Source organism: Caretta caretta, chromosome 28, assembly GCF_965140235.1.
Source record: "Caretta caretta isolate rCarCar2 chromosome 28, rCarCar1.hap1, whole genome shotgun sequence".
In the NCBI taxonomy this organism is placed as follows: domain Eukaryota; kingdom Metazoa; phylum Chordata; order Testudines; family Cheloniidae; genus Caretta; species Caretta caretta.
This window is the reverse complement of record NC_134233.1, coordinates 14,324,874-14,393,496: the sequence shown is the minus strand read 5'-3', so window position 1 is coordinate 14,393,496 and position 68,623 is coordinate 14,324,874. Positions and strand designations below refer to the sequence as shown.

At 52.0% G+C, this 68,623-nt stretch overlaps 3 protein-coding genes and 4 non-coding genes across 7 annotated transcripts in view; 6 read left to right on the top strand and 1 right to left on the bottom strand.

Annotated features, from left to right (window-relative positions):
* Window positions 1–176: 176 nt before the first annotated feature.
* On the top strand, window positions 177–248 carry TRNAE-UUC (transfer RNA glutamic acid (anticodon UUC)). Its single transcript has one exon. It is a non-coding gene; the product is annotated as a tRNA-Glu (tRNA).
* A 6,572-nt stretch (window positions 249–6,820) lies between these two features.
* TRNAT-UGU (transfer RNA threonine (anticodon UGU)) lies at window positions 6,821–6,894 on the top strand. Its single transcript has one exon. It is a non-coding gene; the product is annotated as a tRNA-Thr (tRNA).
* A 9,524-nt stretch (window positions 6,895–16,418) lies between these two features.
* Window positions 16,419–38,744, top strand: LOC142070317 (uncharacterized). Its single transcript, XM_075123923.1, is given in 10 exon segments — window positions 16,419–16,933; window positions 17,567–17,653; window positions 19,120–19,341; window positions 19,958–19,980; window positions 21,296–21,408; window positions 21,711–21,743; window positions 27,854–27,942; window positions 28,596–28,722; window positions 35,542–35,813; window positions 35,815–38,744. Coding segments are annotated over 10 exon segments (2,133 nt in total). The 5' UTR covers window positions 16,419–16,456; the 3' UTR covers window positions 36,505–38,744.
* LOC142070244 (uncharacterized) lies at window positions 37,803–46,324 on the bottom strand. The gene is made up of 3 exons (XM_075123799.1): window positions 44,505–46,324; window positions 41,503–41,676; window positions 37,803–37,835 (listed from the first exon to the last, which is right to left on the bottom strand). Exons 1-3 carry the CDS (start codon window positions 45,834–45,836, stop codon window positions 37,803–37,805), a joined length of 1,539 nt encoding a protein of 512 aa, XP_074979900.1. The 5' UTR covers window positions 45,837–46,324.
* Window positions 46,325–49,353: 3,029 nt separating this feature from the next.
* On the top strand, window positions 49,354–49,425 carry TRNAE-UUC (transfer RNA glutamic acid (anticodon UUC)). The gene has a single exon. It is a non-coding gene; the product is annotated as a tRNA-Glu (tRNA).
* Window positions 49,426–55,857: 6,432 nt separating this feature from the next.
* Window positions 55,858–55,931, top strand: TRNAT-UGU (transfer RNA threonine (anticodon UGU)). Its single transcript has one exon. It is a non-coding gene; the product is annotated as a tRNA-Thr (tRNA).
* Window positions 55,932–65,959: 10,028 nt separating this feature from the next.
* Window positions 65,960–68,623, top strand: part of LOC142068374 (uncharacterized) — a 21,852-nt gene continuing 19,188 nt past the window's right edge. Inside the window, exons 1-3 of the mRNA XM_075124004.1 lie at window positions 65,960–66,155; window positions 66,796–66,886; window positions 68,357–68,578. Of these exons, the coding sequence (XP_074980105.1) occupies window positions 68,363–68,578 (216 nt within the window). The 5' untranslated portion in view covers window positions 65,960–66,155; window positions 66,796–66,886; window positions 68,357–68,362. The remainder of the gene's footprint in view (window positions 66,156–66,795; window positions 66,887–68,356; window positions 68,579–68,623) is intronic.

Genomic DNA, 68,623 nt, shown 5'->3' with positions numbered 1-68,623 from the left:
CCCGGTCTGTGCAGCACCTGAGAGCCCCGATCTGTGGTTCCTGATCACAGGCACCGGGAATGGATAGAGGGGAGACCTCAGCACCCAGAGGGTTCATGCAGCCCTGGGCACAGGCCCTGCTTGGCGGCGTCGCTGCTCTCACGAGGGGTTGGCTTAGAGAAGCCCAGCAGCACCAGTCCCATGTGGTCTAGTGGTCAGGATTCCTGGTTTTCACCCAGGCGGCCCGGGTTCAATTCCCGGTGTGGGAAGAGGGCAGAGCTTTTGCTCAGAGGGGAGGCCTGAAAAGAAAGGAACGGGGCAGGAGCCTGCCAGCAGGGGAGGGGAGAGGATCCCAAAATCGGGGCTGGGGGGCAGAGTTCTCGGGGGGGGGGGGAAATGAGGGAAGGATCCCAGCAGGGTGGGAAGGGGGCAGCATGGAGAGCACAGGCCTGGCCTGGGGTCTGGGGAGAGTGACTGTGTCCCTTGAAACCCCCCAACTGCAGACTAGGCAGGCTCGGAAGAACGACGTATTTGTTGGTAATTGTCAATTTTGCTGTAAACACACAACCCGATGGCAAAATATTTCCATCCATAATAATCAAAATTGACAGATGGGCAAAGTAAGAAACATGCTGCTTGAGAACGTATCCTAGTCCAATCCTGCAGGGTTTCCTTATGCCTTAGATGCCACCATGTGGGTGTTTCATTTCCCTCCTCATTTCTACACGGAGAAACAATTTCCTTTGTGTGGCTCCATAAACAGCAAAATCTTCCTGTGTCTCTCCTCTGAGCCAGGGCATTCAATTCCAGTGAAACCTTCTCTCCAGCAATGGCAATGGCCAGACAGAGGGGACGCGGCCACCTTCCCCCCGGCTGTGAGACGTTCCCTCTCCTCTTTCTTCATGCCGCTGTTGTTATTCCATGAATCATCAAGGATGGAATAAAAAGCTGAGTTTCCTCCAGGGTGAGGAATGAAAGGAGCCACCATCTCCACCCAAAATCTCAGTGTCCCAGAGAAAACCTGCTATTGGAATCACAGAGGTGCTGGGGGTATGTTGGGGACAGGGACCGTCTGAATTGTCATGGCAGGGAATGGACAATCTACAGCAACGTCATCGGCCACAGACACGCTCTCCTCATGCTCCAGCCAGAAGGGAAACGGGCAGGAATTCTTGCGGTTCAGCCATGGCCACACAACCACACAGCAGTCAGTGTGGGTGTCTTGCCATCCGAGGTGCCAAATGGAGCCAGTCTGGTCTTCCTCTGAGGCAAGTCAACATTCAAAATGCTGCCGTGGCACAGACGTACGAATGCCTCTGCACTGCTGCGGCTCGTTAATGAAGATGCTCTAAGGGGATGGGCGAGAGCTGTCCCCTCCGTGTTGTTTATCCACCCCCCGGAGAGGCGGTAACTATGTCAGTGGGAGAGGCTGTCTCCGTGGGGGTGCAGACTGGGGTGTCTACATGCATCTATAAAGCTTAATCGAACCCCCTTATTAAACCACTGTGGTCTGGGAGTGGAAGAGGAGCTCTCTGAGCAGGGCCTGTCCTTCAAAATCCTTAAGATCACTGACTTGCTTATGCAAATGTCATGGGGGTATAGCTCAGTGGTAGAGTGTTTGACTGCAGCTCAAATCGTCCTTTGTTTACATCCAAGTACCCCTTTAGAAGCCTTTTTTAAATGAAAACATATTCGTATCAATTTCCAGTATGTGCAGGAGTTCCCCTGAATCGGGATCCTTGAAGTGAATTTGAACGCTCAGCGTTTTCCTGTGCAAAAGAATAAAAACCCAGCTAACCCGTCCAGCAGCTGAAATCAGTTCCCATCCTCTAAGTGTCTAGTTTATGTTTTCATCAATTAAACAAAAGTATAATATGAATGCACATTTGCAGATCCCAGTTCTCCAGGGCCTATGCTGTGTAGAAGAACAAGAACCACATCCAGCAGGAGTTCGGGACTCTGATGAGCAAAGACTCCTTGGTGAGGGAAAGGACACCAGCGTCTTGGCTCCTTCACATTCAGACAACATCTGGGCTCCCAGGACAAGGCATGAGAAGAAGCCAGTGGCTTTGAGAAGGAAAATAGCCACCTAGAAGCTGGTTAGAGCTGCCAGGATCCCCAGAAATGCCACCATCCCATTTCCAGGCATAGTCGTTAGATGGTGGTGTCTGCAGCAGGACCAAAAAATGCAGGGAAAAGCCCTCAAAAGTTCTAAGCTGCCAAGACCCAGACGGTGGTCAAGATCCCACCTAAAGTCAAGAAGGGAGAGAAAAAGGCTAATGTCAAATCCAAAGCACCCAAAGCCAGGGCTAAGAAGGTGGCACCGAGAAAGAAGTGACGAGATTTCCATTGGGATGACTCCTGCTCCCCAAATGGCTCTTTCTGAGTCACCATGGACTAGCCCGAGAGATCAAGGTCCTTCAGGACAAATGGCCCCATGGAAAGTACAGTGACTGGCGGGGAGAGAGTTTGTTTCTCTTTCAGAGGGGAAGTGCTGTGTTTTGTGAAACACCTCCCAGGGGAGTGATGCACTCAGAAGGCAGCTGCCCATCCCTCCCACATGGGCTCCTTCTCTTTGATCTGCTTCTGCGGTTATTTCAGAACCAGCCCTAGCGGGAGCGTGTCCCTGGGACTTCACCAGCTGTACCATAGGCTGTGTATGCATCTCAGCTTCGATTAACGCAAGTTTTTAGTTGAATCTTATTGTGATAATTTCCCAGTGCTCTGCCTCGTTCTAACATTCTGGAGATAGATTGACTACGGGGAGGAATGGACTAGTTTGTGTGACATTTGGTAAGTACGTTGTGTTGGTATGTGACTGAAAACAAGACTCGAGGTGGGCAGATTACAAAAAGAAAATGGCAAAGCTGCTCACATCCACCATCGAATTATACTCCAGATAGTGATGCTTTTCAAAGGTATAGAGCAATGTGTTAATAAACCATCTTTGGTTCAATAAACAGAGTGGCCTACTCTGGGGCTAGTTTTGAAGTGACTCTGGCTATGAATGCAGCAGAAATCCGGCAACAAGTCTCTCAGGTGGGAAGTTTGTGCAGTCACGTTTATTTGGCTGGTTTTTCCCAGCTTGTTTCTACAAACCCCGTAATCCATCACTTCAGTGCATTTTTCACTTCAGTGGTAAATTTATTATCTTTTAGTGCTAGTTCTTGAGTTTAAACGATCCCACGTCTACACACACATTGCTGGGGGTTGAAAGACTTTCGCTTTGCAGATGTGGGATTTGAACCCAAGCCTCCAGAACACACAAGTGAGGAGAAAATAAAGTTCGAGGTCTGGTACCTTAGACCACTCAGACACCACAAAAGCATGCATTTAACGCTCCTTGTTTTCTTTAGTGTTATGAGCTGTTTGGGGAGGCCAAGAGGCCATATTTCTAACAAATTCTAGGGCCCTTCTACAGCATAGTTCATTTTTATACACAATCACCCTGAGAGCAATTTGCAGGTTTCCTGGAGTCCCTTGAGCAAGGTGTTCTAGTCTTACCGCTGACTTATTATGTGAAGGAAAGACGTGCACCGGGGCTGAGGCAGAATCCAGACATCCAGCTTTATGAGAAGGTAATGGTGAACCTCAGACTCCTGCACCGTGAACCATATTGTCCAGCACCCACAATCTGTACCAGCTATTTTTCAAAGTAGCTCAGCACTCAGTGTGTTGACGTCTTTGGACAATCTGGCTCTAGAGGTGCGGGCCAGTGCCGGACCTTTGGAAAATTCTGGCCGATACGTCTGGAAGTTCCAAGAACCGTCAGAACTTTGAGCATTTGCTAGAAGCTGATGAGAAAACCTTCCTTCTGTTGAACTCCGTCGAAATTTTCTCCTTTCCTTACAATCACAATGCTGTGTCGTGATCGCAGCGTTAGGTTTCAACATAATTTATTTTTGTGTGAAACAAACACACCACTTTGGGCATTTGGACAGAGGGCTAGAAATCGATCGGCCACTTAACCCACAATTAAGAGGCTAATGAGCCTTCTCTCCAGACGGTTAATTCCAAAGACTTGTCTATAGCCCTGGGCGAAAGGTTTTCTGGATGACTATTTTATTTACTGAAATATTTTGGTTTGAGGAAAGTGAAATTTTGTTTAGCTTTGTTTCAGGGTCTACGTGAATGATGTTTCAGGGTCTACATGTTTCAGGGTCTACATCTGGGGTCTACGTGAATGATGATGAGGATGGTGATGATGTCATTGGTTTGTCTCGCTAGAAAGCAAAACAACAAATGATTCGCACAGCTCTATTTGTATAAACCATCCACATTGGGAACGTGCCTAATTTCTGCTCTGAGGGTCTAGAAAAGCCTGCTTGTTTCGATATGTGTTGATGAAAAGTTTCCCTGACTGAGAATGGAACCCATTCTAACCACAAGACCGCGAAGGAAGTGACAGTTTCCAGCCGATGCTAGGCTTTTTCAGGCAACTTTCTCCAAAAAATGCATCTTGAGTCAATCGGAAATATTATTGTTGTTATGATTTCGGTTTGGCTCGGTAGCAAGCAAAAAATTAAATTATTTGCACAGGTGTCTTTGTTTTAAAGGGTATAAAGCCTGGGATTTAAGGTGGGAACATGCCCACAGTTGGCTGTTCGTCACTGGACAGAGCTTTGATTTTCGCACAGTCTCCAAACACCTTCCCAGCATCCTGAAATCTAAGCGGGTGTGTGAAGGAGCCACATGGCTGCTTGAGGTACTTCTGCTCTTCGAGAAGGGAGACAGAGAGGGGAAAAAGCTCAGTCCACAGCGACGCTAATGAGCAGGAATAGCCAATGAGCTCTGCATGTAACTACTTAGTCAATTGTGAATCTTCCTATCATTATCCCTTTGCAATAATGATGGTGATGTACACTCGACTCTATATCCCAGTGTGCCATGGACTTCTGCAGGTTGCATTAGCCAGTCCAGCCATTTGGCACTTGCAGGTGGGTCCCTCTGTATTGTCCCTGCTTCTTGTACAGCCATAAAAGGCTGGTAGATGCAGATACTTTCCCCTCTTCTTAACCAGCACTAATAACAGCGGGAGAATCTTCCTTATGGGGGGACCCACCGGCGTCTGAACTGTGGTGCCCCCATGACACCCCTTTCCCCAAGGCCCCTCACTCACTCTGCCCCTGCTCCCCCATGCCTCGCCACACCCCTCCCCCCGAGGCCACAGCCACAGAACGCCTCTTCCCCCCCAAGGCTCCACCGTGTTCCCCCCTCTGTTGTCCACCCTTACGGCTGGTAAAAAGTGCTGGGCCCATGGCCCTCTGAACCCCCGTGTTCCTGCACCCTGACACACAGCCAGGCAGGCAGCAGTGTGTGTGAGTGTGTGTATGTGACAGAGACTGCTGGGCTGTGCTGAGCCAGTGCGGGAAGTGGGGGCTGATGTCGGGGCTGTCCCGCTCCCCCCGACTCAGGACTGGCGTGTCCCCCTCCCCCCGACTCAGGACTGGGGTGTCCCACTCCCCCTGACTCCAGACTGGGGTATCCCCCCTCCCCCTGACTCAGGACTGGGGTGTCCCGCTCTCCCTGACTCAGGACTGGGCTGTCCCCCTCCCCCTGACTCAGGACTGGGGTGTCCCACTCCCCCTGACTCCAGACTGGGGTATCCCCCCTCCCCCTGACTCAGGACTGGGGTGTCCCGCTCTCCCTGACTCAGGACTGGGCTGTCCCCCTCCCCCTGACTCAGGACTGGGGTATCCTGCTCTCCTTGACTCAGGACTGGGGTGTCCCCCCTCCCCCTGACTCAGGACTGGGGTGTCCCGCTCCCCCTGACTCAGGACTGGTTGCTTCCAGCAGCTGTCTGAACTTAGGGACAGCGTGCCAACACACTCACTCTTCCACAACACACACGCTCCCCGAACACACACACTGTCCCCAACACACACACACTCTCTGCCCACCACGCCCACGGCAGCTGAAAAGCAGCTGGCAATCGAGTCGGATGCCCATGGAAGAATGGGATAGAGAAACCTGCCTCGTGTGGCTGCCCACGAGGCATTGCAAACCCTTCCCAAAGCACCCTGCGGCCAGTTGCACAGTGGGATAGCGACCCACAATGCACTGCTCTCTGTGGCGATCCAAGAGCTGCTAACCTGGATGCGCTCCGGTGACACAAGCAGCCTAGTGTGGACATGCAACAGCGGCTTAATTAAAACGCTTTAACTAAAGCAGCATAACTCTGTCGTGTAGACGTAGCCTGGCTCCCACTGGGGCCAAGGATGCTCAGGCACTGAAACTGAAGAGCCACAACTTCCTCCGGGCAGGTGCCTCGTGGGAGGGGCAGAGCGGTGTGAGCGGTTCTCAGGGCAGGTGAGGGGAGGGGACAGAGAGGAGTGTGTGGCAGGCTGGACAGGTCTCATGGGAGGGCTCAGAGAAGTGTGGGTGGCTCAGAGAAGTGTGGGTGGCGGGCAGAGTCTGTCTCAGGAGAGGGGGCAGAGAAGTGTGGGTGGCAGGCAGACGGTGGGGTAGGGGGCGGAGAGGCACAAGCAGCCGGCAATGAGGCCTCGGGGAGAGAGGAGTGAGCGAAAGGTGGACCAGCAGGCCTCAGCCAAGGAGGCAGAGTGGGTGGGAAGAAGTTAACCCAGTGCTATCTTCACTAGGATTAGGTTGGCATAACGGCATTGCTCAGGGGGGTTCAATTTTTTACCCCCCAAAGTAATGTCGTTACACTGACCTAATTTTGTAGCGCAGACTTGTCCAAAGAATCACACACACACCTTGGGAGCAAAACTTCACCTGCTTCTCTGCTTTACAGAATCCAACACAAGCAACGCTTGTCCGGCCGTGGGGGGCGTTGGCAGGGAGTCAGGTGTGGGCAGACACCATACATTAGCCAGAGACGGGCACCATGGCTTAGCTGGCTAAAGCACCTGTCTTGTAAACAGGAGATCCTGGGTTCAACTCCCAGTGGTGCCTTGTTGAGTGGCTTTTGGGGCACCTGGTACTGGCTGCTGTCAGAAGACAAGATACAGAGATAGGTGGACCTTTGGTCTAGCCCAGTGATGCTGGTTTTGTTGTTTAAATTACACTCATAGGCACTGATAATAGAGTGACTGAAAGTCTGGGTGTGAAGGGCTGATAGGCCAGTTTTCCAGTCCCCTCGCAAACGACCCCCTCCCTCTGGGACAGGGGCAGGTCCGAGCTCTCACACCAAGTGGCTCATTGGGGCTGCCAGAATCTGTGGGCGGCTCATTCAGTTTATGCCGAGGGTTGAGTCCTGCTTTGTGCACCGTGTCTGAGAATGAAAATCCTAAACCTCCCTTTGAAATAACGAATGCAGCAGGACCTGTTTTTGTCCCTGCCCCAAAGCAGACAGAAAAATGGAGAAATGTCATTGGGTCCAGGGGAATACTTCACTGCGGTTTTACCATTTCCACTTGCCAAACTCCCGCCCAAACTTCTGGGCTCTTAGAGCAGGGTCCTGAGCCTGAGCCGAGACACTTACACTGCAACTTTACAGCCCAAGCCGCTGTCCTGGATTAATGTGATATCTGCACCCCAGTTTTGAGCCCCACAGCTTGAGCTCCAGGAGCCCACGTCAGGTGACCCAGGCCAGCCCTGCTGCCATCTTTATCCCGGGAGAGAGGGACTCTACGGGGACGTCTCCATTGCAGTGTCAGCCCAGGGGTGGCAGGCTGTGCTCAAAGCAGCACCCTGGAAGCCCCATAGTCACCACTCTCATAGAATTAAGGTACGATTTGTACAGAGTCGGCCTGGTGAGCTATCATTGTAAAAGTCGTGATCTGTTGAAGGCTAGTGCCTGGGTGGATGGTGTGTGCTAGGCTTGTCTGGGAAGTGGTGGAGTTTTGCTCTGGGTGCGTTTTTAAATACGAAGTGTAAGGAGGGTCTGAATGACCTCCCCTCCTCACATCTAGTGATGAGCTGGGGGGAAAGACTTCAGGAACAGACCGTGATTACATAGACAGGCCTCCCCTGCCTAGGTATGCAGCAAGTATCCTTTGTACAAAACAAACAAACAAACAAAATATAAAGGTAATTCTTCGGTTTTCCTGCAGTCAGGCAAAAAAATTGTAAAAAGAAAGGGGCATTTTTAAGCAATCATCTGTCCCCACCCAGGGGCTGGGGAATGCTTATTTTCTTTTTCAGACACTTTCTGGGCAAGCTGGCACCAGTGGAAGAAAACCCAGAACGCCGTGGGTCCCCTGTCGCAACAAAACATTGTGTTCTGTGTTTGTCTTGTTGTTCCTGTTATTTTGGTGGATATTGTAAATTCTTCAGGCGTGACACCCCCTTTTAATTGGGCATGTCGTGCTGCCCCCTTCGGGACCAAGGGAAAATGTACCCTAATTCAACCTCTTCCACCCTCTATTCCGCCACCTCCCTCCAATTTGTCTGTGACACCCCCATCCCCACGGTGGCCTACCCCCATCCAGAGACCTGTGGTTCTTAATGCAACTGGTTTACAAATGACTATCGCTCTGTTCCCCACTGACTGGTCTCTCAGTACAAGATTTCCTAACTGTTCTCAGTTTACCAAAGTAGGTGAAAGAATGTTGCTATGGGTAATTTCAAACTCATTTGAATTGGACGGAGGGGAATTAAACAAGCACATCCGAAAACGGCGAGCCCTCACAAATTACCTCTGGGAAAGCTTAAACTCACTGCAGGAAGCCGACTCAGCAGCTCGAATCCAATACTTGGAACGTGCCCTGGGGCTACTGGATGGGGGGGGATTATAACAGGGGTTTGCACTTAGCTCAACCAACCTTTTGTTGGGAAATGTTATTCTAAGCCTCGATCAGGGTTGGACGAGACATCAGGAGGTCATCTAGCCAAAACCCTGCTCAAAGCAGGACCAATCCCCAACTAAATCATCCCAGCCAGGGCTTTGTCAAGCCGGGACTTATAAACCTCTGAGGATGGAGATTCCACCACCTCCCTAGGGAACCCATTCCAGTTCTTCACCACCCTCCTAGTGAAATAGTGTTTCCTAATATCCAACCTAAACCTCCCACCACTGCAACTGGAGACCATTACTCCTTGTTCTGTCATCTGCCACCACTGAGAACAGCCGAGCTCCATCCTCTTTGAAACCCCCCTTCAGGTAGTTGAAAGCAGCTATCAAATCCCCCCTCACTCTTCTCTTCCGCAGACTAAATGACCCCAGTTCCCTCAGCCTCTCCTCATAAGTCATGTGCCCCAGCCCCCTGATCACTTTTGTTGCCCTCCGCTGGACTCTCTCCAATTTGTCCACATCCTTTCTGTAGTGGGAGGGTGGGGCGAAAACTGGATGCAATACCCCAGATGTAGCCTCATCAGTGCCCAATAGAGGGGAATAATCACTTCCCTCAATCTGCTGGCAATGCTCCTCCTAATGCAGCCCAATATGCCGTTAGCCTTCCTGGCAAAAATGGCACACCGCTGACTCCTATCCAGCTTCTCATCCAGTGTAATCCCCAGGTCCTTTTCTGCAGAACTGCTCCTTAACCAGTCAGTCCCCAGCCTGGAGATGTGCATGGGATTCTTCCGTCCTAAGTCCACGACTCTGCACTTGTCCTTGTTGAACCTCATTAGATTTATTTTGGCCCAATCGTCCAATTTGTCGAGGTCACTCTGGGCCCCCCTATCCCTACCCTCCAACCTCTCCCCACAGCTTAGTGTCATCTGCGAGCTTCCGGAGCATCCAGATCTTTAATAAAGATGTTGAACAAAACCGGTCCCAGGACTGACCCCTGGAGCACTCCGCTTGATACTGGCTGCCAGCTAGACATCGAGCCATTGATCAGTGCCCGTGGAGCCCAAGAATCTAGCCACCAGGAAGTTGGTCCAACACTCTCCGAAAACTTCCTAGAGACTTGAGACTATGTACCATTTTCTGGTGGCTTTTTTTTTTTACCCAGCAGGCATGGGAACTTCTGGCTACATGATGGCTTTTCCCAGACTTGGTTGGACAGGATTATTTACAGCTAGCCTTTGGTTTGTTCCTGGACGAATGAGGGCAAGCCACAGGGTGCCAGAAGAACCAGCTGCAGTTGAAGAAGGGTGCCCTCAGCAGGGGCTGCCGTATAGTGGGCGGGTGTCAGAGGGCACACGGCACCTAATCAATGCCTTAGCATTGGATCATCTTTGGCAGAGCCGCTGTCAGGAGCATATTGAGTGACGAAGGCAGTTCCCTGAAGCAGTGGCTAACAGGCTTTATGTGGCTGTTGAATGGCTGCCCGTGGTGGAAAAAAAGTGAGTCTGTAGCAGAGTGGAGGTGAGTATGGGCTGGGCTCTGGGATCAGGATGGGCCTTGATTCTCTCCTGCTGGTCTTTGTTTCTAGGTAAGAAGGGGTTTTCCACGAGCAACTGGGAGCAGGCCAGTTTTGTGTTCTGCCACTGTATCATGTCCTCCAGGTTTCTTGTAAGCACACAGGGCCCTTAACGAGGACTCAGTACTGAGAATTGGCCCAGACAGTGTGCATTACTAGCAATCGCTGTCTCGTTGGAGTCTGGTTTCGGAGTTTTTTTGTTAAAGAATTGCCGCTTTTAGGTCTGTAATCGAGTGACCAGAAAGACTGAAGTGTTCTCCGACTGGTTTTTGAATGTTATAACAGGCTCCAACGAGAGACGGCTGAATTGGAATTAATTTGCAAACTGGATCCAATTAACTTAGGCTTGAATAGAGACTGGGAGTGGATGTGTCATTACACAAAGTAAAACTATTTCCCCATGTTTATCCCCCCTCCACCCCCCACTGTTCCTCAGATGTTCTTGTCAACTGCGGGAAATGGCCCACGTTGATTATCACTACAAAAGGTTTCCCTCCCCGGCTCCCTCTGCTCTCCTGCTGGTAATCGCTCACCTAACCTGATCACTCTCATTACAGTGTGTATGGTAACCCCCATTTTTTCATGTTCTCTGTGTATATAAATCTCCCCACTGTATTTTACACTGCATGCATCCTATGAAGTGGGCTGTAGCTCACGAAAGCTTATGCTCAAATAAATTGGTTCGTCTCTAAGGTGCCACAAATCCTCCTGTTCTTTTTGCAAATACAGACTAACACGGCTGTGACTCTGAAACCTGTCAGTATTAAACCGTAACTATTTTAAAAACCCTTTTCTGCTTATCCAATAATTCAATCAAAGTGCGTTTTAGGCTTAATATAAAAGTGGGGAGAAAAGGTCAATCCATTGTAAAGAGTAGATTAAAGACTAAATTAAGCATTTCAAATAATGTTAAATATAACAAATGTGTTTTGACTTTATAAGGGAGGGGCACACTCGGAGGCTTGCTTTGTGAACGGGGTCACCAATTTAAAAAGTTTGAGAACCCCTGGGTTACACAGGGAAAGGGGAGAGAGAGACACTGAAAAGGGCCTGCAGGGGAAATACCTGGGGAGAGAGGTTGCCAGCTCCCAAATCTGCCCCGCTCCATGTACTGCCCCATCCTTGGGCTGATCATCCCAGTGCTGTGGGCCTGGATCTCCAAAGCCCAGGACATCACAAATCCCCCTCTCTGCCAAGGGCAGAGGCGATTCCTTCAGGCCAGGCCCCTTCCTCACTGAATAATTGCACACATTCGTTGGTGCTCCTCTCCCCTGCTTCTTTCTGTAACCCTTCTGCCAGTTGCAGTCGGCAGCAACACGGCCCGGGTTCAATATCTAGGGGCTCCTTTTCAACAACACAACAAAGAACCCGCTCGAGCCCCGACCCAGTAACCTGGGACCAGGGCCACCCAGAGGATTCAGGGGACCTGGGATCTTCGGCGGCGGGGGTCCTTCCGCTCTGGGTCTTCGGGGCACTTCATGGAGCGGAAGAACCCCTTGCCGCCGAAGAGCTGGAGCGGAGGCAGGTCTTCGGCAGCGGGTCCTTCACTCCGGGTGTGTTCGGCGGCACTGAGGGACCCACAGCCGCAGTGCCGCCAAAAACTCTCGTGGGGGCCCCTGAAAACTCTCGTGGGGGCCTGGGGCAAATTGCCCCACTTGCCCCCACCCCCCATCTGGGTGGCCCTGCCTGGGACAATTCCACACCACCCCCTGGGTGCCTCTCGAGGGAATGCTTCCCCCCTCACAAGCACTGAGTCTGAGGCTGTGTCTACACTCCCCATGCCAACGACGGGTTCCGCTCGGTAACGATCCACAGCCGTGCAGGCTGACACCCGTTCGTTTTCATCCTCGGGCTCAGGAAAACCACAAAAGCCTCTTCTTTTGTAGGGGGCCAGGCAAAAATAAGGTGACACTAAATTATCCTAGGTTTAGGCTGGATATTAGGAAACACTTTTTCCCTAGGAGGGTGGTGAAACACTGGAATGGGTTCCCTAGAGAGGTGGTGGAATCTCCTTCCTTAGATATTTTTAAGGTCAGGCTTGACAAAGCCCTGGCTGGGATGATTTAGTTGGGGGTTGGCCCTGCTTTGAGCAGGGGGTCGGACTAGATACCTCCTGAGGGCCCTTCCCACCCTGATCTTCTATGATTCTATGATTCTGATTGCTGAAAGCAGGTTCAGGGGGTTGCGTATTTTTGAAAGAAAAAAGCGATACTGAAAAAAGGAACACAGACAAAAATTGTCGGTAAAGGCTAATGTCCTGAATGGGAACTCAGCAGCGGTTTGTAACTGGGGGAGGCGTGCAGTCTGAATGTGTATGACCCGACCCCGTCCCCCACTCCCTCCCCGCCTAGCAGGAGGGCTTGGCACTCTCTCTGTGCATCGGTGTGATGGCTGAGGGGTTGACCAAGCAGTGACCATCCAAGGAGGTTCCCTGAGTAGGCTGCACTCCTGAGGAGATTCTGTGCACGATATTTTAAAATTCTGCACGTTTTATTTGCCAGTAAATACATGTGGAGGCTCCAGCTCGGCAGTGAGGAGCACAGGCTGCTGGATGAAAGGAGGTGGGAGATCACCCTGCAGTCCCCTCTCCCCTCCTGGGAAACAGACTTCGTGGCGAGGCTGCACCCCTCTGCTGCCTACACCAGGAGCCCAAACCGACTCCCCAGAACTGCTCAGGAGGGGTGCGTGACCACTCTTGTGGCTTCACTTTGCTCCCGCCCATCAGAAAGCCATTTTTCCTGCAGGGAAGCAAAGAAATCTACGGGGGGATATGCATTCTGCGCGTGCGCAGTGGTGCAGAATTCCCCCCGGAGTAAAGTTTGAATCTTGCAGGTGGCTTTGCAGAGAATGAATCAGGCTGCCTGTGCCCCGGAAATACCACTCTGCTCTTCCAGGAAAAAAGACCCTCCTGCAAAAGAAGTCACATGACTGGAGTCGTAGCTAAGGCTCCTGGGTATTGTTAGTAAAAGTCGTGGACAGGTCATGGCCCCTGACCTACAACATAAATACCCCTGATTGAATCTTGGGGGGGGGGAATGTGGGAGGCCCACAGCACCAGCTGTGGGGAGGGGAAGCTCCAGGGGGTCCACTGTGCCGCGGGGGAGGGGCCATTTCCTGCCCATTTCCCTTATGGCTGGAGCATGAGGAGAGGGTGTTTGTGGTTAATGACGTTGCTGTCGACTATTTCCATTCCCCACCTCAACAATTCGGACAGTCCCTTTTCCCATCGTATCACCAGCACCTCAGCGACGACAAAAGCAGGGGGCCGGGTTTTGCTGGGATGCTAAGACTTTCCAGGGGGTTGGTGGCACCTTTCTTTCCTCACCAGGGAGTAAACTCTGCTTCTTATTCCATCCTTGACCTTTCAAGGAACAGCAGCAGCAGCAGGAAGAAAGAGGAGAGGGAATATCATGGTCATGCCTGACTAATCTAATCGCCTTCTATGATGAGATTACTGGTTCTGTGGATGAAGGGAAACCAGTGGATGTATTGTTTCTTGACTTTAGCAAAGCTTTTGACACGGTCTCCCACAGTATTCTTGTCAGCAAGTTAAGGAAGTATGGGCTGGATGAATGCACTACAAGGTGGGTAGAAAGCTGGCTAGATTGTCGGGCTCAACGGGTAGTGATCAATGGCTCCATGTCTAGTTGGCAGCCGGTATCAAGTGGAGTGCCCCAAGGGTCTGTCCTGGGGCCGGTTTTGTTCAATATCTTCATAAATGATCTGGAGGATGGTGTGGATTGCACTCTCAGCAAATTTGCGGATGATACTAAACTGGGAGGAGTGGTAGATACGCTGGAGGGGAGGGATAGGATACAGAAGGACCTAGACAAATTGGAGGATTGGGCCAAAAGAAATCTGATGAGGTTCAATAAGGATAAGTGAAGGGTCCTGCAATTAGGACGGAAGAACCCAATGCACCGCTACAGACTAGGGACCGAATGGCTAGGCAGCAGTTCTGCGGAAAAGGACCTAGGGGTGATAGTGGACGAGAAGCTGGATATGAGTCAGCAGTGTGCCCTTGTTGCCAAGAAGGCCAATGGCATTTTGGGATGTATAAGTAGGGGCATAGCGAGCAGATCGAGGGACGTGATCGTTCCCCTCTATTCGACATTAGTGAGGCCTCATCTGGAGTACTGTGTCCAGTTTTGGGCCCCACACTTCAAGAAGGATGTGGATAAATTGGAGAGAGTCCAGCGAAGGGCAACAAAAATGATTAGGGGTCTGGAACACATGAGTTATGAGGAGAGGCTGAGGGAGCTGGGATTGTTTAGCCTGCAGAAGAGAAGAATGAGGGGGGATTTGATAGCTGCTTTCAACTACCTGAAAGGGGTTTCCAAAGAGGATGGCTCTAGACTGTTCTCAATGGTATCAGATGACAGAACGAGGAGTAGTGGTCTCAAGTTGCAGTGGGGGAGGTTTAGATTGGATATTAGGAAAAACTTTTTCACTAAGAGGGTGGTGAAACACTGGAATGCGTTACCTAGGGAGGTGGTAGAATCTCCTTCCTTAGAGGTTTTTAAGGTCAGGCTTGACAAAGCCCTGGCTGGGATGATTTAACTGGGAATTGGTCCTGCTTCGAGCAGGGGGTTGGACTAGATGACCTTCTGGGGTCCCTTCCAACCCTTATATTCTATGATTCTAATATCTCACTGTCAGGGCTGAAGGTGGCCACGTCCTCTCTGTCTGACCATTGCCATTGCAGGAGAGAAGGTTTCAATGGAACTGAATGCCCTGGCTCAGACAAGAGACACAGGGAGGTTTTCCTGTTCATGCCTCTGTGCAAAGGGAATTGTGTCGCTGTGTGAAACGGAGGAGGGACATGAAACGCCCACACGGTGGCACAATGCCCTAAAGGATGGGCGTGAAGGAATCAGGCTGAGCAATGATTGAAATGGACTCACCTGGGATTGTTTCTTTCCCACAAATGGCGAGAAATGTGACATTAATTCAGATGCGGGATTGAGGCTTCTTTAGCTCTTTGTCGAAACTTGAACTTGATTCCCAGGAAGGATAAGAGGGAAAGTCTGTCACTCTGGCCACTGCTGGGGGGCCCTCTGCCACTCTGGCTGCCCTGGGACAGCTGCCGGGAGCCACGGGGCTCTGGCTGGGGAGAGCCGCATTGGCCACTGCTCAGGCCGTCCCCAGAGCCAGCCGCCCGGGGCCGTCCCAGCAGCGGCCGGTGTGGCTGCCCCCCAGGGCCGCCTGAGCAGCTGGCTCCGGGCGATTTAAAAGGGCCCGGGGGCCCCTGCCGCCACTCCCGGGGCTAACGTGGCTTCCTGCCCACCCTTGCTCCAGGCGGAGCGCCCCTCCCAGAAGCGTCTGGCACATCCCTGCAGCCCCTGGGGGGGGTGTCTCTGGCACACTGCTCCTGTGCCGAGCACCAATTCTGCCACTGTAAAGCTGCGGCCAACGGGAGCTGCAGGGGTGGGGCCTGTGGGTGCCCGGAGACCCTCCGCCCCCCCCGGCCACTTTGGAGCTGCTGCCAGATTCGGGTGCAGGTCACTTTCAGGAGCCACCCAAGATAAGTGCCACACCCCAGCCCTCTGCCCCAGCCCAGATCCCTCACCCCACCCACACCCAAACTCCCTCCCAGAGCCTGCCAATGTCCCCTACAGCCCCCCAACCCCCTGCCCCAGCCCAGAGCCCACAACTCCCTCCCAGAGCCCACCCCCCCTCCTGGATCCAAACTCCCTCCCAGAGCCTGCCAGTGTCCCCCCCTGCCCCCAATGCCCTGCCCCAGCCCAGAGCCCACAACTCCCTCCCAGAGCCCACCCCCCCTCCTGCACCCAAACTCCCTCCCAGAGCCTGCCAGTGTCCCCCCCTGCCCCCAACCCCCTGCCCCAGCCCAGACCCCACAACTCCCTCCCAGAGCCCACCCCCCCCCTGCACCCAAACTCCCTCCCAGAGCCTTAGGCGGAGCTGTGGGGGGTGCGGGAGGGAAGGGGAGGGAGAGGGGAGGAACCGGGCAGGACTTGGACCTGTTCTGGGCAGCACCAAAACTTATATAAACCTGGCCCCCCTGAGACAGAGCCGGTCCGTGCAGAGCTCTCCCCTGACAGGAGGGGACTCTGGGGGAGAGGGTGGCTGCTGGGGCTTTATTCCTGCCGTTCAGGGCCGGGGAAGGGTCACGCAGGGAGAGGAGGAATAAAGGGAGGCTGAACGCTGCCCAGGGCAGTGGGCAATAAAAACCCAGCTAGCAGAGGATGGTTTCGATCCATCGACCTCTGGGTTATGGGCCCAGCACGCTTCCGCTGCGCCACTCTGCTGCCCCCGGGAGCTCCCCACAGCCGGGCAGGGGAGAGCTGTGGCCAGGGGATTTAGGCGCTTTCCAGGAAGGGGCTTGTACACGGTGCCCAGGCTCCAAAGCCGAACTCAGAGGAGATCTCTGCATATCCCCAGCTGGGAAAACCAGCCCCCTTCCCCTTGCTTTTCTCCTGAGACGATCCAGCCGGTCTCCTGCCCCCCCAGGCTGTGTGTGTTTGGGGGGGGGGGTCCCCGATCCCCGAGTGTCCCAAACGCCCTGCGAGGGGCCCGCTGGGGCAGGGCCAGGCCCGGGGAGGAGCCGCCCCTTCCTGCCCCCCCAGCCCGGGGAGCCTTTGTGTGTTTGCAGCGGGGCCATGGCCGGGGCCGGGAGCGCAGCGCGGAGGCTGCTCCAGGCCGGCGGCCCGCGGGGCAGCGCGGTGGGGCCGCGGGGCAGGGCCCGGGTGGGCGGCGGGGGCCGGGGACACGCGTGGGGCGGACGCGCTCCTGCCGCGGGGGGCGAGTGTCCCGGGCCGGAGCCACGGAGCCCGGGAGGGGCCCGGAGCCCAGGCTCGGCCGGGAGCCGGGGATGGGGGAGCTGGGGGGGGGGTCAGAGCCGGAGCGGGGGGGGTCAGAGCCGGAGCTGGGGGGGGGAGCGGCTGGTGCTGGGGATTCTTGGAGCTGGGAGTTTGGGGCGAGTCGATTTACGGGGTGGGGGGGGCTCAGAGCTGGCGATTGGGGGGATGTTTTCGGGGGGGGGGGGCTCCATGTTCAGATCTGCCTGCGGGAGCATTGGGGGTCGGAGCTGGGACTGTCTGAAGTTGGCTGCTTGGGATGTGAGCGAGGTCCCCCCCCCACCCCCCGGGGGACGTGGGGCGCTGGGGGTCGGGCTGCACCCAGCCGGGGGCCCTGCGTTTCCTCGGGACAAGCTGGTCCCTGTTTCACCGTCTCCTCTCAGTCTGAGCCCCCCACCCGCCCCCCCGACTCTGTACAGGAGTCTGCAGGGCAGGAGGGGGCCCTGAAATCTGACAGCCGTTTGTAGCAGTTTCCTCTCCTCTCCCCCCATCTTCCAGGAGCCCCCCCGAGAGCGTCGGGCCCCTCTGGGAAAAGAGAGAGAAGCAGCCGAAGCCGAGGAGCCGCGGCAAAGCCAGGAGCTGCTGGTAGGTGCCCAGGGCCCAGGTTCGCCAGGGATCCCGGTGCCCCGAGTGACGGCGAATGCAGGGCCCAGCCTGCCAGCCTCAGCCAGGGACCCGTCCCCACCGGAGGGTCCGACACGGGGGTGGCATGGTGCCCGTAGGGTGCGGGAGGCTGCTGGGCAGGAGCGGGTCAGTCTGTGTGAGCCCAGGGCCCCTGCCCACGGGCTGTCTGCATGTCACAGTGACCGGGGAGCCTTTCCCGCGCCTAGGGGGAATGGGGAGGAAATGCGGGCTGCAGAGATGGAGGATTTGGCTCGGTGCAAGTTGATGAGGTTCTGGGGGGAAGTGTCCCTCCTGTTGGTGATGTACAGCTCACCCCGGCCCTTATCCCTCCTCTCTTCCTGGGATAAACGAACTTCCCACCCTCCACCGCAAGAGATCTTGTGTTCTGGTAAATAACTCTGTCACCCGTCCCGAGGCGCATTTATGATTCTCCCCAGTTACCGAGCAGATGAATGTCAGTGCGGATTAATGCAAAGTAACGCACATTGGAAAAAGTCATATCAATTATGCACAGAAAATGACGGGGTCTAAATTAGCTGTTGCCACTCAAGAAAGAGATGTTGGCATCATGGTGGACAGTTCTCTGGAAACATCCATTCAAGGTGCAGCGTCGGTCAAAAAAGCAAACAGACCATTGGGAATCGTGAAGAAAGGGAGAGATAATAAGACAGAAAACATCCGATTGCCTCTCTATAAATCCATGGTCTCCTGCCAACAAAAAACTTCCACCCCACATAAGCGGCAGCTGTCGGTGGGAGAGCGCTCCTGCCGACAACGTGCTGTTCACCCCCGCACTTTTCGTGGGTCAAAATTTGTCACTGAGGTGTGTGTTTTTTTAACACCCTGAATGACAAGTTGTGCCGATGAAGTACTGTGGTAGACAAAGCCTGAGGCTGTTCAGCTTGGAAAAGAGACAACTAAGTGGGGGGGATAGGATAGAGGTCTATAAAATCATGACTGGTGTGGCAAAAGTAAAGGACGTGTTATTTACTCCTTCCTATAACACACGCATTAGGGGTCACCCCGTGAAATGAATAGGCAGCAGGTTTAAAACAAACAAGAGGAAGTATTTTTTCACACACTGCACAGTCAACCTGTGGAACTCCTTGCCAGAGGACGTTGAAGGCCAGGACAATAACAGGGTTCAAAAAAGAGCTAAATAAGTTCATGGAGGATAGGTCCATCAGGGGCTATTAGCCAGGATGGGCAGGGATGGTGTCCCTAGCTTCTGTTTGCCAGAAGCTGGAAATGGGTGACAGGGGATGGATCACTTGATGATGACCTGTTCTGTTCATTTTTCTTGGGCACCCGCCTTGGCCACTGTGGAAGACAGGACACTGGGCTAGATGGTCCTTTGGTCTGACCCAGTATGTCCGGTCTTATGTTCTGTGTTCCCCTGTTACTGAGCCGCCCTCTCCCTGTTGCAGAGCCAGATGGCAGCCGAGAGGCAGAAGATGGTCTGGGAGTGGCAGGAGCTGCGAGGGTTTCTGGCGGAGCAGGAGCAGCGGCTGCTGTCCCGGCTGGATGAGCTAGAGAGAGCCATTGTCCAGAGTAGGGATGCGGGCGTCTGCCGCCTGTCCCAGGAGATTTCCCTGCTCAGGGAGCAGGGAGGAGAGAAGGGGCAGCCCCCGCTGAGCCCACCCCTGCAGGTCAGGCTGTCGTTGCAATGATCACACGCAGCGTTCCTATCGGAGCGTCTCCGCCCCAGACCCCAAAGCACTTTACAAAGGAGAGTCGGGGCAATTATCCCTATGGGACAAAGGGGGAAACTGAGGCACAGGGAGGGACAGAGCCCTGGACAAGGTCACAAAGTGAGTCTGGCAGCGGCGCCAGGGATGGGTCCTGGGAGTCCTGGATGCTGCAGCCCCAAAGTCTTCTCTCCTGGAAATGTCTGTCTGCATTTTCACTTGGAGGATGAAATCCCCTCCCGCACCATGCTGAACCCCAGGCCTAAGGCCCCACTCACAGCGGCTAATGGGTTCAGTGGGGCCAGGGGCCTTCTGGGTCTCTCAGCACTGGAGGAATTGGGTTCTCAATGCAGAGAAATATCTTCTGCCTGTAAAGTGCCTGGGGAGAAGGTTTCCTCAGTGGCTACCTGCCAGCAATAGGGGAAAGTCCCTGGTAGGGGGTGGCAGCTGCTCTGGGAATGTCAACCTGAAATTCCCCTAGTACCCGAGGCTTCAGTGGTGACTCCCCTGCAGAGCAGGAGGCCTCCTCACCCAGGGACATGCCCCCTGACTGCCTCCTCTTTCTCTCCCTCTTTAGGGTGCTGGGAGCACTGGGGGCAGGTAAGTCCTGGGCTCCACTTTGCTCCCCGTCATGGGCCGTTAGGGTTGATAACTGCACTGAATAGGAAGCTGCCCCCTGCCCTTGGAGCATGTGATTCTGCCTCCCCCAGTGGCTGACTCAGGGAGGAGAAGAGCCGTTCAGGGTCTGATCGCTCAGGAGGTCACAGCAGGGCTGCTAGACACAGGGCCGATGGGCCCGACCTGGCCTGTCTCCCGGCCGCATCCCGTGTTCTGAGGGCGCAGAAACTCAGCTTTTGAATTTTTTAAAGTGAATTGCTGGCCCCCCGCATCTCCGCAGGGTAAAGGGAGACAGCGTTGCCTTGCTGGGGCTGCCCGAAGCCGTAGCTCAGAGAGCGTCAACTCTCCTGTCCCCTGTTAATGTCATCGGGGTGTCAACTGAAGGGAGGACGCTTTGATGTCAACATTCAGCGTTCCCTGGCTGATCACCTGAGCAGGTGGAAAGGGGAAGGGGAGGGAGTGAAGCCTTCGTGGGGTGGAAATTGGTGGTTGCTGTAGGGAGGGAAGAACAGAGGAGAGACACAAGGACAAGGAAGCAAGAGGGAAATGGAGAAAGGAGGGGAAGAACTATCGGGGGCCCTACAGGGGAGTCCAGGAGGGGGTCTGTTTTCCTCCTGAGTGACACTGAGTGTGACGGACAAAGACTTAGCAAAATACTAAGAATTAAAATTGTATTTCCTATACGAAGGGCAGATTCTCACCTTGTCCTTTGCACGGGGGTGTCCCATGGAGAGCAGTGGGTGTTCTGCTGTGAATGGAGCAGGGCACAGAGTCCTAAACTGACGCCCTGGCCCACTGACCATAACGGACAGGGCAATATGACCCTCTCTGCCAAATGAGCTGGATGCCCCAGGGTTACTGCTTCAACTGAAGGGCTTGGGGGGGTTGGCATTAAAGGGCCCAGGTTCACTCCCTGGTGGAGACCGGAGCTCTGTCTGTGGCCACTGTCAGCATGTAGGACCTGCCCAGGCTTCGGTCTTTTTCTCCTCCCCTTCCACGTAATCCCAGTGCTGGTGCCCCTTGTTACTGCAGTAAACCAGCGTGGGAGGTGGCTCAGCACCCCACAGAGCCAGAGCGTCCCGGAGAAAGCTCCTGAAGAATGTCTCCGTTCCCTGCTCTGGTGTCTCCCCACTTCCCATCTCTCTGGAGAGCCCAGGGTTGAGGGCGGGTGACTCACCGTGACAATGACCATCTCGGGCTACAAAGCTCAGATCCAGGTTTCCTGGAGTTTGGGGGTTGTTGGGCTCAGGGTCTGGGGATCAGGCCTATTTCTCACCGCTCTTCCTTTCCCCGGCAGGGAGGACGGGGCGTTTTGGAAGCCGGAGCCGGGGTTTGGGGAGCTGGAGAGGAGACTCAGTGATTTCTCTCTGACAAGTGCCGTTCTGCAGGAGGGGCTGCTGGGATTCAAAGGTGAGTGGGAGTCTGGGGGTGGTGTATCCTCTGGTTAGAGCGACTCTGGCCCTGGGGAGGAGTCGGGGACTCTCGGGATGTCACTGACCCCAGGGTCCATCTCACAGCCCCAGCTCCGCGAGTCGCCCTTCCCCATGGGAGTCGCCCTGTGGGGCTGGCTCTCTCCCCAGTGGCTGCATTATCAGCCTCAGATCTCTGTCACCATCTCATAGTTAACAGCAGTTACATTAATAACGAATGGGAACCTCCCCAGGAAAGTGAGGGCCTGAATTCTCTCCTCTCTCTTCCTCTCCTTCCCCTAGAGATGCTGCGACTGGAGCTGGGAAGTGACACGGGTACGTGTCTGTCTCTGACGGGTCATGGGCAGATTTCAGACCAATAACCCTTTTATAGAATCAGAGAATCAGAGAATATTAGGGTTGGAAGGGCCCTCAGGAGGTCATCTAGTCCAACCCCCTGCTCAAAGCAGGACCGATCCCTGACTAAATCATCCCAGCCAGGGCTTTGTCAAGCCTGACCTTAAAAACTTCTAGGGAAGGAGATTCCACCACCTCCCTAGGTAACGCATTCCAGTGTTTTACCACCCTCACAGTGAAAATGTTTTTCCTAATATCCAACCTAAATCTCTCCCACTGCAACTTGAGACCATCACTCCTTATTCTGTCATCTGGTACCATTGAGAACAGTCTAGATCCACCCTCTTCGGAACCCCCTTTCAGGTAGTTGAAAGCAGCTATCAAATCCCCCCTCATTCTTCTCTTCCTAAACATCCCCAGTTCCGTCAGCCTCTCCTCATAACTCATGTGTTCCAGCCCCCTAATAGTTTTGTTTTGTTGCCCTCCGCTGGACTCTATGCAATTTTTCCACATCCTTCTTGTAGTGTGGGGCCCAAAACTGGACACAGTACTCCAGATGAGGCCTCACCAATGTCGAATAGAGGGGAACGATCACGTCCCTCAATCTGCTGGCAATGCCCCTACTTATACATCCCCAAATGCCATTGGCCTTCTTGGCAACAAGGGCACGCTGCTGACTCATATCCAACTTCTCGTCCACTGTAACCCCTAGGTCCTTTTCTGCAGAACTGCTGCCGAGCCATTTGGTCCCTAGTCTATAGTGGTGCATGGGATTCTTCTTTCCTAAGTGCAGGACTCTGCACTTGTCCTTGTTGAACCTCGTCAGATTTCTTTTGGCCCAATGCTCCAATTTGTCTAGGTCCCTCTGTATCCTATCCCTACCCTCCAGCGTATCTACCACTCCTCCCAGTTTAGTGTCCTCTGCAAACTTACTGAGGGTGCAATCCACACCATCCTCCAGATCATTTATGAAGATATGGAACAAAACCGGCCCCAGGACTGACCCCTGGGGCACTCCACTTGATACCGGCTGCCAACCAGACAGGGAGCCATTGATCACTACCCGTTGAGCCCGACAATCTAGCCAGCTTTCCATCCACCTTATAGTCCATTCATCCAGCCCATACTTCTTTAACTTGCTGGCAAGAATACTGTGGGAGACCGTGTCAAAAGCTTTGCTAAAGTCAAGGAAGAACACGTCCATTGCTTTCCCCTCATCCACAGAGCCAGTTATTTCGTCATAGAAGGCAATTAGATTAGTCAGGCATGACTTGCCCTTGATGAATCCATGCTGACTGTTCCTGATCACTTTCCTCTCCTCTAAGTGCTTCAGAATTGATTCCTTGAGGACCTGCTCCATGATTTTTCCAGGGACTGAGGTGAGGCTGACTGGCCTGTAGTTCCCAGGATCTTCCTTCTTCCCTTTTTTAAAGACGGGCACTACATTAGCCTTTTTCCAGTCGTCCGGGACCTCCCCCGATCGCCATGAGTTTTCAAAGATAATGGCCAATGGCTCTGCAATCACGTCCGCCAAGTCCTTTAGCACTCTCGGATGCAACGCATCCGGCCCCATGGACTTGTGCTCGTCCAGCTTTTCTAAATAGTCCCGAACTACTTCTTTCCCACAGAGGGCTGCTCACCTCCTCCCCATGCTGTGCTGCCCAGTGCAGTAGTCTGGGAGCTGACCTTGTTCGTGAAGACAGAGGCAAAAAAAGCATTGAGTAAATTAGCTTTTTCCACATCCTCTGTCACTAGGTTGCCTCCTGCATTCAGTAAGGGGCCCACACTTTCCTTGACTTTCTTCTTGTTGCTAACATACCTGAAGAAACCCTTCTTGTTACTCTTAACATCTCTTGCTAGCTGCAACTCCAGGTGTGATTTGGCCTTCCTGATTTCACTCCGGCAAGCCCGAGCAATATTTTTATACTCATCCCTGGTCATTTGTCCAATCTTCCACTTCTTGTAAGCTTCTTTTTTGTATTTAAGAGCAGCAAGGATTTCACTGTTAAGCCAAGCCGGTCGCCTGCCATATTTACTATTCTTTCTACACATCGGGATGGTTTGTCCCTGTAACCTCAATAAGGATTCTTTAAAATACAGCCAGCTCTCCTGGACTCCTTTCCCCCTCATGTTGTTCTCCCAGGGGATCCTGCCCATCAGTTCCCTGAGGGAGTCACAGTCTGCTTTTCTGAAGTCGAGGATCCTTATTCTGCTGCTCTCCTTTCTTCCTTGTGTCAGGATCCTGAACTCGACCATCTCATGGTCACTGCCTCCTAGGTTCCCATCCACTTTTGCTTCCCCTACTAATTCTTCCCGGTTTGTGAGCAGCAGGTCAAGAAGAGCTCTGCCCCTAGTCGGTTCCTCCAGCACTTGCACCAGGAAATTGTCCTCTACACTTTCCAAAAGCTTCCTGGATTGTCTGTGCACCGCTGTATTGCTCTCCCAGCAGATATCGGGGTGATTGAAGTCTCCCATGAGAACCAGGGCCTGCGATCTAGTAACTTCCATGAGTTGCCGGAAGAAAGCCTCGTCCATCTCATCCCCCTGGTCCGGTGGTCTATAGGAGACTCCCACCACGACATCACCCTTGTTGCTCACGCTTCTAAACTTAATCCAGAGACACTCAGGTTTTTCTGCAGTTTCATACCAGAGCTCTGAGCAGCCATACTGCTCCCTTACATACAGTGCAACTCCCCCACCTTTTCTGCCCTGCCTGTCCTTCCTGAACAGTTTATACCCATCCATGACAGTACTCCAGTCATGTGAGTTATCCCACCAAGTCTCTGTTATTCCAATCACATCATAATTCCTTGACTTTGCCAGGACTTCCAGTTCTCCCTGCTTGTGTCCCAGGCTTTGTGCATTTGTATATAGGCACTTGAGGTAACCTGCTGATCGCCCCTTGTTCTCAGTATGAGGCAGGAGCCCTCCCCTCTCACGCGCTCCTGCTCGTGCCTCCTCCCGGTATCCCACTTCCCCACTTACCTCAGGGCTTTGGTCTCCTTTCCCCGGTGAACTGAGTTTAAAGCCCTCCTCACTAGGTTAGCCAGCCTGCTTGCGAAGATGCTCTTCCCTCTCTTCGTTAGGTGGAGCCCGTCTCTGCCTAGCACTCCTCCTTCTTGGAGCACCATCCTATGGTCAAAGAATCCAAAGCCTTCTCTCTGACACCACCTGCGTAGCCATTCGCTTTTAGTGACGGGGGATAGCAGCCTCCAGCCCTTGGAAGCTGTGGAACAATGTGAAGCGATGTTACTTTGTTCTTGCACCACTATATTTTCAGCGGACTTGTCTCTTAAATATTTTAGCTCATCAATATCACTTAAGCATTTAAAGTTTTTGCAAGATTTTTTCGTCCTCTAATTTTTTGTTGCTTTTACTTTTTTTAAGTATTGCATTGTTTACTAATTAAATTAATTTTAGTCATTTCATTTTGGCATTTTTAATTGCGGTCATATTAAGTGTTTAGACATTAAGTTTACATAGTCTGATTTTAAAGCTTTTTTTTGTTTGTTTTTAAGACCGCTAAGATTTTGACAACTTTTCCTGGTTTTGAATATCTGCTTGAGACGTTTTTTTACAAAATACAAAGGCTGAGCTCTTTTTGAACATGTATTTGAAAGTTTCCTGGAATGATTTTATACATTTAAGATAGACTCTTAATTTTCCCCCCAATACATTCCTGTTCACCCCTGGGATAATTACTTTCTGGGGAACATCTTCAGCAGAGCTAGAATTATTGAAAGGCGATGCACCAGAGAGTAAAGGCACGGAGGCAGTGGCCTGCGGGGAACAGAGTAAGTTTCATTACTAATCCTGCTCTTTTGAGGGGTCCTTTTAGAAAATAATTTAACTTACAAGCATTTAAGAAAGTCACTACTCAGTGGAGCAATGGGTCTCTTTGGAATATATTTTAACTGACAAGCCCTTACAGCCTTTGTGAGAAAGGAACAGGATATAATAGAATTTAAAAAATGAAAATTAAGAATCGTGGATCATCAGTTTGCTGCTTCTGACTTGGGTTGAGGAACCTTGGAGGAGTTGTGATGAGAGACAAACTTGCAAAGTTAATAGATGATTTTCTTTCTTCCTTCTCCCCCGTTTTTAAATCCATGTTCCTAAGGCCAAATTTGGCATAGATAACTTTGTTCCTATGTTTTCTTGTTCTCCAAGCATGTTCTTGGTACTGTCCCGGAACGATCTCATTAGCCCCCTTTTGTTTGGACTCATTTAATTTTCTGCATTTGGTCTTCTTGCACCTGTGCATCACATTCATGGCTGAAAATAATTTAACGTAATTTTCATCAACTTGTTGCTATTGTAAGATCTTCTGAACTTTCATATTCTTTTCACAGTGAAGTAAGGAAGAGAGTTCAAAACGTGGGTGTTATTGGAATTAACAGTTCCCAGGGTCGGTCCATATATGCCATAGCACTTGGCTCATTCATGCTTTGTCTGGGTACAATGTAGCCCTCTCTCTCCAGTCGTAGTCAATGACAATACAAAATAAAGATCTAGGCTTGTGTTTCTCGGCTGGTGGTTTGTGACCCCCGGGGGCTCAGGAAAGGCAGGCAGGAGGCTGTGAGATGTTGAGCATTTCATTATGATCCAAAGCAAAGAAAATCTCACTCCCCCACTCCTGCACTCCCTTGTTCGTTATGGTCAAGTATTCTCTGTCAGCCTCTTGAAATATACAAGTTATACAGAGACTCGGCATGGATGCATGTTTTAGTCTTAATTTTTTAGTAAATGTTCAGGGGTCAGAAAAAAATTGTTCATAGACTATCAGGGTGGGAAGGGACCTCTGGGCGTCATCTAGTCCAACCCCCTGCTCAAAGCAGGACCAATCCCCAATTTTTGCCCCAGATCCCAAATGGCCCTCTCAAGGATTGAATTCACAACCCTGGGTTTAGGAGGCCAATGCTCAAACCACTGAGCTATCCCTCCCCCCAAACTTGCAGTAAGTGGTACTCGCTTACTTCTTTCAGCTGGGAAATTAGGCAGTTTTTGCAGCTGTGCACAGTAACCCTTTCATTGCCTGTATGACAGCCAGAGAGACTGAAACCCCTTGGGTGGTTAGTAGAGACGGGGAGGAGGCAGAAAGTTTGGATCCAAACTGGCATTCAGTGCTATCCGCAATTGCAGGAGATCCTTGGTCACTAAGTCTCCCGGGCAGAGGGAGGGGACAGGGGGAAAGACAAGACAGAAAATGAAGGAGAAATAAGTGGGAGGTGGGAAGGTCACAAGCTCCCAAACCTGCCCACATCCAGTCAAAGTCTAAGGCCAGAAGGGACCATTGGAACATCTGGTCTGACCTCCTGTCTAGCACTGGCCACCAACACCACCCAGCTCCCGCCCCCACTAAACACAACAGCTGGAGTGAGACCAAAGTCTTGCAGCCCACGGGAGACTAGACTGTTATATGCCCCAGGCAGAGAACAGGAGGGACTGAGAAGCACCAGTGCCCCAGACCCCCGCAGTGGCAGGGAAATGGTTAAGTGAGATGTTTCCAGGTAATCCTAGTGTGTGACCCACACCCCACGCTGCAGAGGAAGCTGAAACCCCCCCCCAGGTCACTGACAACCTGACTCGTCTTCTTCTCTGGCTGTTCCTGAATCTTCAGAGGAAGGAGATTAAAAAAACCCTCTCAAAATACATTGCGGGGGAAAGTGCCTTCCAGACCCCTGGCAGTGGTGGCTGAGACTCTGAAGCGTGAGCGTGAGGAATGTCATGCATAAAATAGAAGTGAGCCCCACTTAATGGTCCACTCTTTGTGTCTATTGACAATGCCTTCCAGCTGAATATCACCAGCAAAATTCCTTTCATTTCCTGCACCAGCACTGGGCAGACTTTGTCCTGTCCCTGCCTGGTCCCCACCATTGGGGGAGTTGCTCTCAGGGTTTTAAAACTAGGGCAGTGGATTTAGTGCTGGTGGGAGGGGTTGGGTCTGGGCTGTGATAAAGTGATGGAATGTTTTCCCAGCATGAGAGTCAGAAACATCTTGTGCAGGGAAAGGGCCGGGGCAAATCACGATGTGACAGGAACTAGAGGCCCTTCTGAAATCTTCCCTGTCCCCCTTCTCACCCTGACAGGTGGCAGAGTAATCCGCACCTTTGGCTCCAGATTGTCCCAGCCTCTCACAGGACGGGGAAGGGAACTGGCTGTCGTGCAGCCAGTCCAGGTAGGGATTATTGCGGGGTTGCTAGTGGGTTCCTGCTGGAGGGAGAGGGGCAGGAAATACCGAGGGCCTGGGATCTTTGGAGGAGTTTAGTCTGGAGGTGGGATGGGGGCAGGAAATACCCAGGGTGGAGAAAGGGAGGGGGACAAGGCATGTGACAAACTTGCTGGGAGTTGTTGACCCCACGTCCTGGATTCCGGGAACAGACGTAGGGGTTTGGGGGAGGAAATTACCCTATTTGTAGAATGGGGTTGGCGGGGGAACACTGGACAGTGCTGGGAAAATGGATCAGATTCCCAGTGGAAGAACATAAACCTACCCGCCAGAGGCTGCTATGAGATATGAAGTGGATGGCGGGGGGGGAAGGGTTACTCACCAGTGGGGTGTAGAGTAGATAACCCCTCCCCTTCCTTTCAGCTGCTGGCAATGGGAAGCGTGTTGGGATTCCTATTGCGGAGCCAACCCTGGAGCCTACTGAGGGCCCCATCCCATGTATCAGCCTCTGGCTTGTAGGTGTGTGATGAATGAGAAGATGACCTTCCCCCTCTGTCTGCTGCGGGGGACTAGGGGATCTCTATCTCCCCTCCTGTTTTGCCTCCTGGCTGCTCTGAGCGGGGTGGGGGTGGGCACTGAGGGTTGGACTCTTCCTCTTTCAGGGGCCGGTGACCTTCGAGGAGGTGGCTGTGTATTTCACCAGGGAAGAGTGGGCTCTGCTGGACCCCCGTCAAAGAGCCCTCTGCAGAGACGTCATGCAGGAGAACTACGAGAATGTGACCTCGCTGGGTAAGGATTCCTGTGCCCTTGGTTATTAGAAGGGGAAATGCCAAGTTAAGGTTCACACCACCCCCACAACGCCACCTCTACTCTGCCCTATCTCAGCAACAGCCCATTAAGTGCATTGAAATGGGGCAGACTGGGTCCCTCAGGGTTCACATGCGCCTCCCTTCATATCATGGTCACAGCTCTGCCAAGCTACTCCAACTACTCCCTCCACCATCCAGTTACGCCTACAGCTGACCCAGTGCACACAGCTGGGGGGCATGCGGATAAATGCTGGGATTCCCTCCTGTGAACACAACACAAACAAGGGCATGTTCTTAGTCCTTCATATCTATTGTAGAATCATAGATTTTATGGTCAGAAAAGGCTATTAGGACATCTAGTCTGACCACCTATATAACACAGGTCATAAAATTTCCTCAAGTTACTGCTGTACTGAACTGAATATGCTGTGTTGGACTAAATCCTCCCCCAGAAAGGCATCCACTCTGACTTGAAGACTTCAAGAAATGAAGAAGCCTCCACTTCCTTTGTTAGTTTGTTAACCTTTGCACCAGCCATACTGAGCCACTCCCAGTGGCTAGCGCCAGCTGCAGGGCTAGGGGCAGAGTTAAGGTTACATTTTAGGGTTGGTGTGTATATTAACTCTTCCTTTTCTGGTTTTCAGAGGTTTAAGTTTAGCCACCACACACCTAGTGGAAAGGCATGCAGCAGAACTGGGCAACCTGTACTCCATATTTATATAGTTTGGGGGCTTTTGATGTCCTCATTTTTTTAATAGACTTTTTCGGCGCTCTGTTTCTGCATGAGAGATTTTGCCGGCATAATTCTATCAATTAAGGATATGTTTTTTTGCATCCCTAACAAACAGAGCTATGCTGACAAAACTTTGCAGCTCAGAAGAGGCCAGAGTCTGCAAGTGGATTTTAAAACACTTTAAAATATTGCTCTCAGCCCTGAAATTTTGGAATCCGGGGGGAAATGTCGAAGAGGAACTCCTGCAGAATGCAAGCAAAATGCACAATACACATAGTCTGAGAATTAACAGTGGTACGGCTCTGACTCAGATGAATTGGTGTAGCTCAGAGGCAGTGGCCACAGCATGTCCTCTTCACCCCACCAACCAATGACTGAGAGCAGTGTGAGGTTACTATTCAGGAGTTCTTGTGGAGGAGGGGAGAGGAGAGCAGGGAGCAGTGGGAAGAGAGAAGATGATGGGGGAACTAGTGCTTGTTTGGTGCCAGAAGCTAGGGAAGGCTGAGTGTAGTGGGAGGAAGGGGATAGGTATGTGGAAGATTACACTAGAGGGAATCAGGGAGGGATGAAGAGGAGGTGAGGAATCAGAGGCAGAATCTCCTGGGAACAGGTAGTGTGGTGGGTCTGGGGAGTGGGAGACTGGGAATGGAGAAAAGGGGGTGGAGGTCCCAGCAGTGGTGCTGTTGGAGGGGGAGGATTGGGTAGGAGATCTGGGATACGTGGAAGTGGAGCAGACTGAGGATAGTGGGAAGGGTATGGGGAGTGGTTGCTCCAAGGAGCAGGAAGGATCTGGTGGCAGTAGGAAGGGAAGGTTTCAGGGAGGCAGATATTTGGGGCTCTCCGCTGAGAATGCTTTTGCCAAAGTCTCTAATGCCCTCTCCCTAAGCAAAGCTCAGAATCAGCACTCCATCCTTATTCTTCTTGACCCGTCAGCCGCCTTTAATACCACTGACCATGGTCGTCTTCTTGACATCTTGTCTTTTTCCTGGCTCTTCTCCTACCTCTGTAACCACTCTTTAGCGTGTATTTAAGAAGATCCTCCTCACCCCCCCACACACACTCTGGTTTTCTGTGGGGGTTCTACAGGGCTCAGTCCTTGGTCGCTTCCTCTTCCTCTGCACTTTATCTCTGGGAAATCTCACCCATAAACACAAATTCAGCTTCTGTCCCTATGCTGATCAATCACAGATCTACCGCTCTACTCCAGCCCTGTCTCCTTCTGTCCAAACTGAAATCTCAGCCTCCCTCTGATGACTCCTTGTGGATAGCTAGCCATCAACTCAAGCTCAACATCTCAAATGTCTAGAACAGAGCTCTTAATCCCCCAAGCTAGCCCTCCCGCCATCTCCTTTCTTGCTGTTCACCCCAGAATTAGCTGATGAAATCTCAGAGCGTCTGGCAAAATTTGCAAACTCAGATGACAAGACAGGTTCCAGAAGATTGGAGAAGGGTTAACATAGTGCCCATCTTTATAGAGGGGGAAAAGGCGAAGCTGGGGAACTATAGACTACTCAGCCTGACCTCAATACCAGGGAAGCTACTAGAGCAATGAATAAAATATTCAGTTTGTGAATACCTGGAGGACGAAGGGCAATCAAGAGCAGCCAGCATGGATTTACTAAGAACATAGTGTGACAAACCAGCTTGATCATCTTCTTTGATACGGTAACTGGTTTGGTGGCTAAAATAGACCTGGACTTCAAAAAGGCTTTTGACACAATCCCATGAGTAAGCCGGAGAAATGCGGGTTTAACGGAACTACCATTAAATGACTATATAATTGGTTACACAACCACAAACAAAGAGTAACTATGAATGGAATGATGTCAGACTGGAGGGATTTCTCAAGTGGGGTGTCACAGGGATCTGTTTTGGATCCACTGTTATTTAACATCTTCATTAATGACCTGGATGTAGGAGTAGAGAGCATACTGATCAAATTTGCAGATGACACAAAGCTAGGGGGGGGTTATCAACACTTTGGAGGATAGAGCATCTTGATAAATTTGCAAACTGGGCTATAGACCACAAAATGAAATTCAACAAAGACAAGGGTAAGGTGCTACTCTTAGGGAAGTAAAACCCAATGCACAAATACAGGTTGGGGGTTAACTGGCATGACAGCAGCACTGCTGAGAAGGATCTGAGAGTTGTGGTGGATCACAACCTCAACACAAAGTCAACAGTGTGATGATAATGCAAAAAAAAAAAAAAAAAAAAAAAAGCAAATGCATTAACAGAAGCATAGCATGCAAATCACAGATGGTGATGGTAATGCTCTACTCAGCACTGATTTGGCCTCAGGGGGACTCCTGTGTCCAGTTTTGGTCACGAGTGACTAGATAGGATGTAGAGAAACTGGAAAGACTCCAGAGGCAAGTGACAAAGATGATCAAAGGGATGGAACACAAGCCAGTGAGCAAAGGCTGATGTAACTGGGTGTGTTTAGTTTGGAAAAAAAGAGTTGAAGGGGTTGGGGGGGTGATAGTAGTTTTCAAATACTCAAAAGGCTGTGTAAGCATGTGTGGCCATGCCTCCCGGTCTATCCCTGAGGGAGGCCATGCCACCTCACGGTCATGCTCTTAGCACTGCAATCAATTAAGGGGGATTATCAGTCTTCAAAGCTCAGACCACTTGATCCAGGCTGAGCAATAGTGAGTCTGTGGTGCCCGGCCCTCAGGCAGGACTGGGCACCAAGAGTCCATGCTCTGGCCTGCAATCAGGGCAGAGCTGCAAAGTCTCCAAGCCCAGGCCCTCAGTCAGGGTGGGACAGCAAACAATTAGGGGCTTTGCCCAAGGCGAGCAGCAAACAGGCTAGGGCTCAGGTAAGGGCAAGCACCAAACAGCCTGGCATCCTAGCTCGGTGGATGGTAGACCAACACAGGCCTCCTGGCTGAAGATGGGGAGGCTACCACCCAACTGTCTGGGTGGCAGGAGGTAGGGAGACCCTGGCCCACCTGACTCCACGGGGTCCTAGCCCAGGGACCTAACAGTGGCAGTGTAGTCTGCCACTGGATCAGCGGGGATCCACCCGCAACACATTGACTTAGTGTGAGGCCAACACTCAATCAGACGATGGTCTAGTTTCCCTGGGCTACTTCCTACAGTCCCCAGGGTTTTGGTACCTCTGGCCTGCATTTCCCTGGGATCAGTGGTCTTTGGCAACCCCATCAGCTTGTCGGCACCTCAACTGGCCAGTGACCCTGGTTGGTCTGGCCATTCCTCTGGCAGCAGTCCAAGCAGCTCCTCGGTGTCCCACTCTGGCAGTGGGTGATAAGCGTCTGTCTTCCACAGCAGCTCCAGCCCAACTGAGCTACAAGTCCCCCCTTTTGTAGTTCCGCTTCCTGTCCCGCCCTCAGCTTCCGGAGGGGTGGACGTGGCTTTCCTGGCTCTGTAGCCCAAGGGGCAGGTTGTGGTCCCTGCTGGTCTTCCTTGCTATGGGCTGCTATACAAAGAATGGAGAACAGTTCATCTCTCTTGCCACAGAGGGCAGGACAAGAGGCAGTGGGTTCAAACCACAGGACAGCAGATTTAGATTAGATCTCAGGAAAAACTTCCTAACTGGAAGAACAGTAGGAAAAGATGCCTAGGGAGGTGGTGGAAGTTTATTCACTGGAGGTTTTCAAAAGGAGGCTGGAGCCATCTGGTGGTTTAGACTCAGCAAATCCTGCACCTTGGCAGGGGGTTAGACTAGATGACTAACTTTGTGGTTCCTTTTAACTCTGTGGTTCTAAGGGAAACAGGGGTTAGCCCTTTGAAAAAGCTAAAGCTAGCATGTCGCCCATTAAGGGTATGTCTGCACAGCATCTGGAGGCTGCCTCCCAGCCAGAGTCCATGCTGACTCCCTACAAATAACGCTGGAGGCCCTAACATCAAAGCAATGTCTCCACAGCCATTTTTAATGCACTAGTGTGAGACCCAGCCTGGAAGGTGGCTGACTTCCTGATGCACTGTAGACATATCCTAAAGAGGGCGGTCCCAAGGGATACTGTATGAAGTTTGGGTCATCTAACTTCCTGTAAATCCATGACCCAGCCGCCTCCCTTGGCACCCTGTCACCGTGCCTTAGGGGTCAGAATTGAGGATGCCAAATTCAGGACAAACTGCTGAGAAATAGGGCAAACACAAAACAAAACTGGTGGTTACTCTTTTATAAAATAGACCAAACCAGCCACAAAAGTAAACTCCTGTTTCACCACACTGGCTAACAAGAAAACATAAAGGCAGTTTTCACAGGCATTCCAGTTCTTATAACACCACCAAAAACACTGGATTCACATATGAGTATTTAATACAGCCAATGTCATTAAATAATAGGTTCTTCTGATCCCAAAGGGCTAGCCACTCCCAGGTCAATATACAACTTAGATCTTACCCAAAGCTCATGCTGGTGCCAACCCTTTAGTATCTAAAATCTAAAGGTTTATTCATAAAAAGAAAGAAAGGTGAGAGTTAAAATTGGCTAAGGGAATCAATTACATACTGTAATGGCAAAGTTCTTGGTTCAGGCTTATCGCAGTGATGGAATGAACTGCTGGCTTAAGTCAAGTCTCTGGAACACATCCACAGCTTGGATGGGTCATTCAGTCCTTTGTTCAGAGCTTCAGTCTGTAGCAAAGTTCCTCCAGAGGTAAAAAGCAGGATTGAAGACAAAATGGAGGTGTTTCCAGGGCCTTTTATAGCTTTTGCCATGTGGAGGGCATCCCATTGTTCTTACTGTGGAAAATTAGAAAAACAAGATGGAGTTTGAGGTCACATGGGCAAGTCACGTGTTCATGCCCATTTCCCCCCAGTCATTGCAGGAAGCCATTACCTAGGTTCCAGACAGCACATTTACATGACAGTCCACTCAGCGTAGGTGAGCTTCTCCCATGGTCCATTGTCAACCCAGTGTTTCTTGATGAACCACTTAATTTGAACAGTCCCTCCAAGACGTGCTAGCTAGCTACCTTGTAGGCGTTACTCTGCTATGCTTATAAGAAACGCACAGGATCATTTTCAGGGGAAAAGGCAATATGCTGCGTTTATTGAAGATACAACATTTAGTATACGCATTCAATCACACACCACACACACACACATTGTCCCGCCAGTTGATGCTATAGTTACCAGTCCAGAGTCCGGATCAACCTACTGGCCAGCTAGGTTGATCATGGGTAGGAGAAGCTGGGTTACGTTGGTCGTCACACGGTGCTCTGGGGAAATCTTGGCAGGGTGAAGCCAAAGTTTCATGGCAAGGCCCCCTGTTTATATAGTGATTTTCCTTCATTAGGACCAATGAGTTTTGCACCATGATGCTGTAATCAATTATTGTTTGAGTTCTTGTTTTCTTAAATTGTCCTTCTCATCCTTTATCTTGTTCTTTCATCAAGTCCCTCAGGGAGCTATCCCATGCTCGTTTAGTTCACAGCTGTCTTGTCCTCATTGATAGGTTCCTGTCTCATCTTTTGAGTCATCAATCTGCCCTCCTTTGACATTTCAATAGGGGCGTGTTGCAGCCTCCCGGCGCCCTTGCATCTGTCTCTCATACCTCTCTCGTACATCTGGTTCAGCTATGGCCTTCACACTTATCTCTTAACACACACATTTCTCATTCACACACAAAACAAAATTAATTTACATACAACATTTTGAACAGGAACATCAAATTCCAATACAAAAGAAAACAATCATGGCATTCGTTTACTTATTTTAAAATGCTAAACCTAGAACAAATTGGTGACCCGCAAAGGTCTGTTACTGCCTTGAAATCAGTCCAGACACAGATTCTGGCTGATGGATCTCTACTCGTTGACCCATTGGGCCATTCCTTTCTGTTATTCAAAAAGGGTGGCTGGCAGGATACGATCAAATCATACACCAATGCATTTAATACATGCTACATTCTTATTCTTTATCCTTCATTCTAAATTCTATAAAATACCAACATAAAATCCTACTACTCCATTTGGGGGAAAAGTTTGGGGGAGTTCAGTTTCTGATTTTTATTTGACCTCTCTCAAGCATTTGTTTTGGTTTGGCCTTCCCCTTTCCATCCCTGTTTTGAGGTTTCTGTCTCTATCACAGCTGGTGATGCAATGGTGTGTGAGAAAGAAGAGCAGAATTCTCAGCAGGAAGATGCTGAGCAAGTGGATAAACACAGAGTATTATCGCAAAGATCGGAAAGGAATGAGTCCAGGAGTCATGAGCAGGGAAAATCCTGTGAGAATCAGCCCAGACCAGAAAAGGAGCAGGGAAACCAACCAGGAGAGAAAGTGGATAAATGTATTTCCTGTCGGGGAACTCAGAAGGACCTGAAGGAAACCACAACACAGCAGGAAATCCTCAGGAGAAAGAGGAAAAAATACATGCACTGAGTGCGGGGAAAGCTTCCGTGACTTTTCAGCCCATATAAAGCATCAGAGAATCCAGACAGGTGAGAAACCCTGTGAATGCAGTGAGTGTGGGAATATCTTCAATTGCAGCTCAAACCTTATTACCCATAAGAGAATCCACACAGGGGAGAGGCCCTTTGAATGCCATGAGTGTGGGAAATGCTTCACTCAGAGGTCAGCCCTTTCTGAACATCAGAGAATCCACACGGGGGAGAGGCCCTATCAATGCCGTGAGTGTGGGAAATGCTTCACTCAGAGCTCAACCCTTTCCGAACATCAGAGAATCCACACAGGGGAGAGGCCCTATAAATGCCATGAGTGTGGGAAATGCTTCACTCAGAGGTCAGCCCTTTCCGAACATCAGAGAATCCACACAGGGGAGAGGCCCTATGAATGCCGTGAGTGTGGGAAGTGCTTCATTCACACCTCAGCCCTTTCTAAACATCAGAGAATCCACACTGGGGAGAGGCCCTATGAATGCCATGAGTGTGGGAAACGCTTCATTTACACCTCAGCCCTTTCTAAACATCAGAGAATCCACACAGGGGAGAGGCCCTATGAATGCTGTGAGTGTGGGAATACCTTCTCTTGGCAGTCAGCCCATGTTAGGCATCAGAGAATCTGCAAGGGGGATCAACACCGTAAAATCCTCTAGGGCTATCCGTACTTCCTTTTCTTGAATATTTTTCCTGATTCCCAAATAGTAACTTTTAAGCTCTTTGAACTGTTTGCAGCACCATTATCCCTCAGCTTGTCCAGAGGAGTGGTCTATTTTTGCCTTTTGCAGTTCGCCCTGTTTTGAGGTTGACACATTGGTTCTTTCTATCGACTCAGTTGTTCCATGAGTAATTCGAGTGTGTACTTCCTACCAGGGAAACAGGAAGCATCACATTTATACCATTCCTCCTATTCCAGTTATTGTTAGAGTCACCAATGATACAAATTGTATCATTGCCAGTTGTTCTCACATTGCTCTGGGTTCTGCTGAAGAGCAGTTATATTGGGAACTTTTCAGATTATATTTAAATGAAGAGGAGCAGGGGCAGGGGGAAAAGTATCATTTCAGCCTCTGTGACACTGCAAGGAGATGGAGTGACTCAGAGATTCCCTCCTTCCCCATCACTGCAGAACTGTTACCTTTTGTCTGAGCCATGCAGAGTGTATCTTCATCACATTCTATCCCTCCACTTTTCAAGGTGTCATGTGATGAAGTGTTCTCAGTTGTCTGTGCTTGGAGATGATGCTTTGACTTCTTTAATCCTATATCAGAGTCGCTATGACTGGAGATGAAAGTGTCAAAAACCTGGAAGGGGAATTCAGATGGATCCCAAACACACTGTGATCATTTGGAGTTTAAATCCCAGTCTCCATCTATTGGTAAAGCTTCTTCTGGCAAGGTGGCTGTCCGTCCGTCCCCCCCCCCCTTTATGGGGGATGCTAGGATACTAAAAATTTTGTAAATAACATAACTGACTATTGAGACAGTGTTGAGTGAGGTATGTTTGAATGGATCAGAGGATAATGTGATGGGAGACTCTCTTGTCCTGATTCTGAATAATCAAATGTAACCTGCTCTGGAATTTCACTTGACACTTTCATTGTCATGTATTCTATCTCTCTGTGATGTGGGTTTCTATCTTTCCTGAAGGCTGTTTGGTCACCCAATTAGATATTAGTTCAGTTTGATAGGCTATAGCTCAGATTTATTGGAGAATTTAAGACAAATGACCATTTGCTAATGTTATCATTTCTCACTTCAGCCTTGCTTTTTCCCCATCCCTCCATGATGACATGGAGAAAGTTCAAGTGCAGTTCTGTCAACAGGAGAGAACTCTCCAATTTACTGGACATGCTAACAAAGAAAAAATGGTGATTTAAAATCTCCGCTCGGAAATGGTGAACAACAGCAGAACCCCAACTAACAGAAGGAAGTGCATATGATCACAGTGTAGTTCAATTGTTTAAGGCAATATTGTCACAGATGATCTGGGGAGAAAATTCCATGGTAAGTGATTTTGAACTAGGCAAAATGCCCTTGTATTTGGTTCCCAAAGCATGTGTAACCCAGGCCCTACAGAAGATCTCTCCTGGCTAATTCTGTGGCATAGGGAATGGTCCTCTTCATGATGCAGATGTTGAGGAAATAGAAGTGGGGTTTTTGTTGAATTTATCCTTTGTAGGTGCTAAAAATGTTTATAAAATGAAAGCAGTGTGGGAAATCTAATAGCTTTAGAAAAATAGCAATTTTTGAATAGAAACTCCAGCTCTGGTAACTAACAGAGATTCTGATCCAGCCCTGTATCCAATCCCTTGCCTGGAACTGTGCCACCAAATTAAAGAAAAGCTGGGTATGGTTTGGGAAGCCATTCCTCATGAACACTACTGAGATTTTGAGTGGTTTTGTAAAGGATTCTACTTCAGAGAAGTGTAAATTTACCCTACCCAAGGCCAAGGATTTGGAAAGAACTGGGGTTGAAAGTGTACACACTCAGTTCTTTGTTTCCACTCCAGTAAAGGAAGCTATGGTGACCAATGATCCAAGGAAAATTGTTTGTACAACTCTACTTCCTAGTTCAGGGTCACTGATTACAGTTCCAGTGGATACCAAGGTTAGACTGAGAACAATCCTCCTTCACCATTTGGATCCAAAGAGAGAGTGCTTCATAGGACATTCCTTCCCTGTAGATCCCAAACTGGGTGCCTGATTGGGTAACAAGGACATTCGGGCTGTAGAAACGATGGTAACCAATGAGGCAACGAATGCGTCAGCCTCGGATTTCAGACTTCCATATACATGCACGTTAAGTCCTGATTCTCTGGTTTTGTGTCTGACATGATGGCTACACAATAAAGCTGATGTTGGCGCAGCTGCCCCAATGTAGCTGCACTGGTGTAGCATGCTATTAGAGATGCTGTAAGCCAATTGGAGAGATCTCTCCCATCGGACTTCATTAGTCCAGCCCCCTCAAGCGGCGGTGGCTATGTTGTCAGGAGAAGCTCTCCTGCTGATGTAGGACATCTGCACAGGGGGCTAGGGCTGTGTAACTACATTGCTCATGTCAAGGATGAATCCCCACTCTGAGTGCAGAAAGTGGGGGCCCGCGAGGATTCTAAAAATGAATACGGGTCACTCCAGGCTTGTATTAAATTCCCAAGGTTACAGCTTTTCTCTGACTTTGGCTTGGTAAATGCTACCAACACCCAAATGCAAAAAAAAAAAAAAAAATCCAAAAAACAACAAAAAAAACCAACCAAACAAAAAGAACCACCACCACCCTTGGACCCAGGAAGGAGCACTTGGGAATTCCTCCCTGTGGAGTACCCTCAAGCCCTTTCACCGCCACCACCACCCCTTCTGGGAAGAGCAAATCAAACATCATGCACAAACCACTTATGACACCAAAAATGCAATCCTGTTCTTAAAAAAGGTAAATTTTATTAAAAACAAAAGGACTCTTTACTGAGAAGAATAGACAGGCCTGGAACCAGAGCTGATCCAGAGAATAGAAGGGTGTGCTGTCTTCCAGGTGCTAAGATATGGGATGTAGACTTGAGGTTGAAAAGGATCCTAAAGGGAGCAGGAAAGAATCCCCTAATTATCCTTCATGTGGGAACAAATGATACGGCTAGATTCTTGCTGGAAAGTATTAAGGGAGACTATGCTAGGCTGGGGAAGACGCTTAAGGAAATGGAGGCTCAGGTAATCTTTAGTGGGATTCTGCCTGTTCCTAGAGAAGAGCAACAAAGGTGTGACAAGAATATGACTATCAACAGATGGCTTAGGCAGTGGTGCTATAAGGAGGGCTTTGGGATGTATGGCCACTGGGAGGCCTTCATGGACAGAGGACAGTTCTCTCGGGATGAACTTCATCTGAGTAGGGAAGGAAATAGAGGCTGGCACAACTGATTAAGAGAGCTTTAAACTAGGAATTTGGGGGAGATGGTTGGGAGATGTCCAGGTAATCTCCACGCCGGATTTTAGCATTGAGAGGGAAGAAAACGAAGTAAGAGAGGATACAGCTGTGGGTAGGATATAAGGAGGAAGGGCAGTGTGGATACCAGTCTAATAGGTCGTACTGGCTGTAGAATGATCGTGCCGAATCGGTTACAGAATGTGAGTGAGTCCAAACAGCAAAAATTAACATGTGTTTACACCAGTGTGAGGAGCCTAGGTAAGAAAATGGAGGAACTAGAGTGACTGGTGTAGGAAATGAAACCAGATATTCTTAGGATAACAGAAACATGGTGGAATAGTAGTCATGACTGGACTACAGGTATTGAGGGGTATATGCTGTTTAGGAAAGACCGAAATGAAGGTAAAGGTGGTGGAGTAGCATTGCGTATCAATGATGAGGTAGAATGTAAAGAAATAAGAAGCGATAGAATGGATAAGACAGAGTCCGTCTGGGGAAAAATCATATTGGGGAAGAAAACTATTAGAGCCTCCCCTGGGATAGTGCTTGGGGTGTGCCGGGATCTAATCTGGATATGGATAGAGCCCTTTTTAATGTTTTTCATAAAGTAAATACTTATGGAAACTGCGTGATCATGGGAGACGTTAACTTCCCAGATATAGACTGGAGGACAAGTGCTAGGAATAATAATCGGGCTCAGATTTTCCTAGATGCGATAGCTGATGGATTCCTTCATCAAGTAGTTGCTGAACCGACTAGAGGGGATGCCATGTTAGATTTGGTTTTGGTGAGTAGTGAGGACCTCATAGAAGAAATGGTTGTCGGGGACAATCTTGGTTCGAGCGATCATGAGCTAATTCAGTTCAAACTGAATGGAAGGATTAACAAAAATAAATCTGCAACTAGGGTTTTTAATTTCAAAAGGGCTGACTTTCAAAAATTGTGGCGGTTTAATGATGAGACAGAACACAGCTTTTTGCAAGCAGGCAGGCTGGTCAGCTGAGATGGGCGTTCTCTGCCCCCCCGCCTTCTACCTTCTCCTTTTATTATATTTCTCCCCCTAAGCATTACACACTGCTACACAAAGGAATGTGTGACGTTAATTCATATACTTAGTTACCATCCCCTATCTACTACAATCCTGGTTCTCAGGCCTTGAGCCCAGGCTAAGAAAGCCTCCCACCGTTGCTGTCCAAACAATCAAGTTCTCATGGTTCATGTCTAGCCCTTGTCCTTGGATAGAGCAATGTGTGCATTGCTTCTACGAAACAGTCAGGGTGTGCCCCGCCTGCTTCCAGGTGGAATAGCTAAACATTAACCCTTCATCTCCCCGTTTTTTATTTATTGATATTTGGCCATCTCATGGTAGCCGTCAATTTGTTTTGTCATGCTATTTAACTCCCAGACAGACAAGGACATAACCTGGGGAGCTTTCCAGGGCAAAATTTTACAAAATCTTAACAAGGAAAGAATACATTGTACACAGCAGCAGCAAAAAGTAAGCCCAATGATTACAAACACAAAATAACCAAAAGCTCAACATCTGCAATATAATCATCTAAAAGGGGTACACTTCTTTTAGGAAATAGCAGGCACAAAAGGCACACAATCATCACAGAATTAGCAGTGATTTGGGCGAGAATCGCCACAAACAAAGTCTCAGGAGTCTCTGGCTGTTGATCTGCTGCCAGTCTTCGTTGAGCTGCGGCGACCAATGCTTTTACAGCTCCCCATGTCACGGGCTGGCTTGGGACGCTATGCCTCCTCCGTTTCCGTCCCGTCGTTGTCGACTCGGGGGGCAACGCGGTCTCCAAGGTCAGCTGAAACTCCGGTATGGGATTCGACAGTCCCTGGTGCCATGCCATGTTGTTTAAGTGCCGGTCGCACACACCGAGCTGGAACCCACAACGGTCCTGCAGGGAGAGACACAGCAGCATATCCCCGACCCCAAGTGATTAGAGGTACTGGGCCCAGCCACTGTGGATCGGGCAGCTGACAGTAATAGACACGTGGTCTTTCCAGTACCTCAGATTTGTGAAAATGCCGATCCGCAGGGGTCTGCTGATCTGCATTCAGTGTTAAATTATTTAAAGTAAACAAGAGGATATGCATTTGTTGTTAAATGTCTCCTAAGGTTCGGAGACGCAGCTCCCCTTGTTTTAATTGTTTATCTAGCAAGGTTTTGAGTGTGCGATTGGCACGTTCAACAATGGCTTGGCCCGTGAAATTATAAGGGATTCCGTGTGTAAGATGGACGTCCCAGCGGGCACAAAAGGTGGAGAGGGCTGCAGAGCAGTAGGCTGGGGCATATCTGTTTTAATTTGGCAGGGGCGACCCATAACAAAAAGGCAGGCCAGCAAATGGTGAATAACTTTGTTAGTGGCTTCCCCACGTTGTGGGGAAGCCCAAAAAAAAACTTAAAGAAATATCAACGGAAACATGTAAAAACAAATAGGGGCGGAATTGTGGCACATGAGTAACATCCATCTGCCACAGCTGATTTGCTGCGGTACCTCGGGGGTTAACGGCATAAGAAAAAGTAGGAGCAGCAGCAGCACAGTGGGGGCAGGAACGAACAATGGAACGTGCATGATCAGCAGGAATGTGAAACTGCCGGGCCAAAACAGAGGCAGACTGATGAAAAAAGGCATGGCTTTCAATGGGGTCAGAAAAAAGGGAATTTACCTGACCATGCAACGCGCGACCGGCGCGTGCATTGCCCTCAGTGAGTGGCCCAGGCAGAGGGGTATGACTGCGAATATGAGCAACAAAGTAAGGGAAATGACAAGTGGCAAAAAGGTGCTGCAAAAACAAAAACAGGCGAAGGAGGTCTGCATCAACCTGAGGGGTAATGAGGGCAAGGGGTAAATGATCAATTACCTAATAAACATAATAGGTATCCACAATTAAATTAAAGGGACAATCAGCAAAAGGTTGAAAGGCCAAAATAACAGCAGCTAATTCTGAGGGCAAAGGGGGATGGTAAAAAAAAACAATCTTTTAAATCTAACACACAAAGTTGATCGGTTTGAGGGATTAAATTTGGATTTGGCAAACCAAATTGCAAGGGGCCCATAGGTTGGATGCGTTTATTTATTTCCCTTAAATCATGTAACAGCCGCCAAGCACCCGATTTTTTCTTAATAACAAACACCGGGGTGTTCCAGGGACTGTGGAGCTCTCCAGTCGCTGTGCTTGCAAATGCTGCTGCACAAGCGAATGAAGTGCTTTTAGCTTTTTTAGAGGGAGGGGCCACTGGTCAATCCATACGGGCTCTAAGGATTGCCACACCAAGGGTAAGGCGGAGGGCACGGTGGGTGAGGGAGGGTTTTGGGCCATCAGATGTTAATATCGAGGGTGGTGTCTAACTTTGTAAGTAAATCACGGCCCCAAATATTGAGGTGGACAGGGAGCACAAAAGGGCGGATAGTAGCAAGGGTACGGCCTCCCGGTTTAGAGACCGTGACCCAAGACAAACTTTGGCGCCCGGGTTTACTACCCCCGATCCCCCAAAATTCTTTAGAAGGAACCGTAGGCCAACTAACCGGCCACTCCAGATCACAAATCACCGTAACGTCAGCTCCAGTGTCCACCAGCCCTGTAAAAGGAACATCATCTAAGAGAAGTGTTAACTGAGGCTTCAAGGGGCGGACTGAAATTGTCAGAGCAACAAGTGGAGAAGACGCGCTGTGAGACGGCGAGTGAGACAACGTCGATCCAAAGCCGCCTCCGCCCCGAGTTCGATCCTCGGCAGCTGGCACCTCATAGGGGACTAAAATCAATTGTGCAATTGACCGTCCACGCGGGAGCGACTGTGGAAGATGAGTCCACACCTGAACCTTAATAATGCCAGTGTAATCAGCATCAATGACCCCTGGAATGACAAAAAAGCCCTGTTTCCCAGCATGTGAGCGAGGGAGAACAAGACCTACAAAGCCGGCAGGGAGAGGTCCCATCACCTGTGTAGGTATGGCACAGACCTCCCCTGGCAGCCGAAAGTCAGTGTCCTCCTGCATGATCAAATCAAGCCCTGCACTTCCAGCAGTCGCCGCCCTCATAGAGTCTACGGATTCCAAGGCAGAGGAGCGATTGCCTGAGTAGGAAACACCCCCGTTTGGCCCTGGGTTCGGGGGGGACCCGTCGCGCGGTTTCCCGACCCGCTACGACACTGATTAGCCCAGCGATAACCTTTCCCACACTTGGGGCACTTCTTTGAGGGTCGGGCTGGTGCCTTAGATGAGCGGCACTCCCGCTGAAAATGACCCTCCTTACCACAGCGGTAACAACGCTTCCCCTCCTTCCCAGTTTTTCTGAGGGCGGCAGCCAGAACTCCAGCCTTGTGGGCTTGGGTGCCGATGTTCTGGCACGCCCGCAGCATGTCTGAGAGCTCTAAAATACCAGAGGCTTGTGCTGCCTGGAGAGCACGGCGGCAATCCTCGTTTGCATTTTCAACTGCCAATTTTAACAGGAGCTCGTGAGCTGCCTCAGTGTTATCCACCTGCCGGAGGATAGCCTCCTGCAATCTGTTGGTAAAATCCAAAAAGGACTCTGAGGCACCCTGACGGATACTGACAAAGCTTTTGGTAGGCTTGCCTGAATCCGGGACCTTCTTGAAAGCATGCTGGGCACAGGTGGAAATAATGGGGAAGACGGCCTGAGGGAGTTGAGACTGCATCTCAATAGTAGCAAACGGGCCCTCCCCTGCCAAATGCTCATAAATGATACCGCGCTCTCTATGTACCTGAGCTTGGCGTTCTGCCATCTGCCGATACTCACTAAGCCAAATAACATACTGACTGGGTGACAACATCATGCGCAGCAGCGTTTTCCAATCCTCAGGGATTAGGGAGTACCCAGTACCCATCCCTTCAATGAGACCACGCACAAAGGTGCTAGTCAGGCCAAATTCACGAATTGCTTTCTTTACCTCTCTAACCACCGAGTATGGCAAAGTGGTCCAGGTGCCCACGGGGTTGCCCTGGTCATCATTCTGCCAGGTCACCGGGCAAACGGAGACCAGATCAGCCAGCTCCTCCGCTGTAAGATCTGATCGAGCTTTCGCTGCGTGAACCATTTGTTGCACCAGCGAAAGCTTCTGAGCAGATGCAGATGACCCTCCGGGGGGCCCCACGGGGGGAGGGTGATCACACACCGGCTCCGGTGGGGAAGGCCAGGGAGGCGGTGGTAATAGAGGCACTGGGGGCGAAGCAGGGGGAGGGATGGCTGCAGGAGCGAACGGGGGCGGCGGGATCGGCAGCCCCTCTGTTGGTGCTGGAGAGGGCCTTTCCGAGGCGACACGCTGTGTCGCATCGCCAGGAGGGGGGATGGCTGCAGGAGCAGACGGGGGCGGCGGGATCGGCAGCCCCTCTGTTGGTGCTGGAGAGGGCCTTTCCGAGGCGACACGCTGTGTCGCATCGCCAGGAGGGGGGATGGCTGCAGGAGCAGACGGGGGCGGCGGGATCGGCAGCCCCTCTGTTGGTGCTGGAGAGGGCCTTTCCGAGGCGACACGCTGTGTCGCATCGCCAGGAGGGGGGATGGCTGCAGGAGCAGACGGGGGCGGCGGGATCGGCAGCCCCTCTGTTGGTGCTGGAGAGGGCCTTTCCGAGGCGACACGCTGTGTCGCATCGCCAGGAGGGGGGATGGCTGCAGGAGCAGACGGGGGCGGCGGGATCGGCAGCCCCTCTGTTGGTGCTGGAGAGGGCCTTTCCGAGGCGACACGCTGTGTCGCATCGCCAGGAGGGGGGATGGCTGCAGGAGCAGACGGGCGTGGTGAGATCACCAGCCTCGCGAGGGAGGGCCTGTCGGAGGCGACACGCTGTACCACATCGCGGCAGAGGTGCCAGGCATGTAAAGCCTGCACGGGCGCCCGAGGCTCTTTGTGCAATGTCTGGCCCAATCGCTCCCAGTCTGCTAGCTTAAGGCTTCCGGCTTCAGGATACCACGGGCACTGGGCACGCACCTCCTGTAGCAGGAGAGTAAGTGCTCGAGCCGGGCAGTCATGCTGAGCCTTACGCAGCAAATACTGCAGCTCATTGCGGTGTTGCACTTGCAAAGCAGAGAGGGAGCTTCCCATACTTACCACAATGAAAAATACTCACCGGGATCCGCGAAGCGGATGAGTGACGCGTCTGAAACCCTTGCCGGGCGAGGTGAGTGCTGAGGGCCCCACGTTTGGGCGCCAGTTGTGGCGGTTCAGTGATGAGACAGAACACAGCTTTATGCAAGCAAACAGGCTGGTGAGCTGAGATGGGCCGTTCTGCCCCCCCGCCTTCCACCTTCTCCTTTTATTATATTTCTCCCCCTAAGCATTACACACTGCTACACAAAGGAATGTATGACGTTAATTCATATACTTAGTTACCATCCCCTATCTACTACAATCCTGGTTCTCAGGCCTTGAGCCCAGGCTAAGAAAGCCTCCCACAGTTGCTGTCCAAACAATCGAGTTCTCATGGTTCATATCTAGCCCTTGTCCTTGGATAGAGCAATGTGTGCATTGCTTCTACGAAACAGTCAGGGTGTGCCCCGCCTGCTTCCAGGTGGAATAGCTAAACATTAACCCTTCAGAGAACCCCAAAAGAACCCCCCACCAGACTGTTACTGCCAGGTTGGGAATCCCAAAATGCCCCCAACAAGAGCCCCCAGCAGCCAGAAACCACCCCAAGGGGACCCCTCTCTGGGAATTCAGTCCCCCACTGCCTGCCTCGGACCCCTGCCTGCCCTCCAGCAGGATATGGCATGCCATTTGCCTGGGACCCCCCCCCCCCCTCCAGCTGGACCACCTGATGCTTTACAGCAGGACCCCTCACACTGCTTGTCTGGCATCCCTTGACCTCACGCCGGGGATCCCCCCCGCATAGCTCTATGCACCGGGCATGACAATGATCCCAGGAGCCGGCTGGGCAATCCCAGACAGAGCCCCTGGCCCAGCACCAGGTACCCTGTAACCCCCTGCCCCACCTCCCCAAGAGACCCCCACTGGTCTGCAGCCAACAGGCCCCCAGCGATACCCACCTCCAGGACCATTAGCCTCAGGCTGGGCACTTCACAACCACCCCCTGAAATCCCAAACCCTCCAGAACCCACCAACCTGACTAGGGTCCCTCCTGCCCAGCCACCCAGAGGCCTCCCCCTACCACAATGCCCCTTCAGCTCCCGCTGCAATCTCCCCACACAGACATGCACCCCCACCCCAGCAACAGTGTTCCCTCACAGTGTCTGACAAGTGGATAGAAAGTTATCACCACCCCTTGCTGGCCAGTCATACAGACAGAGGGAGCCCTGGGGGACGCTTATTTAACAGGAGAATGGACGGCCTGGAGGGGCCAAAATAGGTAAGAAATTTCCATGCCCTGTCATCAGCAAATAATGGCCACCATGGATCCACCCCAGAGGTGGCTGCATCTTAGCACTGTGGGAAGCAACCCCTCACGGAGACCCTTTGTCACAGGGTTTGGGATACTTCTGGACCCAGGTTGCACTCAGAGGGACCTCCTCATCCCGTGCCACCTGGAGAAATGTAAAGGGTCCAGCCAACTCTCCTTTCGCCAGCTGGCAGCCACTGATCCCCCAAACAGAGGGAGGCCTCTGGCTTTGATGGGTATTGAATACATGGCTGATCTCTTTCATCAGTAAAGATTTTTAACAGAGATAAAGGGGGGAACAAATGATTCTCAAAGGAGAGGGGAAAGATGATCACTGGGCAATTTAACTCCCTGCAACCTCCAGGATGGAGAAGGACTCAGGGTAACAGATTCCCTCCAAGGAAGGAGAAGTTGCTGGGATTTAGAGACATGGGGAAGAGCCCCAAACCCGAGAGGATTTTTAATTGACATTTGATAACGACATAGAGGCAAAACCTGATTTTTGAGAACAGTGTTCAGAAATGAAAGAGAAAGGGTGGCAATCTGCAGGATTTTCTATCAGTTGTTGATATCAGGTAAAAGCTGAGTGTATTTCGCATCAATATTTGATAAATCAACAGAGCGGAAATGGGCAACATTGGGAAACGTGTTAGATCCATGTTCAAGAATCTGAGAAAAGGTGTAAATGTGAGATTTTCCCTGTCTCTCTGCTGATCAAATGGTAAGAAAATCTCAGGGCATATTCAATTAGAAATAGACAACTAGAGGAAAAGTGGGGCAAACGTTTCAGATATTTTCTATCAACCTTTGAGATTTGCCAAGAAAAATTGTCACAAACTAGCCAATGGATAACACCAGAGAAAAACACCAAGACCGGAGGGGATTTTATATTGCTATTAACTAATTGGTGGAAAAGGGGGACAGTTGGACTGGATTTTATGGGACTGTCCAACACATAAACAGAAAGTGATGGTCCCGTCCCCCCCCCCCCGCCACCGTTCAGATGGGCAGCAGGGAGCCCTCTGAGGAGCTGATTGAAGAGGGCAAAGGAGGGGGAAGGCTCCCTGGATGAGGGAAAGGGGTTGCAGTGGGGGATGAGCAGGTGAGGGGCAACTGAGGGCTGGGGGCAAATGTGTTGGTAGCTAGGGGACAGCAACTGGGATTGGGAAACCGGGGTCCGGGCAGTCCCCATGGAGGACACGTGCTTCTCCCTTCCCCAGCAGAGACCCAGCATCTGCCTCCCCAGCGGTGCCGGGGGCAGATCCTGGCGGCGGCTCCGCTGGGGCTCAGGCAGCTCCGAGGCTTCTCCCTGGGTCCCGGGGGGCAGAAAGTCACTTTCCTGCCCCCTCTGCAGCTCTCCCCCCCCCCGGTGGTCTCCCACTCATTGGGGGCCACCGGCTGGGGGTGGGCAGAGCCCAGGGCTGCCCAGGGGTCTGGTCCCAGCTGGAGAAAGCCCCCCCTGGCCAGACACAGAGGGGTTAATGATGCCCCCCCCCCAGCAGGGACCCCAGGGGGAGCCGCAGATGCCCAGCCCGGGCTCTTGGGTCCCACGGGGGCAGCAGCAGAATCCCGTCTGGGCCCGAGCTCCGCCCTTAGGAGCTGCCCCGCCCCCGGGCTGTGCATGAGCCCCGCCCCCAGGAGCTGCCACGCCCCCAGGCTGTGCCCGAGCCCTGCCCCCAGGAGCTGCCCAGCTCTGGGCTTTGTTCTCCCGGCTCCTGCCTCCTTCTGCCCAGCACCCACCACTCCCCCTTCCTGCGTCTTGCAAAGAGCACCCCGGGGCGGGCTGCAGCGCTGGCTGGGGCTGTCTCCAGTGGCTGAAGTTGTCTCCATGGCTTCTTCACCTGGGGGGCGGGAGCAGGTGGGCCCGGGGTGTGCAAGCCAAGAGAGGGGGCAGGGGAAGAAGGAATGTTTGGAAAGGTGGGTTTATTGCGGGGGGTCAGAAGAAGTTGGGCAGCAGAGTCTGAGGGAAATTGAGGGGAACCCCACGGGTGTCCCAGTGTTGGCCTGGGTTTGTACAGCACCTTGCACAAGAGGGGGTCCTAATCTCAGTCCCGGTCTGTGCAGCACCTGAGAGCCCCGATCTGTGGTTCCTGATCACAGGCACCGGGAATGGATAGAGGGGAGACCTCAGCACCCAGAGGGTTCATGCAGCCCTGGGCACAGGCCCTGCTTGGCGGCGTCGCTGCTCTCACGAGGGGTTGGCTTAGAGAAGCCCAGCAGCACCAGTCCCATGTGGTCTAGTGGTCAGGATTCCTGGTTTTCACCCAGGCGGCCCGGGTTCAATTCCCGGTGTGGGAAGAGGGCAGAGCTTTTGCTCAGAGGGGAGGCCTGAAAAGAAAGGAACGGGGCAGGAGCCTGCCAGCAGGGGAGGGGAGAGGATCCCAAAATCGGGGCTGGGGGGCAGAGTTCTCGGGGGGGGGGGGAAATGAGGGAAGGATCCCAGCAGGGTGGGAAGGGGGCAGCATGGAGAGCACAGGCCTGGCCTGGGGTCTGGGGAGAGTGACTGTGTCCCTTGAAACCCCCCAACTGCAGACTAGGCAGGCTCGGAAGAACGACGTATTTGTTGGTAATTGTCAATTTTGCTGTAAACACACAACCCGATGGCAAAATATTTCCATCCATAATAATCAAAATTGACAGATGGGCAAAGTAAGAAACATGCTGCTTGAGAACGTATCCTAGTCCAATCCTGCAGGGTTTCCTTATGCCTTAGATGCCACCATGTGGGTGTTTCATTTCCCTCCTCATTTCTACACGGAGAAACAATTTCCTTTGTGTGGCTCCATAAACAGCAAAATCTTCCTGTGTCTCTCCTCTGAGCCAGGGCATTCAATTCCAGTGAAACCTTCTCTCCAGCAATGGCAATGGCCAGACAGAGGGGACGCGGCCACCTTCCCCCCGGCTGTGAGACGTTCCCTCTCCTCTTTCTTCATGCCGCTGTTGTTATTCCATGAATCATCAAGGATGGAATAAAAAGCTGAGTTTCCTCCAGGGTGAGGAATGAAAGGAGCCACCATCTCCACCCAAAATCTCAGTGTCCCAGAGAAAACCTGCTATTGGAATCACAGAGGTGCTGGGGGTATGTTGGGGACAGGGACCGTCTGAATTGTCATGGCAGGGAATGGACAATCTACAGCAACGTCATCGGCCACAGACACGCTCTCCTCATGCTCCAGCCAGAAGGGAAACGGGCAGGAATTCTTGCGGTTCAGCCATGGCCACACAACCACACAGCAGTCAGTGTGGGTGTCTTGCCATCCGAGGTGCCAAATGGAGCCAGTCTGGTCTTCCTCTGAGGCAAGTCAACATTCAAAATGCTGCCGTGGCACAGACGTACGAATGCCTCTGCACTGCTGCGGCTCGTTAATGAAGATGCTCTAAGGGGATGGGCGAGAGCTGTCCCCTCCGTGTTGTTTATCCACCCCCCGGAGAGGCGGTAACTATGTCAGTGGGAGAGGCTGTCTCCGTGGGGGTGCAGACTGGGGTGTCTACATGCATCTATAAAGCTTAATCGAACCCCCTTATTAAACCACTGTGGTCTGGGAGTGGAAGAGGAGCTCTCTGAGCAGGGCCTGTCCTTCAAAATCCTTAAGATCACTGACTTGCTTATGCAAATGTCATGGGGGTATAGCTCAGTGGTAGAGTGTTTGACTGCAGCTCAAATCGTCCTTTGTTTACATCCAAGTACCCCTTTAGAAGCCTTTTTTAAATGAAAACATATTCGTATCAATTTCCAGTATGTGCAGGAGTTCCCCTGAATCGGGATCCTTGAAGTGAATTTGAACGCTCAGCGTTTTCCTGTGCAAAAGAATAAAAACCCAGCTAACCCGTCCAGCAGCTGAAATCAGTTCCCATCCTCTAAGTGTCTAGTTTATGTTTTCATCAATTAAACAAAAGTATAATATGAATGCACATTTGCAGATCCCAGTTCTCCAGGGCCTATGCTGTGTAGAAGAACAAGAACCACATCCAGCAGGAGTTCGGGACTCTGATGAGCAAAGACTCCTTGGTGAGGGAAAGGACACCAGCGTCTTGGCTCCTTCACATTCAGACAACATCTGGGCTCCCAGGACAAGGCATGAGAAGAAGCCAGTGGCTTTGAGAAGGAAAATAGCCACCTAGAAGCTGGTTAGAGCTGCCAGGATCCCCAGAAATGCCACCATCCCATTTCCAGGCATAGTCGTTAGATGGTGGTGTCTGCAGCAGGACCAAAAAATGCAGGGAAAAGCCCTCAAAAGTTCTAAGCTGCCAAGACCCAGACGGTGGTCAAGATCCCACCTAAAGTCAAGAAGGGAGAGAAAAAGGCTAATGTCAAATCCAAAGCACCCAAAGCCAGGGCTAAGAAGGTGGCACCGAGAAAGAAGTGACGAGATTTCCATTGGGATGACTCCTGCTCCCCAAATGGCTCTTTCTGAGTCACCATGGACTAGCCCGAGAGATCAAGGTCCTTCAGGACAAATGGCCCCATGGAAAGTACAGTGACTGGCGGGGAGAGAGTTTGTTTCTCTTTCAGAGGGGAAGTGCTGTGTTTTGTGAAACACCTCCCAGGGGAGTGATGCACTCAGAAGGCAGCTGCCCATCCCTCCCACATGGGCTCCTTCTCTTTGATCTGCTTCTGCGGTTATTTCAGAACCAGCCCTAGCGGGAGCGTGTCCCTGGGACTTCACCAGCTGTACCATAGGCTGTGTATGCATCTCAGCTTCGATTAACGCAAGTTTTTAGTTGAATCTTATTGTGATAATTTCCCAGTGCTCTGCCTCGTTCTAACATTCTGGAGATAGATTGACTACGGGGAGGAATGGACTAGTTTGTGTGACATTTGGTAAGTACGTTGTGTTGGTATGTGACTGAAAACAAGACTCGAGGTGGGCAGATTACAAAAAGAAAATGGCAAAGCTGCTCACATCCACCATCGAATTATACTCCAGATAGTGATGCTTTTCAAAGGTATAGAGCAATGTGTTAATAAACCATCTTTGGTTCAATAAACAGAGTGGCCTACTCTGGGGCTAGTTTTGAAGTGACTCTGGCTATGAATGCAGCAGAAATCCGGCAACAAGTCTCTCAGGTGGGAAGTTTGTGCAGTCACGTTTATTTGGCTGGTTTTTCCCAGCTTGTTTCTACAAACCCCGTAATCCATCACTTCAGTGCATTTTTCACTTCAGTGGTAAATTTATTATCTTTTAGTGCTAGTTCTTGAGTTTAAACGATCCCACGTCTACACACACATTGCTGGGGGTTGAAAGACTTTCGCTTTGCAGATGTGGGATTTGAACCCAAGCCTCCAGAACACACAAGTGAGGAGAAAATAAAGTTCGAGGTCTGGTACCTTAGACCACTCAGACACCACAAAAGCATGCATTTAACGCTCCTTGTTTTCTTTAGTGTTATGAGCTGTTTGGGGAGGCCAAGAGGCCATATTTCTAACAAATTCTAGGGCCCTTCTACAGCATAGTTCATTTTTATACACAATCACCCTGAGAGCAATTTGCAGGTTTCCTGGAGTCCCTTGAGCAAGGTGTTCTAGTCTTACCGCTGACTTATTATGTGAAGGAAAGACGTGCACCGGGGCTGAGGCAGAATCCAGACATCCAGCTTTATGAGAAGGTAATGGTGAACCTCAGACTCCTGCACCGTGAACCATATTGTCCAGCACCCACAATCTGTACCAGCTATTTTTCAAAGTAGCTCAGCACTCAGTGTGTTGACGTCTTTGGACAATCTGGCTCTAGAGGTGCGGGCCAGTGCCGGACCTTTGGAAAATTCTGGCCGATACGTCTGGAAGTTCCAAGAACCGTCAGAACTTTGAGCATTTGCTAGAAGCTGATGAGAAAACCTTCCTTCTGTTGAACTCCGTCGAAATGTTCTCCTTTCCTTACAATCACAATGCTGTGTCGTGATCGCAGCGTTAGGTTTCAACATAATTTATTTTTGTGTGAAACAAACACACCACTTTGGGCATTTGGACAGAGGGCTAGAAATCGATCGGCCACTTAACCCACAATTAAGAGGCTAATGAGCCTTCTCTCCAGACGGTTAATTCCAAAGACTTGTCTATAGCCCTGGGCGAAAGGTTTTCTGGATGACTATTTTATTTACTGAAATATTTTGGTTTGAGGAAAGTGAAATTTTGTTTAGCTTTGTTTCAGGGTCTACGTGAATGATGTTTCAGGGTCTACATGTTTCAGGGTCTACATCTGGGGTCTACGTGAATGATGATGAGGATGGTGATAATGTCATTGGTTTGTCTCGCTAGAAAGCAAAACAACAAATGATTCGCACAGCTCTATTTGTATAAACCATCCACATTGGGAACGTGCCTAATTTCTGCTCTGAGGGTCTAGAAAAGCCTGCTTGTTTCGATATGTGTTGATGAAAAGTTTCCCTGACTGAGAATGGAACCCATTCTAACCACAAGACCACGAAGGAAGTGACAGTTTCCAGCCGATGCTAGGCTTTTTCAGGCAACTTTCTCCAAAAAATGCATCTTGAGTCAATCGGAAATATTATTGTTGTTATGATTTTGGTTTGGCTCGGTAGCAAGCAAAAAATTAAATTATTTGCACAGGTGTCTTTGTTTTAAAGGGTATAAAGCCTGGGATTTAAGGTGGGAACATGCCCACAGTTGGCTGTTCGTCACTGGACAGAGCTTTGATTTTCGCACAGTCTCCAAACACCTTCCCAGCATCCTGAAATCTAAGCGGGTGTGTGAAGGAGCCACATCGCTGCTTGAGGTACTTCTGCTCTTCGAGAAGGGAGACAGAGAGGGGAAAAAGCTCAGTCCACAGCGACACTAATGAGCAGGAATAGCCAATGAGCTCTGCATGTAACTACTTAGTCAATTGTGAACCTTCCTATCATTATCCCTTTGCAATAATGATGGTGATGTACACTCGACTCTATATCCCAGTGTGCCATGGACTTCTGCAGGTTGCATTAGCCAGTCCAGCCATTTGGCACTTGCAGGTGGGTCCCTCTGTATTGTCCCTGCTTCTTGTACAGCCATAAAAGGCTGGTAGATGCAGATACTTTCCCCTCTTCTTAACCAGCACTAATAACAGCGGGAGAATCTTCCTTATGGGGGGGCCCACCGGCGTCTGAACTGTGGTGCCCCCATGACACCCCTTTCCCCAAGGCCCCTCACTCACTCTGCCCCTGCTCCCCCATGCCTCGCCACACCCCTCCCCCCGAGGCCACAGCCACAGAACGCCTCTTCCCCCCCAAGACTCCACCGTGTTCCCCCCTCTGTTGTCCACCCTTACGGCTGGTAAAAAGTGCTGGGCCCGTGGCCCTCTGAACCCCCGTGTTCCTGCACCCTGACACACAGCCAGGCAGGCAGCAGTGTGAGTGAGTGTGTGTATGTGACAGAGACTGCTGGGCTGTGCTGAGCCAGTGCGGGAAGTGGGGGCTGATGTCGGGGCTGTCCCGCTCCCCCCGACTCAGGACTGGCGTGTCCCCCTCCCCCTGACTCAGGACTGGGGTGTCCCACTCCCCCTGACTCCAGATTGGGGTATCCCCCCTCCCCCTGACTCAGGACTGGGGTGTCCCGCTCTCCCTGACTCAGGACTGGGGTGTCCCCCTCCCCCTGACTCAGGACTGGGGTATCCTGCTCTCCCTGACTCAGGACTGGGGTGTCCCCCCTCCCCCTGACTCAGGACTGGTTGCTTCCAGCAGCTGTCTGAACTTAGGGACAGCGTGCCAACACACTCACTCTTCCACAACACACACGCTCCCCGAACACACACACTGTCTGTCCCCAACACACACACACTCTCTGCCCACCACGCCCACGGCAGCTGAAAAGCAGCTGGCAATCGAGTCGGATGCCCATGGAAGAATGGGATAGAGAAACCTGCCTCGTGTGGCTGCCCACGAGGCATTGCAAACCCTTCCCAAAGCACCCTGCGGCCAGTTGCACAGTGGGATAGCGTCCCACAATGCACTGCTCTCCGTGGCGATCCAAGAGCTGCTAGCCTGGATGCGCTCCGGTGACACAAGCAGCCTAGTGTGGACATGCAACAGCGGCTTAATTAAAACGCTTTAACTAAAGCAGCATAACTCTGTCGTGTAGACGTAGCCTGGCTCCCACTGGGGCCAAGGATGCTCAGGCACTGAAACTGAAGAGCCACAACTTCCTCCGGGCAGGTGCCTCGTGGGAGGGACAGAGAGGTGTGAGCGGTTCTCAGGGCAGGTGAGGGGAGGGGACAGAGAGGAGTGTGTGGCAGGCTGGACAGGTCTCATGGGAGGGCTCAGAGAAGTGTGGGTGGCTCAGAGAAGTGTGGGTGGTGGGCAGAGTCTGTCTCAGGAGAGGGGGCAGAGAAGTGTGGGTGGCAGGCAGACCGTGGGGTAGGGGGCGGAGAGGCACAAGCAGCCAGCAATGAGGCCTCGGGGAGAGAGGAGTGAGCGAAAGGTGGACCAGCAGGCCTCAGCCAAGGAGGCAGAGTGGGTGGGAAGAAGTCCCCCTGTTAACCCAGTGCTATCTTCACTAGGATTAGGTTGGCATAACGGCATTGCTCAGGGGGGTTCAATTTTTTACCCCCCAAAGTAATGTCGTTACACTGACCTAATTTTGTAGCGCAGACTTGTCCAAAGAATCACACACACACCTTGGGAGCAAACTTCACCTGCTTCTCTGCTTTACAGAATCCAACACAAGCAACGCTTGTCCGGCCGTGGGGGGCGTTGGCAGGGAGTCAGGTGTGGGCAGACACCATACATTAGCCAGAGACGGGCACCATGGCTTAGCTGGCTAAAGTACCTGTCTTGTAAACAGGAGATCCTGGGTTCAACTCCCAGTGGTGCCTTGTTGAGTGGCTTTTGGGGCACCTGGTACTGGCTGCTGTCAGAAGACAAGATACAGAGATAGGTGGACCTTTGGTCTAGCCCAGTGATGCTGGTTTTGTTGTTTAAATTACACTCATAGGCACTGATAATAGAGTGACTGAAAGTCTGGGTGTGAAGGGCTGATAGGCCAGTCTTCCAGTCCCCTCGCAAACGACCCCCTCCCTCTGGGACAGGGGCAGGTCCGAGCTCTCACACCAAGTGGCTCATTGGGGCTGCCAGAATCTGTGGGCGGCTCATTCAGTTTATGGCGAGGGTTGAGTTCTGCTTTGTGCACCGTGTCTGAGAATGAAAATCCTAAACCTCCCTTTGAAATAACGAATGCAGCAGGACCTGTTTTTGTCCCTGCCCCAAAGCAGACAGAAAAATGGAGAAATGTCATTGGGTCCAGGGGAATACTTCACTGCGGTTTTACCATTTCCACTTGCCAAACTCCCGCCCAAACTTCTGGGCTCTTAGAGCAGGGTCCTGAGCCTGAGCCGAGACACTTACACTGCAACTTTACAGCCCAAGCCGCTGTCCTGGATTAATGTGATATCTGCACCCCACTTTTGAGCCCCACAGCTTGAGCTCCAGGAGCCCACGTCAGGTGACCCAGGCCAGCCCTGCTGCCATCTTTATCCCGGGAGAGAGGGACTCTACGGGGACGTCTCCATTGCAGTGTCAGCCCAGGGGTGGCAGGCTGTGCTCAAAGCAGCACCCTGGAAGCCCCATAGTCACCACTCTCATAGAATTAAGGTACGATTTGTACAGAGTCGGCCTGGTGAGCTATCATTGTAAAAGTCGTGATCTGTTGAAGGCTAGTGCCTGGGTGGATGGTGTGTGCTAGGCTTGTCTGGGAAGTGGTGGAGTTTTGCTCTGGGTGCGTTTTTAAATACGAAGTGTAAGGAGGGTCTGAATGACCTCCCCCCTCACATCTAGTGATGAGCTGGGGGGAAAGACTTCAGGAACAGACCGTGATTACATAGACAGGCCTCCCCTGCCTAGGTATGCAGCAAGTATCCTTTGTACAAAACAAACAAACAAACAAAATATAAAGGTAATTCTTCGGTTTTTCTGCAGTCAGGCAAAAAAATTGTAAAAAGAAAGGGGCATTTTTAAGCAATCATCTGTCCCCACCCAGGGGCTGGGGAATGCTTATTTTCTTTTTCAGACACTTTCTGGGCAAGCTGGCACCAGTGGAAGAAAACCCAGAACGCCGTGGGTCCCCTGTCGCAACAAAACATTGTGTTCTGTGTTTGTCTTGTTGTTCCTGTTATTTTGGTGGATATTGTAAATTCTTCAGGCGTGACACCCCCTTTTAATTGGGCATGTCGTGCTGCCCCCTTCGGGACCAAGGGAAAATGTACCCTAATTCAACCTCTTCCACCCTCTATTCCGCCACCTCCCTCCAATTTGTCTGTGACACCCCCATCCCCACGGTGGCCTACCCCCATCCAGAGACCTGTGGTTCTTAATGCAACTGGTTTACAAATGACTATCGCTCTGTTCCCCACTGACTGGTCTCTCAGTACAAGATTTCCTAACTGTTCTCAGTTTACCAAAGTAGGTGAAAGAATGTTGCTATGGGTAATTTCAAACTCATTTGAATTGGATGGAGGGGAATTAAACAAGCACATCCGAAAACGGCGAGCCCCCACAAATTACCTCTGGGAAAGCTTAAACTCACTGCAGGAAGCCGACTCAGCAGCTCGAATCCAATACTTGGAACGTGCCCTGGGGCTACTGGATGGGGGGGGATTATAACAGGGGTTTGCACTTAGCTCAACCAACCTTTTGTTGGGAAATGTTATTCTAAGCCTCGATCAGGGTTGGACGAGACATCAGGAGGTCATCTAGCCAAAACCCTGCTCAAAGCAGGACCAATCCCCAACTAAATCATCCCAGCCAGGGCTTTGTCAAGCCGGGACTTATAAACCTCTGAGGATGGAGATTCCACCACCTCCCTAGGGAACCCATTCCAGTTCTTCACCACCCTCCTAGTGAAATAGTGTTTCCTAATATCCAACCTAAACCTCCCACCACTGCAACTGGAGACCATTACTCCTTGTTCTGTCATCTGCCACCACTGAGAACAGCCGAGCTCCATCCTCTTTGAAACCCCCCTTCAGGTAGTTGAAAGCAGCTATCAAATCCCCCCTCACTCTTCTCTTCCGCAGACTAAATGACCCCAGTTCCCTCAGCCTCTCCTCATAAGTCATGTGCCCCAGCCCCCTGATCACTTTTGTTGCCCTCCGCTGGACTCTCTCCAATTTGTCCACATCCTTTCTGTAGTGGGAGGGTGGGGCGAAAACTGGATGCAATACCCCAGATGTAGCCTCATCAGTGCCCAATAGAGGGGAATAATCACTTCCCTCAATCTGCTGGCAATGCTCCTCCTAATGCAGCCCAATATGCCGTTAGCCTTCCTGGCAAAAATGGCACACCGCTGACTCCTATCCAGCTTCTCATCCAGTGTAATCCCCAGGTCCTTTTCTGCAGAACTGCTCCTTAACCAGTCAGTCCCCAGCCTGGAGATGTGCGTGGGATTCTTCCGTCCTAAGTCCACGACTCTGCACTTGTCCTTGTTGAACCTCATTAGATTTATTTTGGCCCAATCGTCCAATTTGTCGAGGTCACTCTGGGCCCCCCTATCCCTACCCTCCAACCTCTCCCCACAGCTTAGTGTCATCTGCGAGCTTCCGGAGCATCCAGATCTTTAATAAAGATGTTGAACAAAACCGGTCCCAGGACTGACCCCTGGAGCACTTCGCTTGATACTGGCTGCCAGCTAGACATCGAGCCATTGATCAGTGCCCGTGGAGCCCGAGAATCTAGCCACCAGGAAGTTGGTCCAACACTCTCCGAAAACTTCCTAGAGACTTGAGACTATGTACCATTTTCTGGTGGCTTTTTTTTTTTACCCAGCAGGCATGGGAACTTCTGGCTACATGATGGCTTTTCCCAGACTTGGTTGGACAGGATTATTTACAGCTAGCCTTTGGTTTGTTCCTGGACGAATGAGGGCAAGCCACAGGGTGCCAGAAGAACCAGCTGCAGTTGAAGAAGGGTGCCCTCAGCAGGGGCTGCCGTATAGTGGGCGGGTGTCAGAGGGCACACGGCACCTAATCAATGCCTTAGCATTGGATCATCTTTGGCAGAGCCGCTGTCAGGAGCATATTGAGTGACGAAGGCAGTTCCCTGAAGCAGTGGCTAACAGGCTTTATGTGGCTGTTGAATGGCTGCCCGTGGTGGAAAAAAAGTGAGTCTGTAGCAGAGTGGAGGTGAGTATGGGCTGGGCTCTGGGATCAGGATGGGCCTTGATTCTCTCCTGCTGGTCTTTGTTTCTAGGTAAGAAGGGGTTTTCCACGAGCAACTGGGAGCAGGCCAGTTTTGTGTTCTGGCACTGTATCATGTCCTCCAGGTTTCTTGTAAGCACACAGGGCCCTTAACGAGGACTCAGTACTGAGAATTGGCCCAGACAGTGTGCATTACTAGCAATCGCTCTCTCGTTGGAGTCTGGTTTCGGAGTTTTTTTGTTAAAGAATTGCCGCTTTTAGGTCTGTAATCGAGTGACCAGAAAGACTGAAGTGTTCTCCGACTGGTTTTTGAATGTTATAACAGGCTCCAACGAGAGACGGCTGAATTGGAATTAATTTGCAAACTGGATCCAATTAACTTAGGCTTGAATAGAGACTGGGAGTGGATGTGTCATTACACAAAGTAAAACTATTTCCCCATGTTTATCCCCCCTCCACCCCCCACTGTTCCTCAGATGTTCTTGTCAACTGCGGGAAATGGCCCACGTTGATTATCACTACAAAAGGTTTCCCTCCCCGCCTCCCTCTGCTCTCCTGCTGGTAATCGCTCACCTAACCTGATCACTCTCATTACAGTGTGTATGGTAACCCCCATTTTTTCATGTTCTCTGTGTATATAAATCTCCCCACTGTATTTTACACTGCATGCATCCTATGAAGTGGGCTGTAGCTCACGAAAGCTTATGCTCAAATAAATTGGTTCGTCTCTAAGGTGCCACAAATCCTCCTGTTCTTTTTGCAAATACAGACTAACACGGCTGTGACTCTGAAACCTGTCAGTATTAAACCGTAACTATTTTAAAAACCCTTTTCTGCTTATCCAATAATTCAATCAAAGTGCGTTTTAGGCTTAATATAAAAGTGGGGAGAAAAGGTCAATCCATTGTAAAGAGTAGATTAAAGACTAAATTAAGCATTTCAAATAATGTTAAATATAACAAATGTGTTTTGACTTTATAAGGGAGGGGCACACTCGGAGGCTTGCTTTGTGAACGGGGTCACCAATTTAAAAAGTTTGAGAACCCCTGGGTTACACAGGGAAAGGGGAGAGAGAGACACTGAAAAGGGCCTGCAGGGGAAATACCTGGGGAGAGAGGTTGCCAGCTCCCAAATCTGCCCCGCTCCATGTACTGCCCCATCCTTGGGCTGATCATCCCAGTGCTGTGGGCCTGAATCTCCAAAGCCCAGGACATCACAAATCCCCCTCTCTGCCAAGGGCAGAGGCGATTCCTTCAGGCCAGGCCCCTTCCTCACTGAATAATTGCACACATTCATTGGTGCTCCTCTCCCCTGCTTCTTTCTGTAACCCTTCTGCCAGTTGCAATCGGCAGCAACACGGCCCGGGTTCAATATCTAGGGGCTCCTTTTCAACAACACAACAAAGAACCCGCACGAGCCCCGACCCAGTAACCTGGGACCAGGGCCACCCAGAGGATTCAGGGGACCTGGGATCTTCGGCGGCGGGGGTCCTTCCGCTCTGGGTCTTCGGGGCACTTCACGGAGCGGAAGAACCCCTTGCCGCCGAAGAGCTGGAGCGGAGGCAGGTCTTCGGCAGCGGGTCCTTCACTCCGGGTGTGTTCGGCGGCACTGAGGGACCCACAGCCGCAGTGCCGCCAAAAACTCTCGTGGGGGCCCCTGAAAACTCTCGTGGGGGCCTGGGGCAAATTGCCCCACTTGCCCCCACCCCCCATCTGGGTGGCCCTGCCTGGGACAATTCCACACCACCCCCTGGGTGCCTCTCGAGGGAATGCTTCCCCCCTCACAAGCACCGAGTCTGAGGCTGTGTCTACACTCCCCATGCCAACGACGGGTTCCGCTCGGTAACGATCCACAGCCGTGCAGGCTGACACCCGTTCGTTTTCATCCTCGGGCTCAGGAAAACCACAAAAGCCTCTTCTTTTGTAGGGGGCCAGGCAAAAATAAGGTGACACTAAATTATCCTAGGTTTAGGCTGGATATTAGGAAACACTTTTTCCCTAGGAGGGTGGTGAAACACTGGAATGGGTTCCCTAGAGAGGTGGTGGAATCTCCTTCCTTAGATATTTTTAAGGTCAGGCTTGACAAAGCCCTGGCTGGGATGATTTAGTTGGGGGTTGGCCCTGCTTTGAGCAGGGGGTCGGACTAGATACCTCCTGAGGGCCCTTCCCACCCTGATCTTCTATGATTCTATGATTCTGATTGCTGAAAGCAGGTTCAGGGGGTTGCGTATTTTTGAAAGAAAAAAGCGATACTGAAAAAAGGAACACAGACAAAAATTGTCGGTAAAGGCTAATGTCCTGAATGGGAACTCAGCAGCGGTTTGTAACTGGGGGAGGCGTGCAGTCTGAATGTGTATGACCCGACCCCGTCCCCCACTCCCTCCCCGCCTAGCAGGAGGGCTTGGCACTCTCTCTGTGCATCGGTGTGATGGCTGAGGGGTTGACCAAGCAGTGACCATCCAAGGAGGTTCCCTGAGTAGGCTGCACTCCTGAGGAGATTCTGTGCACGATATTTTAAAATTCTGCACGTTTTATTTGCCAGTAAATACATGTGGAGGCTCCAGCTCGGCAGTGAGGAGCACAGGCTGCTGGATGAAAGGAGGTGGGAGATCACCCTGCAGTCCCCTCTCCCCTCCTGGGAAACAGACTTCGTGGCGAGGCTGCACCCCTCTGCTGCCTACACCAGGAGCCCAAACCGACTCCCCAGAACTGCTCAGGAGGGGTGCGTGACCACTCTTGTGGCTTCACTTTGCTCCCGCCCATCAGAAAGCCATTTTTCCTGCAGGGAAGCAAAGAAATCTACGGGGGGACATGCATTCTGCGCGTGCGCAGTGGTGCAGAATTCCCCCCGGAGTAAAGTTTGAATCTTGCAGGTGGCTTTGCAGAGTATGAATCAGGCTGCCTGTGCCCCGGAAATACCACTCTGCTCTTCCAGGAAAAAAGACCCTCCTGCAAAAGAAGTCACATGACTGGAGTCGTAGCTAAGGCTCCTGGGTCTTGTTAGTAAAAGTCGTGGACAGGTCATGGCCCCCGACCTACACCATAAATACCCCTGATTGAATCTTGGGGGGGGGGGAATGTGGGAGGCCCACAGCACCAGCTGTGGGGAGGGGAAGCTCCAGGGGGTCCACTGTGCCGCGGGGGAGGGGCCATTTCCTGCCCATTTCCCTTATGGCTGGAGCATGAGGAGAGGGTGTTTGTGGTTAATGACGTTGCTGTCGACTATTTCCATTCCCCACCTCAACAATTCGGACAGTCCCTTTTCCCATCATATCACCAGCACCTCAGCAACGACAAAAGCAGGGGGCCGGGTTTTGCTGGGATGCTAAGACTTTCCAGGGGGTTGGTGGCACCTTTCTTTCCTCACCAGGGAGTAAACTCTGCTTCTTATTCCATCCTTGACCTTTCAAGGAACAGCAGCAGCAGCAGGAAGAAAGAGGAGAGGGAATATCATGATCATGCCTGACTAATCTAATCGCCTTCTATGATGAGATTACTGGTTCTGTGGATGAAGGGAAAGCAGTGGATGTATTGTTTCTTGACTTTAGCAAAGCTTTTGACACGGTCTCCCACAGTATTCTTGCCAGCAAGTTAAGGAAGTATGGGCTGGATGAATGCACTACAAGGTGGGTAGAAAGCTGGCTAGATTGTCGGGCTCAACGGGTAGTTATCAATGGCTACATGTCTAGTTGGCAGCCGGTATCAAGTGGAGTGCCCCAAGGGTCGGTCCTGGGGCCGGTTTTGTTCAATATCTTCATAAATGATCTGGAGGATGGTGTGGATTGCACTCTCAGCAAATTTGCGGATGATACTAAACTGGGAGGAGTGGTAGATACGCTGGAGGGGAGGGATAGGATACAGAAGGATCTAGACAAATTGGAGGATTGGGCCAAAAGAAATCTGATGAGGTTCAATAAGGATAAGTGCAGGGTCCTGCACTTAGGACGGAAGAACCCAATGCACAGCTACAGACTAGGGACCGAATGGCTAGGCAGCAGTTCTGCGGAAAAGGACCTAGGGGTGACAGTGGACGAGAAGCTGGATATGAGTCAGCAGTGTGCCCTTGTTGCCAAGAAGGCCAATGGCATTTTGGGATGTATAAGTAGGGGCATAGCGAGCAGATCGAGGGACGTGATCGTTCCCCTCTATTCGACATTAGTGAGGCCTTATCTGGAGTACTGTGTCCAGTTTTGGGCCCCACACTTCAAGAAGGATGTGGATAAATTGGAGAGAGTCCAGCGAAGGGCAACAAAAATGATTAGGGGACTGGAACACATGACTTATGAGGAGAGGCTGAGGGAGCTGGGATTGTTTAGCCTGCAGAAGAGAAGAATGAGGGGGGATTTGATAGCTGCTTTCAACTACCTGAAAGGGGGTTCCAAAGAGGATGGCTCTAGACTGTTCTCAATGGTATCAGATGACAGAACGAGGAGTAGTGGTCTCAAGTTGCAGTGGGGGAGGTTTAGATTGGATATTAGGAAAAACTTTTTCACTAGGAGGGTGGTGAAACACTGGAATGCGTTACCTAGGGAGGTGGTAGAATCTCCTTCCTTAGAGGTTTTTAAGGTCAGGCTTGACAAAGCCCTGGCTGGGATGATTTAACTGGGAATTGGTCCTGCTTCGAGCAGGGGGTTGGACTAGATGACCTTCTGGGGTCCCTTCCAACCCTTATATTCTATGATTCTAATATCTCACTGTCAGGGCTGAAGGTGGCCACGTCCTCTCTGTCTGACCATTGCCATTGCAGGAGAGAAGGTTTCAATGGAACTGAATGCCCTGGCTCAGACAAGAGACACAGGGAGGTTTTCCTGTTCATGCCTCTGTGCAAAGGGAATTGTGTCGCTGTGTGAAACGGAGGAGGGACATGAAACGCCCACACGGTGGCACAATGCCCTAAAGGATGGGCGTGAAGGAATCAGGCTGAGCAATGATTGAAATGGACTCACCTGGGATTGTTTCTTTCCCACAAATGGCGAGAAATGTGACATTAATTCAGATGCGGGATTGAGGCTTCTTTAGCTCTTTGTCGAAACTTGAACTTGATTCCCAGGAAGGATAAGAGGGAAAGTCTGTCACTCTGGCCACTGCTGGGGGGCCCTCTGCCACTCTGGCTGCCCTGGGACAGCTGCCGGGAGCCACGGGGCTCTGGCTGGGGAGAGCCGCATTGGCCACTGCTCAGGCCGTCCCCAGAGCCAGCCGCCCGGGGCCGTCCCAGCAGCGGCCGGTGTGGCTGCCCCCCAGGGCCGCCTGAGCAGCTGGCTCCGGGCGATTTAAAAGGGCCCGGGGGCCCCTGCCGCCACTCCCGGGGCTAACGTGGCTTCCTGCCCACCCTTGCTCCAGGCGGAGCGCCCCTCCCAGAAGCGTCTGGCACATCCCTGCAGCCCCTGGGGGGGGTGTCTCTGGCACACTGCCCCTGTGCCGAGCACCAATTCTGCCACTGTAAAGCTGCGGCCAACGGGAGCTGCAGGGGTGGGGCCTGTGGGTGCCCGGAGACCCTCCGCCCCCCCCGGCCACTTTGGAGCTGCTGCCAGATTCGGGTGCAGGTCACTTTCAGGAGCCACCCAAGATAAGTGCCACACCCCAGCCCTCTGCCCCAGCCCAGATCCCTCACCCCACCCACACCCAAACTCCCTCCCAGAGCCTGCCAATGTCCCCTACAGCCCCCCAACCCCCTGCCCCAGCCCAGAGCCCACAACTCCCTCCCAGAGCCCACCCCCCCTCCTGGATCCAAACTCCCTCCCAGAGCCTGCCAGTGTCCCCCCCTGCCCCCAACCCCCTGCCCCAGCCCAGAGCCCACAACTCCCTCCCAGAGCCCACCCCCCCTCCTGCACCCAAACTCCCTCCCAGAGCCTGCCAGTGTCCCCCCGCCCCAATGCCCTGCCCCAGCCCAGAGCCCACAACTCCCTCCCAGAGCCCACCCCCCCTCCTGGATCCAAACTCCCTCCCAGAGCCTGCCAGTGTCCCCCCCTGCCCCCAACCCCCTGCCCCAGCCCAGAGCCCACAACTCCCTCCCAGAGCCCACCCCCCTCCTGCACCCAAACTCCCTCCCAGAGCCTGCCAGTGTCCCCCCGCCCCAATGCCCTGCCCCAGCCCAGAGCCCACAACTCCCTCCCAGAGCCCACCCCCCCTCCTGCACCCAAACTCCCTCCCAGAGCCTTAGGCGGAGCTGTGGGGGGTGCGGGAGGGAGAGGGGAGGAACGGGGCAGGACTTGGACCCGTTCTGGGCACCACCAAAACTTATATAAACCTGGCCCCCCTGAGACAGAGCCGGTCCGTGCAGAGCTCTCCCCTGACAGGAGGGGACTCTGGCTGCTGGGGCTTTATTCCTGCCGTTCAGGGCCGGGGAAGGGTCACGCAGGGAGAGGAGGAATAAAGGGAGGCTGAACGCTGCCCAGGGCAGTGGGCAATAAAAACCCAGCTAGCAGAGGATGGTTTCGATCCATCGACCTCTGGGTTATGGGCCCAGCACGCTTCCGCTGCGCCACTCTGCTGCCCCCGGGAGCTCCCCACAGCCGGGCAGGGGAGAGCTGTGGCCAGGGGATTTAGGCGCTTTCCAGGAAGGGGCTTGTACACGGTGCCCAGGCTCCAAAGCCGAACTCAGAGGAGATCTCTGCATATCCCCAGCTGGGAAAACCAGCCCCCTTCCCCTTGCTTTTCTCCTGAGACGATCCAGCCGGTCTCCTGCCCCCCCAGGCTGTGTGTGTTTGGGGGGGGGGGGGGGTTCCCCGATCCCCGAGTGTCCCAAACGCCCTGCGAGGGGCCCGCTGGGGCAGGGCCAGGCCCGGGGAGGAGCCGCCCCTTCCTGCCCCCCCAGCCCGGGGAGCCTTTGTGTGTTTGCAGCGGGGCCATGGCCGGGGCCGGGAGCGCAGCGCGGAGGCTGCTCCAGGCCGGCGGCCCGCGGGGCAGCGCGGTGGGGCCGCGGGGCAGGGCCCGGGTGGGCGGCGGGGGCCGGGGACACGCGTGGGGCGGACGCGCTCCTGCCGCGGGGGGCGAGTGTCCCGGGCCGGAGCCACGGAGCCCGGGAGGGGCCCGGAGCCCAGGCTCGGCCGGGAGCCGGGGATGGGGGAGCTGGGGGGGGGGGTCAGAGCCGGAGCTGGGGGGGTCAGAGCCGGAGCTGGGGGGGGGGGGGAGCGGCTGGTGCTGGGGATTCTTGGAGCTGGGAGTTTGGGGCGAGTCGATTTACGGGGTGGGGGGGGGCTCAGAGCTGGCGATTGGGGGGATGTTTGCGGGGGGGGGGGCTCCATGTTCAGATCTGGCCCTGCGGGAGCATTGGGGGTCGGAGCTGGGACTGTCTGAAGTTGGCTGCTTGGGATGTGAGCGAGGTCCCCCCCCCACCCCCCGGGGGACGTGGGGCGCTGGGGGTCGGGCTGCACCCAGCCGGGGGCCCTGCGTTTCCTCGGGACAAGCTGGTCCCTGTTTCACCGTCTCCTCTCAGTCTGAGCCCCCCACCCGCCCCCCCGACTCTGTACAGGAGTCTGCAGGGCAGGAGGGGGCCCTGAAATCTGACAGCCGTTTGTAGCAGTTTCCTCTCCTCTCCCCCCATCTTCCAGGAGCCCCCCCCCCCGAGAGCGTCGGGCCCCTCCGGGCAAAGAGAGAGAAGCCGCCGAAGCCGAGGAGCAGCGGCAAAGCCAGGAGCTGCTGGTAGGTGCCCAGGGCCCAGGTTCGCCAGGGATCCCGGTGCCCCGAGTGACGGCGAATGCAGGGCCCAGCCTGCCAGCCTCAGCCAGGGACCCGTCCCCACCGGAGGGTCCGACACGGGGGTGGCATGGTGCCCGTAGGGTGCGGGAGGCTGCTGGGCAGGAGCGGGTCAGTCTGTGTGAGCCCAGAGCCCCTGCCCACGGGCTGTCTGCGTGTCACAGTGACCGGGGAGCCTTTCCCGCACCTGGGGGGAATGGGGAGGAAATGCGGGCTGCAGAGATGGAGGATTTGGCTCGGTGCAAGTTGATGAGGTTCTGGGGGGAAGTGTCCCTCCTGTTGGTGATGTACAGCTCGCCCCGGCCCTTATCCCTCCTCTCTTCCTGGGATAAACGAACTTCCCACCCTCCACCGCAAGAGATCTTGTGTTCTGGTAAATAACTCTGTCACCCGTCCCGAGGCGCATTTATGATTCTCCCCAGTTACCGAGCAGATGAATGTCAGTGCGGATTAATGCAAAGTAACGCACATTGGAAAAAGTCATATCAATTATGCACAGAAAATGACGGGGTCTAAATTAGCTGTTGCCACTCAAGAAAGAGATCTTGGCATCACGGTGGACAGTTCTCTGGAAACATCCATTCAAGGTGCAGCGTCGGTCAAAAAAGCGAACAGACCATTGGGAATCGTGAAGAAAGGGAGAGATAATAAGACAGAAAACATCCGATTGCCTCTCTATAAATCCATGGTCTCCTGCCAACAAAAAACTTCCACCCCACATAAGCGGCAGCTGTCGGTGGGAGAGCGCTCCTGCCGACAACGTGCTGTTCACCCCCGCACTTTTCGTGGGTCAAAATTTGTCACTGAGGTGTGTGTTTTTTAACACCCCTGAATGACAAGTTGTGCCGACGAAGTTCCGGGGTAGACAAAGCCTGAGGCTGTTCAGCTTGGAAAAGAGACAACTAAGTGGGGGGGATAGGATAGAGGTCTATAAAATCATGACTGGTGTGGCAAAAGTAAAGAAGGACGTGTTATTTACTCCTTCCTATAACACACGCATTAGGGGTCACCCCGTGAAATGAATAGGCAGCAGGTTTAAAACAAACAAGAGGAAGTATTTTTTCACACACTGCACAGTCAACCTGTGGAACTCCTTGCCAGAGGATGTTGAAGGCCAGGACAATAACAGGGTTCAAAAAAGAGCTAAATAAGTTCATGGAGGATAGGTCCATCAGTGGCTATTAGCCAGGATGGGCAGGGATGGTGTCCCTAGCTTCTGTTTGCCAGAAGCTGGAAATGGGTGACAGGGGATGGATCACTTGATGATGACCTGTTCTGTTCATTTTACTTGGGCACCTGGCCTTGGCCACTGTGGAAGACAGGACACTGGGCTAGATGGTCCTTTGGTCTGACCCAGTATGTCCGGTCTTATGTTCTGTGTTCCCCTGTTACTGAGCCGCCCTCTCCCTGTTGCAGAGCCGGATGGCAGCCGAGAGGCAGAAGATGGTCTGGGAGTGGCAGGAACTGCGAGGGTTTCTGGCGGAGCAGGAGCAGCGGCTGCTGTCCTGGCTGGAAGAGCTAGAGAGAGCCATTGTCCAGAGTAGGGATGCGGGCGTCTGCCGCCTGTCCCAGGAGATTTCCCTGCTCGGGGAACAGGGAGGAGAGAAGGGGCAGCTGCCGTTGAGCCCACCCCTGCAGGTCAGGCTGTCGTTGCAATGATCACACGCAGCGTTCCTATAGGAG

Excerpts from the sequence above, each read along its gene's own strand:
- LOC142070244 (XM_075123799.1), bottom strand. The coding sequence starts at position 45,836 with ATGGGAAGCTCCCTCTCTGCTTTGCAAGTGCAACACCGCAATGAGCTG. Across the intron at positions 41,677-44,504 it reads TGGCAGAACGCCAAGCTCAG|GACCGTTGTGGGTTCCAGCT; the intron begins GTACATAGAGAG and ends CTCTCCCTGCAG. Across the intron at positions 37,836-41,502 it reads ATAGCGTCCCAAGCCAGCCC|ATCATCTGTGACAATATTGC; the intron begins GTGACATGGGGA and ends TTTTCTCCCCAG.